This window comes from Theropithecus gelada, chromosome 10 (assembly GCF_003255815.1).
Source record: "Theropithecus gelada isolate Dixy chromosome 10, Tgel_1.0, whole genome shotgun sequence".
Classification (NCBI taxonomy): Eukaryota; Metazoa; Chordata; class Mammalia; order Primates; family Cercopithecidae; genus Theropithecus; species Theropithecus gelada.
In genome coordinates, this window is record NC_037678.1 from 32,638,019 (window position 1) to 32,707,116 (window position 69,098).

At 52.9% G+C, this 69,098-nt stretch overlaps 3 protein-coding genes, 1 non-coding gene and 1 pseudogene across 12 annotated transcripts in view; 1 reads left to right on the top strand and 4 right to left on the bottom strand.

Annotated features, from left to right (window-relative positions):
• Positions 1–5,193: 5,193 nt before the first annotated feature.
• Positions 5,194–12,630, bottom strand: LOC112632416 (annotated as a pseudogene).
• Positions 12,631–14,649: 2,019 nt separating this feature from the next.
• On the top strand, positions 14,650–30,047 carry ZNF74 (zinc finger protein 74). 7 transcript variants are annotated; one of them, XM_025399737.1, is made up of 6 exons: positions 14,650–15,197; positions 15,869–15,954; positions 20,764–20,859; positions 21,804–21,930; positions 22,448–22,543; positions 26,955–30,047. In XM_025399737.1, the coding sequence occupies exons 4-6, from the start codon at positions 21,897–21,899 to the stop codon at positions 28,544–28,546; spliced, it is 1,722 nt and encodes a 573-aa protein (XP_025255522.1). In that variant the 5' UTR covers positions 14,650–15,197; positions 15,869–15,954; positions 20,764–20,859; positions 21,804–21,896; the 3' UTR covers positions 28,547–30,047. The 7 variants fall into 7 exon arrangements, with proteins under 7 accessions (XP_025255522.1, XP_025255520.1, XP_025255524.1 ...); XM_025399736.1 differs by lacking the exon at positions 20,764–20,859 and having other exon boundaries at positions 14,689–14,869; positions 15,111–15,197; XM_025399735.1 differs by lacking the exon at positions 20,764–20,859.
• A 13,763-nt stretch (positions 30,048–43,810) lies between these two features.
• On the bottom strand, positions 43,811–43,912 carry LOC112633850. The gene has a single exon (XR_003121617.1). It is a non-coding gene; the product is annotated as a U6 spliceosomal RNA (small nuclear RNA).
• Positions 43,913–51,458: 7,546 nt separating this feature from the next.
• SCARF2 (scavenger receptor class F member 2) lies at positions 51,459–65,412 on the bottom strand. 2 transcript variants are annotated; one of them, XM_025399733.1, is made up of 11 exons: positions 65,048–65,412; positions 59,053–59,111; positions 58,863–58,964; positions 58,137–58,656; positions 57,809–58,027; positions 57,549–57,677; positions 56,836–56,939; positions 56,642–56,759; positions 56,333–56,448; positions 54,606–54,758; positions 51,459–53,153 (listed from the first exon to the last, which is right to left on the bottom strand). In XM_025399733.1, the coding sequence occupies exons 1-11, from the start codon at positions 65,218–65,220 to the stop codon at positions 52,246–52,248; spliced, it is 2,601 nt and encodes an 866-aa protein (XP_025255518.1). In that variant the 5' UTR covers positions 65,221–65,412; the 3' UTR covers positions 51,459–52,245. The 2 variants fall into 2 exon arrangements, with proteins under 2 accessions (XP_025255518.1, XP_025255517.1); XM_025399732.1 differs by having other exon boundaries at positions 56,333–56,463.
• A 3,586-nt stretch (positions 65,413–68,998) lies between these two features.
• The window catches only part of KLHL22 (kelch like family member 22), a 53,438-nt gene continuing 53,338 nt past the window's right edge, over positions 68,999–69,098 (bottom strand). For both annotated transcript variants that reach the window (XM_025400734.1, XM_025400735.1), the window contains exon 7: positions 68,999–69,098. This exon is cut by the window's right edge and continues 824 nt beyond it. The gene's annotated coding sequence lies outside the window, so the exon portion shown is untranslated.

Sequence of the window (69,098 nt, forward strand, 5' to 3'; positions counted from 1 at the left end):
TGAAGGGGGGCACAACTGATATGTTTAGGACAGAGATTCCATTCTGTTTTTTTCTTTTTCAACTTTTATGTTAGATTCAGGGTGTGCACGTGCAGCTTTTTTCCCTGGGTATATTGTGTGCTGCTGAGGATTGGGGTATTAATGATTCCAACCCCCAGGTACTGAACACAGAACTCAGCAGTTTTTCAGCCTTTTCCTTCCTCCCTCCCACTCCTAGCAGTCCCTAGTGTCTATTGTTACCGCCTTCATGTCCATGGGTACTGAGAGTTTAGCTCCTACTTATAAGAATATGAGACATTTGTTTTCTGTTACTATGTTAGTTCACTTAGTGGCTTCCAGCTCTAGCCATTTTCCCTCAAAGAACATAATTTCATTCTATTGTGGCTGCATAGTATTCCATGGTCTATATGTACCACATTTGTATCCAGTCCACTGTTGATGGGCACCTAGGTTGATCCCATGTCTTTGCTATTGTGAATAGTGTTGCAATAAACATACGAGTGCATATGTCTTTGGTGGAATGACTTGTTTTCTTTTGGATACATGTTCAGTAATGGGATTGCTGGGTTGAATGTTAGTTCTGTTTTATGTTCTTTGAGAAATCTCCAAACTGCTTTCCACAGCGGCTGAACTAACTTACATTCCCACCAACAGTGTATAAGCATTCCCTTTTTGCCTTAAAGTTGCCAGTGTCTGCTATTTTTTTGACTTTCTTTTTTTCTTTTTTCTTTTTTGAGACAGAGTCTCGCCCTGTTGCCCAGGCTGGAGTGCTGTGGCATGATCTCAGCTCACTGCAAGCTCTGCCTCCCGGGTTCACGCCATTCTCCTACCTCACCCTCCCAAGTAGCTGGGACTACAGGCACCCACCACCACGCCCGGCTAATTTTTTGTATTTTTAGTAGAGATGGAGTTTCACCGTGTTAGCCAGGATGGTCTTGATCTCCTGACCTCATGACCCGCTCACCTCGGCCTCCCAAAGTGCTGGGATTACAGGCATGAGCCACCGCACCCAGCCTGACTTTTTAAAAATAGTCATTCTGACTGGTGTGAGATAATATCTCATTGTCATTTTGATTTGCATATCTCTCATGATTAGTGATGATGAGTATTTTTCATATGTTTGTTGACTGCATCTATGTCTTCTTTTTTTTTTTTTTTTTCCTGAGACGGAGTCTCGCTCTGTCACCCAGGCTGGAGTGCAGTGGCTGGATCTCAGCTCACTGCAAGCTCCGCCTCCCGGGTTCACACCATTCTTCTGCCTCAGCCTCCCGAGCAGCTGGGACTACAGGCGCCTGCCACCTCGCCCGGCTAGGTTTTTTTATTTTTTTTTATTTTTTAGTAGAGACGGGGTTTCACCATGTTAGCCAGGATAGTCTCGATCTCCTGACCTCGTGATCCACCCATCTCGGCCTCCCAAAGTGCTGGGATTACAGGCTTGAGCCACCGCACCCGGCCCTATGTCTTCTTTTGAGAAGTGTCTATTTATGGCTTTTGCCCATTTTTAAATGGGGTTATTCATTTTTTGCTTGTGGAATTAAGTTCCTTATAGATTCTGGATATTAGCCCTTTGTTGTATGACGCTTTGTGAGTAATTCCCCCCATTCTGTAGGTTGTCTGTTTACTCTGTTGGTTTCTTTTGCTGTGTGGCAGCTCTTTAGTTTAATTAGGTCTCACTTGTCAACTTTTGCTTTGTTGCAATTTCTTTTGAAGATTTAGCCATGAATTATTTCCCGTAGCCCATATTGAGAATGGTACTTTTCAAGTTTTTCTTCTAGGATTATTGTAGTTTGAGATCTTAAATTTAAATCTTTAATCCAACCTGAGTTAATTTTTGTATACAGTGAAAAATATGTGTCCAGTTTGTTGTTGTTGTTGTTGTTGTTGTTGTTTTGAGAGGGAGTCTTGCCCTGTCACCAGGCTGGAGTGTGGTGCACCATCTCGGCTCATGGCAACCCTCTGCCTCCCAGGTTCAAGCAATTCTCCTGCCTCAGCTTCCTGAGTAGCTGGGATTACAGGCACCTGCCACCATGCCCAGCTAATTTTTAGTAGAGACAGAATTTCATCATGTTGGCCAGGCTGGTCTCCATCTCCTGACCTCATGATCTGCCCATTTTGGCCTCCCAAAGTGCTGGAATTATAGGAGTGAGCCACCGTGCCCGGCCAACAAGGTGCATTATTAACATCTATAAAGCTCAGGGAAGAGAGCTTTCATCATATTTTTATTTAATTTACAGTTTTTCCCAGAGTCTTTGGAATAGATTCCTCCTTCCATGAGCCAGAGAACTTGCAATGTTCACGGCAGTGTCTTTAAATGCAGCAGTAGCAGCTGTGGGTTGAGAACACAAGTCTTCCACTCTTCCTTTTAGAGCCAGCAATTCACGGTGCTCTGTGTTCCTATTCGGCATTGGGTAGGGGCATTTTGGTGCTGGGCATGGCACCAGTGCCCCATGGAGGAGGAAGCCAGGAAGCCCCTTTCTTCCTTCCCTAAAACCTTTTCTTTACGTAGATCCAAGTGTCTAGCCTATATCATTTTCTTCTCTCTGGATAACTTCTTTTAACATTTTGACAGATCTACTGACAGCAAATTTGTGTTTGTATGAGACAGTTTTTATTTCTCTTCACTTTGGAAAGATAATTTTGCTGGATACAGAATTTTAGGTTGGTTAGTTTTCTTGCTTGCTTGCATGGGTTCTGAAGAAAAGTTTGATGTGATTTTTATTCTTTTACTAACATGTGTTAGGCCCTACTAAAGCCCAAGGTGGTTAGACTCTGGTGAAACAGTTTCCCTGGGGCAGGCTTTTGCTAAGGAGAACAGAACGCCCTGGGCGTATTTCAAAGCAGTTACTTTCCCCTTTCCTGTGGGGAGCAGGAGGGAATTTTTCTCTGATGTTCACAAGAGCCTCTGGCAGAGCTCTTGGAAGTTCATGAAAGCATAGGGCCCCCTAAGGCTGGGCTCCCTTAAATCTTAATTCTCAAGTTTCTGTACACGGAGCCTCCAGCAATTTGTCACTTACATTTCAGTCTTCCCACTGTGGTTCTGGCCCCGCGGCCAGTCTCCGATCCTGTTAGGCTGGGACTTGTTGCCTCTCCAATGGGGGGATAACGGTTTGCCCTATTAGCCTCAAGTCTCTGGTGGATCTAAGAAAAGTTGTTAATTTTCAGCTTGTTCAAGGTGTTTTTTGTTGTTGTTGTGAGGACAGGAGTGACAGCATCCAAGCTGGAAAACAGAAGCCACATCTGGGTTTTGTTTCAAGATATTTTTCCAATTAGAAAGAATGATGCCACACACATTTCCATACATGTCTTTTGATGCAGCTGTGCATGTGTTTCTGTTATCCTAAGAGTGAAATACCTAAGTCCTAAATGTGCTACTTTCTAGAACTAGTATTCAATGCCAAACACAGTGTCCCCTCCAGCAGATGAGAGTTCTTGTTGCTCCAGATTCTCTCCAACACTTGGTGTTCTGTCTTTTAAATTTCAGGCGTTTTGGAGGATGTGTTATCTTGTTGTGATGTTAATTTGCATTTACATGAATATTAAGAAAGTTGAACACATTCAAGTATTTGCTTTTATAAATTACATGCTTATATCTTTTACCCATTTTTCTTTCTCTTAGTGATTTTTAAGAGCTCTTTACATATTCTGAATGTGAGCCCTCTTTGTCATTATATGTGTTCATAGATCTGTTCCCACTCTGCAACTTGCCTTGTCACTTTCTTAGTGGTGTCTCTTAATAAACAGAAATTCTTAATTTGAATATAGTCTAATTTATCAATTTCTTCCCTTAAAACTATGGCTGTTTGTGAATTGCTTAAGAAATCTGTCCCCACTCACAGTCATAAAAATTGGCTGGGCACAGTGGCCCAGGAGAGCAGCTCAGAGGGGGGGCCCTGTGTATCCCTAAAATAAACGAATAACCCCCCTAAGTCATGCCTTGTCAGGACCCCATCCCACCCCTGCCTCACTGTAAGGGGTTCATGACACCAGCAGGGGTCCCCAGCACCTGAGCTGGACTTGAGGGCTTGGGCCCCAAAGACCTCCCCTCCAGCAGCCGTGAGCCCCCCTCTAAGCCGCTCTCCTCTTCCCCACTCTGATGGGCAGGTCCAGGTGCTGCTGTACTTCCTGCAGCTGGAGGCCATCCCTGCCCCGGACAGCAAGAGACAGAGCATCCTGTTCTCCACCGAAGTCTAAAGGCCCCAGTCCATCTCCAGGAGGCCGACAGAGGGCCTGGAGACCTCTGACTAATCGGGCCATCCGTAGAGTAGGAACTAAACCCTCCTGAGATGTCCTTGGGCCACCCCCAAGTGTCGGGTCATCTGCCAAGAGACAGCGACCCAAAGCGGAAGGACAGGTGGCCTGGGCAGATCCCAGCCAGGGCTGGGAGCCCCAGGCTGGCCTCAGACTGTGGTTTTTCCATGCAGCCACCCAAGGGCTCCCCAAGCCAGTGCATCTTAGAGTCCAGGTCAGGCCCTGGGAGACAGGGTGAAGGGAATGGTTTTTTTAAACTTATCGGAGTTTAAAACATTTCTACTGGATCACTTGTCAACATGTGCCCTCTTCGGGAAGAAGGGAATGTGACTGGATTCCCTCGCTGTTGTACCTTGAATAAACACTGCTGCTTCATCCTGTGAGGCAATGGCCCTGTCCCTGTGTGGGTGGGGCCTCTTCCATTTCCCTGACTTAGAAACCACACTCTATTTAGAACAGGGTTTGAGACGCTAAGTCGACACGGGGTAGCGTTTTTACTCCATTCATGGCTTTCTTCTTTTTCTTTCCAAAAGGATTTTTATGCAGAAACAGGTCTTTTGTTGCTGTGTTTGTCCTCTTTGGAAGGCAGCTCCAGTAGGGGCAACAGAGCCCCGGGGAGGGAGTCCCAGGCTACGCACTTTAGGGTTTGTCCTCCCGGGAGAGCAGCCTCGTCTTCTGATCCTGACCACCCTCCTGGTGCACAATCTCCTGTTTGACTTCCACAGGCCTGGACTTCTCTGGCTTCTCTCTGCCCATACTCTCCCTGCCCCAAGTGTCCCCAGCACAGGTGGCTTCACTTGTGTTCTCTCAGCTCAGCAGACTCACTCAACTTTTTTTTTGCTCTGTCCTCCAGGCTGGAGTACAGTGGCTCCATCATGGATCACTGCAGCCTCTAACTCCTGGGCTCAAGTGATCCTCCAGTGTCAGTCTCCCAGGTAGCTAGGACTACAGGTGTGTGCCACAATGCCTGGCTAATTTTTATTTTTATTTTTTCTAGAGATGGGGCTTGCTACATTGCCCAGGCTGGTCTCAAACACCTGGGTTTGGTTATCCTGCCTCAGCCTCCCAAAGTGCTGGGATTACAGGCATGAGCCACCACACTCAAACACTTGGGGTGGTTTTAAGCCCTCAGTGAGGTACACCAACAGGACCCACAAGTGGCATGGGCCCTCCCTAACCCTCCCATCCATGCAGGCCTAGGCAAGTCCCTCTCTCTGAATCTCAGCTACCACCATATACCATGCAAGTAGGAAGATGGGAGGACTGGGGGTGGGGCAGGCAGAGGCCACCTCTGTCAGGTCAGGGCTGCATGGGCTGAAGCCTGTCTTCCCATACCTGGGACATGACCTCCAAGGACCAGCTTGGTCAGTCAGTCATGGTGATGGGCTGGCTGGGGTTGGCAGGGAGCTTGCTCTCCTTCTCTGAGGGCCGGAGCAGTGTGGGGCCAAAGATCATGGCAAGGTTGTGCAGGGACTTCTTATTGACTGCTTCCTTCTCTGCCACCCTGTAGAGGACCAAAGCAGAGGTGCTGTTTCAATGCCACCACCAGGAGAGAAGTAGAGGGGCTGGGCCATGTTGGAGTCCTCAGGGAGGAAGAGACCTTGACCTTGATCTTGACCCTGCAAACTGACTCCAGCCCTGGTACTTCTGGGTCTCAGTGGCCCAGGACAAGGGGCCAGCTCTGGGCTGATGGGGAGGTCTCCTCTATGATCTGGGTGGGAGGAAAGAGAGGGGTACAAGTACACTACTGGCCATGGCCAAAGCTCTGAACTCTTTGTTAAGGCCACAGTGTGGAGAAAAGAGGGTAGCAAAGAGGAGAGGCTGGGGCAGGGGTGGCAGTGGCGCTAGTCTCTAGAAGCAGTGAGGGACTGCAGACAGGGGTCGAGGGGAAAGGTCCTCAGTGCTGGGGGTCTGCTGGGAGCAGAAGGGCACCCCACGGCCTGGGGATGTGGAGCCCTGGGCAGCCACAGGAGAGGTGGGCTACCTTTTCAGGTGGTCCAGAAGGAAAAGGAAGGTGAGCAGGTTGGCCTCCGGCAGGGACAGCAGCAGGTTGAGCAGGCAGCTCTCCCTTGCAATGGGGTCTGAAAGAGCTGCAGAAGGCGGTGGGTTACTCCTCAGGGTCACAAGCCAGAGACCTCTCCCAGGGTGGTCTATGGAGCACCCAGGGCTCATGTCACTAGAAAGGCCAGGCCCGTCATCATCCTCACTCCCACAGTGCTGGCCCCCAGTGAAGACCCTGTGAGGGGCACCTGTGTGGGGTGTGAGCCACCCGAACACCTTTTCTCTACCTCACAGGGGTCAGTAGCACCCAGCAAACAGCAGCAGGAGGTACCACGAAAGCAGCTGCTCCTGGTCAGAGCTTCCCTCACTGCCGCCTCCTCCCCAGGGGAGCCCACGGCAGGGGAGGCTTGGTGTGGAATGAAACAGGGGACTGAGGGACACAAGGAGGGGAAAGGGCCCCAGCCCCACCAAATACGCAGAGACCCCCTTCGACGCCCTGGACACCACAGGGGCACCTTCTGGCTGGGAGAGCAGGTCCTCTGTGCATGGGACTGGGAGGCAGACCTGCCCTAAGGGTGATGTGGAGGCTACACGTGCCACACACACCAGTGCCCACTTTAGACATCAGCCTCCAGGTTGACTAAGGGTCAGGGCAGGTTTGAACCCATGCTTGACTGGGCCAGGACCCATGGCTAGAGCACCTGGGTGCCCTTGTTTAGCCCTGGTCTGACGGAAGGAGGACAGCAGACTTCAGGACCCCACAGCACAGCAGTGCTGACCATTTCACCCTCTTGGTCTCCTCGAGGAATAGGGATGGGGAGCTCTCTGGGGATGGGCAAGGCCTTCCAGGACAGGTTCAGTTCTGGTCCCCTGCTTTCCAAGCAGTGTTTGGGTTAAAACCCTGATCATGGCAGAGAGGGCATAGCTCGGGTTCCCACACCTCACTTTTCACAGCCTCCAAGGGCAGCAGTGCATGTGGAGGAGACGTTTCCCACAAGGACAAGGCCTTCAGTGCTCACCGATACCCTCAGCGAAGTTGGGGTAGAACTCATCAGTGAAGAGGGGCTCGGGCAGCTCATGGAAGTACAGCTTCAGCGTGTCTGCGATGGCGTTCACGTCCATCTCGCTCATCATCACCGACACGTCCTTGTTATTTGGAAAGAGCACGGAAATGCAGCGGCCTCCTTCAGGACCCTGAGTGGGTCTCCCACCACCCCTGCCTTGGCTAAAGCACCATCCCTGCCACACTGACCACTATGCAGGTCCCTCCCAGGCTTTGAGCAGCTCATCTGACTCCTCCCAAGAGCTGTGTGTGGTTCTGTGTCTGCAGAGTTGACGGGGGTGCATGGGCATTCCCATTCCTCTCCCCTGCTTGTTCCGATGTGATGTCCAGGAGGCGGCCAGCATGGCAGGACACAGTGCCTGGGTGGGAATCAGGTGGCTCTGCCCTGTACATAGCAACGACCCCTGCACCAGTGTCTTCTGATAGCAGGAAGGCCGTGGAAGAATCTGATTGGTTTCAGTGTTTGAACTGGTGTCTTCCTTTGGACCAAATTGGCCACTGGGACTTACCTCCCCACCACAGGCCAGGTCCATTTTGGACTCCCAGAGGGAGCTAAAACTACCACAGGGCCCACCTAGGGGTGCTGGGCATTCTAGGGATCCTGGTCAGGGTGGGTGGTGTGTGCCCCCAAAAAGGGTCTGCAGGCACAAAGTCCTGTTGCTTTGAAGATGCTGGGCAAGGACCCTCTGGGGTCTCGGTGCCCTCCCCTGGCATTTGGGCAGCTCCAGGTCCTTCATAGCCTCTGAGGGTTGGTGAGATGGAGGTGGAGATGTTGAAGCCCTGGTCTGAGCTGGGTCCCATCAGTGCCTTCTGCCCTCCACATCCTCAAGCAGGGCAGTAGATAGACTGCACTGAGTCCTGGGCTTCCAGACCTCCTGTCCACCCCCAAGGCAGGAAGGCCAAGACCCTGAGGAAGCCCCTGGTGCACCCCAGCAAGCAGCATCTGTAGCTAGGCTGGTTTAAAAACTGGTTTCTACAGAAGTTCCTTCTACAACTCTTGTCTTCTCTTTCTTAAAAATAATAAAACAGTAAATGAAGAAAAGACACAGAGAAGGATGTGACATGCCCAGGCCATGGAGTGCTCTAAGATCTCATCACGGACACCGGCACCCACACCTCTATCCATCCTGCACAAGCTGACACTCACTGATGTCGAAGGCTGCCTTCAGTGCCTGGATGTCCGTGGCCACTCCGGACACACAGTAGATGCCCACCTCCTCCATGCCTCGGCGCTTGATCTCCTCCACGCACTGGCACACGATGTAGAGCACCTTGGACCTCTCTCTCCTGCAGGAGGAGGAAATGTTCTCAGTGTCCTGACAGCCCTGCTATTGGTCCACAGCACAGGAGACCTGCCCCCTCTCTGCACACCCAGAGGTGGGGTGAGGACGGTGATGAAGGCACCCAGGTCTGGGGCTGCACACGAGCCTTCTGCATGCCTGACCTCCCTCTGCAAGCTCGGTCCTCATTGCATGTACTTTCTCAAGACCTTTCTAAGAGGCTGAAGCAGACAGACCCTCTGCAAGTCACACATGATCTTTGTGGGAAAGTCAGAGCCCTGCTTAGTAAAGTCAGCACAGGAAGGGCATCTGAAAGATTCCAGATCTGGGGTTAGCAGCCTGTGCCCCCAGCTGGGAGATCAGGCCTGGTGTTGGTCCTGCCATCCATGTGCTGTGCGGGAGGACAATCCCCTGACCCCTGCCCCAGGCCCAGGCCTAAATAAACATCCGACAAATGAATGAAGTGGTGCCTCAGCACCAATGCTCCAAGTCCCACGATGCTAAGTGCTTTTCTCCTCTGAGTCTTAACAATGAACAATTTCAATACTGCCACACAGGACACTAGAGTAAGAATCCTTCAAAGTTACAACACAGTGCTCTGCTGAGGCCTTAACTTTAGTTCTGTTTTGCAACTGGATTTGGGAGCACATCAAAGCTGCTTCTCAAGCCACCCTCATTAGCAGTGGTTATTTGGGGGAGCTGCTGCTGGGAGTCCTCACTGCTCATGCCCAGAGCCCTCCCAGAGTGCTACGCAAGTGGTTCCCGTGTAGTTGGGGATGGGGAGTGGTGTTTAGACACAGATAGGAGTCCAGGGTACAACTGATGGAGGCCCCGGCCCACATGACCAGCAAGTTCAGGGGCCCAGCCAGATTCCATCCTGGGGAAGCAAATGAATTCTCTAAGGAAGTGATCTGTGTCTGCAAGAACTGCTCTCAAACCCAACAGGCTTCTCTTGGCAACTGACTCGTGACAAAAGGACAGGGGTTAGTTACAACCATTCAACAGGAACCTGGGACCATGACAAATTCCAAGCGAGGACAGAAAACCCTGCACTTGGGCAGTTCCTGGAGCCAGCCCTACTGCTTCCAAGCAAGGCGGCAAGGACACTCCTGAGCTGGTTTGCAGGAAACACAGGAGGTAGCTGAACACACCAAGTGTTCTCTGGGGCCTGATCTCACTGTGCAGCAACCACGCACAGAGAGGAGAGACCCACACATGCTTTTTTCTGCAGAAACAGCTGAAAGGACAGGCGCCCTCAGTGCATGAGCCCAAGCCCCTCCACACTCACTTGGTGACCACAGCAATCTTAACTCCGAAGACCCGTCTGTTTTTGGGACAGCATCTTCTTCAAGCTGAACTCCCTGCTGGTGAACTTGACTGAGAACTTTACTTCAATCTATAGTGGGGAGAAGGGGCACAGTCCTCTAATGCTCCTGGTCCTCATAACCCAAGGTCCTAAGGGCCCCTGGGAGCCTCATCAAATATTTCTATGCAAAAGGCATGCAGAGGTCTCAGCGTGAGGTGAGACCACCCCTCAGAGAAGCCTCTAGTCTACTTCAGAAAGAGCAAGGATTTTGAAGGCCCACCTCAGCCTACCAAAGTGCTGGGATTACAGGTGTGAGCCCCAGTGCCCAGCCTTTCTTGGAGTCTTATACAATTAGGAGACATCCAAGGATTTGAAATAAATTTGTATGCAAAATCTGAGGCTTACCCCGATTTGACTGTCTCTGTTCCTGGATTTTGCCTCTCAACTTAGAAAAACTCTGGAGGCCCCAAACTCTAACCTCTGTATCATCAGCCTATTAAGACTACTGTTTTCTTCCTGAGATCTATTTCTCTGTGCAAGTTTTGAATTGTTATTGGCAAGAGAGTTTGTCTGATACAAACTAATTGGTGATTACTGGAACAGGTTTTTGTTTGTTTATTTGTTTGTTTGTTTGTTTGAGACAGGGTCTTGCTCTGTTCCCCAGGCTGGAATGCAGTGGCACAATCATGGTTCACCGCAGCCTCAACTCCCAGGTTCAAGCCATCCTCCCACCTCAGTCTCCTCAGTAGCTGAGATTACAGGCACACAACACCACGCCTGGCTAATTTTGTATTTTTAGTAGAGACGGGGTTTCTCCATGTTGCCCAGGCTGGTCTCAAGCTTCTGTGCTCAGGCAACCCATCTGCCTCAGTCTCCCAAAGTGTTGGGATTACAGGCGTAAACCACCATGCCAGGGCTGGAACAGTTATTTAAAATATTTTTTTCAGGCAGGATGCTGTGGCTCATGCCTGTAATCCCAGTACTTTGGGAAGCCAAGGCGGACAGATCCCTTGAACTCATCAGGAGTTTGACGCCAGCCTGGCTAACATGGGGAAATCCCGTCTCTACAAAAAATAACAAAAGTAGCTGGGCATGGTGGCACGCCCCTGTGGTCCCAGCTACTCTGAAGGCTGGGGTGGGAAGATCGCTTGAGCCAAGGAGGCCAAGGTTGCAGTGAGCCAAGATCACACCACTGTACTCCAGCCTGGGCCACAGAGCCAAACACTATCTCTAAGTAAGTAAGTAAGTAAGTAAGTAAATAAATAAATAAATAAATAAATAAATAAAATATTTTTTCAGTTGTGACACCAAGTATTTAATGTAGTAAGACATTGCTGTGTTTTGGTCTTTAACATCTTCCACTTTAGGATGGGCACAGTGGCTTGCGCCTGTAATCCCAGCACTTTGGGAGGCCAAGGCAGGCAGATCACATGAGCTTAGGAGTTTGAGACCAGCCTGGCCAACATGGTGAAACCCCATCTCTACTAAAAATACAAAAGCAAACAAACAAACAAAACTATCTGGGCATGGTGGCATATACCTGTAGTCCCAGCTACTCGGGAGGCCGAGGCAGGAGAATCGTTTGAACCCAGGAGGCAGAGGTTGCAGTGAGCCAAGATCGCACCACTGCACTCCAGCCTGGGTGACAGAGTGAGACTCCATCTCAAAAAGAAAACCCCACACGCTGGGCGCGGTGGCTCACACCTGTAATTCCAGTACTTTAGGAGGCCAAGGCGGGCGGGTGACGAGGTCAGGAGTTCAAGACCAGCCTGGCCAACATGGGGAAACCCCATCTTTACTAAAAATACAAAAATTAGCTGGGTGTGGTGGCGTGTGCCTGTAATCCCAGCTACTCAGGAGGTTGAGGCAGGAGAACTGCTTGAACTGGGACCTGGGAGGCAGATGTTGCGGTGAGCCGAGATCATGCCATTGCACTCCAGCCTGGGCAACAAGAGTGAAAATTTGTCTCAAAAACAAACAAACAAACAAACCCCACACAAAGATAAAATCTTCCACTTTAAAAATGCTTTTTGCTTTTAAAATGGCATATATAGGCTGGGCATGGTGGCTCATGCCTGTAATCCCAGCACTTTGGGAGGCCAAGGTGGGCAGATCACCTGAGGTCAGGAGTTCGAGACCAGCCTGGCCAACATAGCGAAACCCCATCTCTACCAAAAACACAAAAATTAGCCAGATGTGGTGACAGGTGCCTGCAGTCCCAGCTACTAGGGAGGATGAGGCAGGAGAATCGCTTGGACCTAGGAGATGGAGGTTGCAGTGAGCCGAGATGGCACCACTGCACTCCAGCCTGGGCAACAGAGTGAGACTCCATCTCAGGAAAAAAAAAGAAAAAAAAAAGGCATATATATCCATATTTCACTGGGCCTTCACAAAGCCCTGCTGGTCAACCCTCGAGAATTGAGGAATCAGAAAACTTAGGAATCGACCTGGAACTGCTTATGTAAGTGAGAATCTTAAGCTAAACGGCCTAGCGGTAAATGCCTTCCCCAGCCTCAGAAGTCTATAGTCAGCAGAAAGCAATAACAGCATCCTCCCTTCCACTCTTCCCTTCAGGCTGGACACATCCCTGTCCCTATAGCCTTTGTACTTGGGCACAGACGCAGGAGACAGAGCACTCAATTTAGAATCCCTGGGCTCACACTGGCTTTCCTACAGACACAGGGGGTCCATGAGGCCCACAGTGACATACACATGTACACAAGGATGCACATGCTGACGCTGATGAGCCCTGGAAGTCAACACAGAAGAACACATGCAGGCACACACACAGCCACAACTCGACCTGCGAGGTCTACAACCCCACAAATGAAGAGAGGTGCATACCATCTCACACAAACTATAACTCTGAGAGAAACACACACACACAGGTCTACAGATTCACCTGAACAAGACGCCATCCACAGTCACCGGCACAAGGCTTCTATGTACTATCACACAGAACACAGGCAAGCAGACATAGATGATACTCCCAACCATCCAGTCTATAGCGATGAACTGCAGAGCTACATGCACAGATACACCAGTCATACATTCAGTTCTGTGTAGACACAGTGAGGCACACATGTACACATGCGCACTTACACAGAAAGATGCAGACCCAGTTGGGCGTGGTGGCTCAGGCCTGTAATCCCAGCACTTTGGGAGGCCAAGGCAGGTGGATCACGAGGTCAGGAGATCGAGACCATCCTGGCTAACACGGTGAAACCCCGTCTCTACTAAAAATACAAAAATTAGCAGGCCGTGGTGGCAGGCACCTGTAGTCCCAGCTACTCGGGAGGCTGAGGCAGGAGAATGGTGTGGCGGAGCTTGCAGTGAGCCGAGATCACGCCAATGCACTCCAGCCTGGGCGACACAGCAAGACACTGTCTCAAAAAAAAAAAAGAAAGAAAGAAAGAAACGTGAGGCAAGAGCAAACACCTACATCTGTAAGATACACAGAGAAACAAACACATACACAAACTTACACACGTAGAAAAAGACTCATACACTGTATAATCAACAGTTCAACACCCCCACCAAGGCTCTTGTCCTGGGTTGCTATTAAAATTGGGTGCTGAATACAAAAATTAACTGGGCGTGGTGGTACATGTCTGTAGTCCCAGCTACTCGGGAGGCTGAGGTGGGAGAATAGCTTGAGCTGGAGAGGTTGAGGCTACGGTGAGCTGTGATTGTGCAACTGCACTCCAGCCTGGGCCACAGAGTGAGACCCAGTCTCAAAACAAAATCAAACACGGGCGCTGCACTGGGCAAGGGAGGTCTGGGCACAGCTGTGCTGATGTGGGCAGTGGACACAGATGTCAAGCGAGAGCCTGTGGCCAAGCCTAAGCTGCGGTTAAGGTGGGAGGCTAAAGGGTTTGGAATGTGCACCACCCCGCCTCACGCCAGACCACCTCTCAGTAGGAACGTGGCACTGCACTTCGGTGCTGGACTCCTACTTCTGGCTGTGTGACTTGGGACACGTTACCCCACGCACCTGTACCACAACTTCCTCATCTTCCAAATGGAATAATAATGGTTAGCAAACCTCCTTGGGTTGCTGTGAGCATTCTGCCAGAAAAATGTACTCCAAGCTCTTGAAGTAGGCCTGGCATGTGGTTGGTGCTCAGTACATATTCAGTGTTCCTGACGCCGACATCATCACTGTGTTCATGGCACAGCCCTGTGCCGCCACGACTGGGCCGCCACCCAGACCTTCCTTTCCCACCCCAAGGGTGAACTGTGGACAGAGCCCCCTGGGAGGGGCTAGGCCAGAGCTCTCCCAACTCTGGGGACCTCCGCCCGTGGGCTTCAGATATGTGGCTTGAGAAAGGGGAGTGGGGGCAGGGCCCCTGGAAAACCCCTCGAGGCCAGGCCCACCACTCCCAATATCCCTAAGACCAGGGGCTTGAGTCTTTCCTGCAGACGGATGTGGGCAGGAACCCACTCGACTCCACTTGGGGACGTGGCCGAACTAACAGGACAAATCCCAGTTCCTGGGCACCGCCCTCCCAATATCCTCGCAATTAGACACCCATTCAGCGGCACTGCACTGATCTGCACATCTAGATTCACGGCTACATTCGCCCGCAAGAGCGTGGCGGTTGCCCGAGCTCCCGGCTGTTGGCCCAGGAACTACATTTCCTAGAAGGGTATGCTACATACTCGTTGGCATCCGGACTCAAAGCACCGGCCCGGACTCTCTCTAGGAAATGGAGTCTGACGCCTGCGCGGCGCAAAGGCTCCCGGGAGGTGTAGTTTGCGCCCGTTCTGCGCAGGCGCACTTTCCAGCGGCGGCCGCCTGCTGGTCTTTGTGGCAGTCACCGTCCTTTTGTGGGAGTTCGGTTTGTCCACTTGCCGGTCCCTCAGACCGTCAGCGGTCTCTGTCCGCCTCGGGACCTATCTGCTGGTCGCTCGGCGTCCGATGGCTCCGGGCCGCGGAACCTTAGGCCTGGCCCTGGTTTCCGAGCGCGGGTTCGCCCGGAGGAGCGTGTGGCGGGGGTGTGCCGGGGCGTGCGTGCGCCGGGCATGGGGCTGAGCCCGGTGTGGGGAGTGGGTATCTGCGGAGCCGGCCTGAGCCCCGCCTCAGCCGGGCGCGAGGAGGGGGCTCCGTGCGTGTGATCGTGCAGCTGTGAGCGCGTGGCCGCCCCGCGAGGCTCCGCTGCAGGCCCCTGAGCCCCAGGAGCAGGAATCGCTCCTCTGGGCCTGCCCTGAGTCCTGGAAGGTACAGAGCTGCCCACTCCTCCCGGGGAGGCTGCCGTGGAGGCCATGGAGATCCCTGCCCCGGAGCCCGAGAAGACAGGTACAGCTTCGCTCTTGTAGTCAGCGTGTCTGTGGATTTGCACTTGAGGATATTGACACTCAGAGAGATCAGGCCAGTTTCCCAGAAGCATCCAGCATCTTTTTTTTTTTTTTTTTTAATGGAGTCTCACCCTCTCACCTAGGCGGGAGTGCAATGGCTTGATCTACGCTCACTGCAACCTCTGCCTCCCGAGTTCAAGCGATTCTCCCGCCTCAGCCTCCCAAGTAGCTGGGATTGCAGGCGCGCGCCACCACGCCCGGCTAATTTTTGTATTTTTAGTAGAGACGGGGTTTCGCCATGTTGCCCAGGGTGGTCTTGAGCTCAAGCGATCCGCCCGACTCGGTCTCCCAAAGTGCTGGGATTACAGGAGTGAGCCACCGCACCTGGCCTCCTGCTTCTTTCTTCCCGGTGCCCAACCCTTTGTTCCCACTCAGACGTGCTTGATTGGGGGATAGCAGCTCTTTTCTTCAAGAATTGGAGTGTCTGAGACACAGGCAGAATTATCCCTCGATGCTATATCAGTTGGTGCTAGCTGTTGGGGCTTGTTCCCCACCTGGCCTTGCTGGCAGGTTTGACCTCCTCTCTGATTCTCACTTGTGCCACGACAGGTGGGCTTTAAGCTCAGCTGTGAGCCTGGTAGCCGTGGCCTTGACTCATTTCTCCTTCCCCAGCTCTTTCCTCTCAGGATCCTGCTGTTTCCCTGAAAGAGAATCCCGAGGATATATCGGGTTGGGTTCTTCCCGAAGCCAGGTCCAAGGTGAGTGGCTGAGTGTTCTTCCTTCTTTATGAAGAGGGTTGGCACATTTCCTCCCCAGCCCTGGATCATCAGCCTTCCACAGACCTTCACCTGGGTACCTGCTGGCCAGTCCTGAGGAAGCTCTGGGCAGTGGAAACAGCTCCAGTTGAAGAGTCCACATGTTGCCCGAGGTGTGCCTGGAGATGTACTCTATGGAGTGTCTCCTCCAACCCGATTCAGTGGGTCAGTTCCTGGGGATCTCTCTGCCCAGCGCTGTCCTGGGAGCTCGAGGAGTGGTTTTAGTGGAACCTGAGAAAGTAGGTGATGGTTCACATGGGGTCGCTTTGTCTCTCCACATGCTGGCCAGGGATTGGTGCAGGATGTTTGCACGGTTGATTTACTGGGATGGAATCGGACAGGGGCACGTGCAGCAGCTGAGGAAGACCCGGATTGCAGCACTGGGTTAACAGTGGTGGTAGGGGAGGCATCCCTGTGTGCTTTCCTCTGTGCCTGGCCCCTGACGTGGGGCCTTCATGGAGAGTCCTGGAGATTTATAGAATCTGATGGATCAGCAAGGAATTGGCCCTGGGCACTTCTGCAGCCACGTGGGACCCAGATCCCTCCTTTTACAGACTGTGGACTCTGTTCCTCATTTTGTTTCTCTACGGCAACCGCCCTACCCCATGGTAGTATTTAGAAGGGTGCAGTTGACAAAGAGCACAGTAGAGTGAAAGATCTGGAGGGATGAGGGGTCTATGGGTTTTTTGTTTGGTTGGTTTTTAGCATTTTGTGATTTTGTCAGTCTGCCACTCAAAAGAGGTGACAGCTGATTATTGACAGCTAGAAACAGCTGTAAAACGTGTATTGTGAGATGTGCCTCACTTCTGTAGTGTGTCACGATGCTTTATAGTTCTCAAGAAACTTGACAGTCAAATGCAATGCATGTTCCTTGATTAGGGTATAGATCCAAAAAAATTGAAAAAGGGCAGTTTGGGACAATTGAGGAAATTTGAAAATGGGCTGTATCTTGGGTCATATTATATCAATAGTAAATTTATTGCGTGTGATAATAGTACTGTGACTATGTAAGAGAATATCCACAGGAGATACAAGTTGAAGACTGTAGAGTGAGACGTCATGATGTCTGCAACTTACGTTCAAATGGTTCAGCAAAAAAAAAAAAAAGTGTGTGTGCATGTATGTATGTCTGTATGTGTCTGTGCAGCTCCCTCTAGGTGGTAGGGCCCTTGTGCATGTGTTATTCCTATTTGTAAAATATTTGCTTGTTAGATCCTTGAATAACCAGTTGACTGTCCTGAGTACACATCGCCTTTGGCATTTTCTCTTGACAGTCTCATTCACACTCACAGTTCAAGTTGTTCTGTCTCCTGGGACATCTTGTGTGGTCTGTTCTGACTTCTCTGCTAGTGTCATTACCACATCGGCATCTGATTCCAACACATACTCTCTGGGCTTTTTATTCCCTTTCCTGAATGAAGACAGATTAGACACGGGCTTCTCCCAGTGGACCAGAAATACCCACCAAAAAGGCCTGTGCGGGCCTCAGACCCTACCCTACTCTTGCTGGTTGATGCTCCCCACACTGAAGCCATGTGGCCTCTGACAGCCTCACTGGCCAGCACCATATTCTGATACCTTTGGGGCTATTTTTTGTTTTTCTTTCTTTCTTTTTTTTTTTCTTTGAGACAGAGTCTCGCTCTGTCGCCCAGGCTGGGGTGCAGTGGCATGATCATAGCTCACTGCAGCCTTCAACTCCTGGGCTCAAGCAAATCACCCACCTCAGCCTCCTGAGTAGTTGGGACCAAGGTGTGCACCCCCACACCCAGCTTGGAGCTTTGTTTCAGCCCATTTTCTCCTTCCCTCGACTATCATTGTCCTTCATGCCTGCATGCCTCAGTTAGGGGTGTGTTCTCAGCATTTGTCCTCATCTCTACCTCCTCATCTGAAATCCGGTGTTTTGCGGGGTAAGGTTTTATTTAGGTGTAATTTATATACAGCACAACTGTGCAATTTTAAGTATACAATTTGATGAGGTTGAGCAAACATATACAGTTGTGTAACCAGCACCACAATCATGATATGGGACATTTCCATGACCCAAAAATGTCCTCATGCCCCTGTGCATTCAGTCCTCTCCCCTCTCCCCTTGGTAACCACTATAGTTTTGCTATAGATTTTCCTCTTTAAGGATTTCATATGGAATTTATACTATGTGGTCTTTTGTCTCTGCTTTACTTCGCTTAGCATATGCTTTTGAGTTTATCCATGTTGTTGTGTGAATCGGTAGTTTGTTCCTTTTCATTGGTGAGTAATATTCCATATGTATTAGTCTGCTAGGGCTGCCATACAAAGTATGGCAGGAGGGCTTAAACAACAGAAATTAATTTTATTACAATTCAGGAGGCAAGAAGTCTGAGATCAAGGACAGGCATGATGGCTCACGCCCGTAATCCCAGCACTTTGGGAGGCTGAGGCAGGCAGACTACGAGGTCCGGAGATCAAGACCATCCTACCTAACATGGTGAAACCCCGTCTCTACTAAAAATACAAAAAAATTAGCCGGGCATGGTGGCGGGCGCCTGTAGTTCCAGCTACATGGGCTGCTGAGGCAGGAGAATGGCATGAACCCAGGAGGTAGAACTTGCAGTGAGCCTAGATCGTGCCACTGCACTCCAGCCTGGGTGATAGAGTGAGACTCTGTCTCAAAGAAGGAAAAAAAAAAGAAGTCTGAGATCAAGGTGTCAGCAGGGTTGGTTTCTTCTGAGGCCTCTTTTCTTGGCTTGTAGATGGCCACCTTTTCCCTACATCTTCACATGGTCTTACCTCCTCTATGTCTGTGTCCAAATTTCCTCTTCTTATGAGGACACCAGTTATATTGGATTAGGGCCCACTGTATTGAATTCATTTCAACTTAATTACTTCTTCAAAGAACCTCTCTCCAGGCCAGATGCAGTGGCTCATGACTGTAATCCCAGCATTTTGGGAGGCTAAGTTGGGTGGATCACTTGAGGTCAGGAATTCAAGACCAGCCTGGTCAACATGGTGAAACCCTGTCTCTACTAGAAATACAAAAATTTAGCTGGGTGTAGTGGTGTGTGCCTATAGTCCTAGCTACTCAGGAGGCTGAGGCAGGAGAATCTCTTGAACCCAGGAGGCAGAGGTTGCAGTGAGCTGATACTGCACCACTGCACTCCAGCCTGGGTGACAGAGTGAGACTATGTCTCAAAAAAAAAAAAAAACCTCTCTCGGAGTTACTGAGGGTTGAGACATAGGAATTTGAGGTGAAGGATATACAATTCAGCCCATTACTCCATTGGATGGATATTCCATAGTCTGCTTATCCATTCACCAGCTGATGGATATTTAGTCACTCATAGGCTTTTGCTATTACAAATAAACCCGCTATATGCCGGGCGCGGTGGCTCAAGCCTGTAATCCCAGCACTTTGGGAGGCCGAGACGGGCGGATCACGAGGTCAGGAGATTGAGACCATCCTGGCTAACACGGTGAAACCCCGTCTCTATTAAGAAATACAAAAAACTAGCCGGGCGAGGTGGCGGGCGCCTGTAGTCCCAGCTACCCGGGAGGCTGAGGCCGGAGAATGGCGTGAACCCGGGAGGCGGAGCTTGCAGTGAGCTGAGATCCGGCCACTGCAGTCCAGCCTGGGCGACAGAGCGAGACTCCGTCTCAAAAAAAAAAAACAAAAAAAAAAAACAAATAAACCCGCTATAAATATTTGAGTACACGTATGGCTGTGCATTTTAATTTCTCTTGCATAAATACCTAGGTGTGAAATTGCTGAGCCATGTAGTTTATCAATTTTATTGATCTTTTCAAAAACCCATTTTTTTGTTTTATTGATTTTCTCTATTTTCTGTTTTCCATTTCATAGATTTCTGATCCTTATTATCTCCTTGGTGTCTTAAGATTGAAACTTATTTTACTTACTTTAGTGTCTTAAGATTGAAACATAGATATTGATTTGACACTTTTTTTCCCTTGTATAGCATTCAGCACTGTAAATTTCTAAGCACTGCCTCATCTATATCCTACAACTTTTGTTATGTTACATTTTTATTCAGCTGAAAATAGTTTCTAATTTCCCTAGTGATTTCTTCTTCAACCGTATGTTATTTCAGAATGTGTTGTTTCATTTCCTAATATTTAGGGCATTTTCCAGATAACTTTCTATTATGGATTTCTGATTTAATTCTATTGTCGTCAGAGAATGAACTTTGTATGATTTAAAGCCTTTCAAATCTGCCAAGATTTATTTTATTTCCCAGAGTGTGGTTTATCTTGGTAAATGTTCCACATGCCCTTGAAAAATATGTATTCTGCCTTTGTTGGCTAGAGTGTCATGTAAATATCTGTTAAGTCAAGTTGAATGATGGTGTTTTCAATTGTTCTGTCAGTTTTTGCATTATGTATTTTGAAGCTCTTTTAGTAGATACATTTATATTTAGGATTGCCATGAGTTCTTAACGAATTAAGCCTTTTATCATTATGTAATATTCTCTTTATCTCTGATAGTCGTCTCTCTGAAATCTACTTTGCTATTACTATAGGCAGTTCAGCTTTTTTTTTTTAATTAGTATTTGCAGGGTTTATCTTTTTCTATCCTTTCAGTTTTAACCTATCTTTGTATGTAAAGTAGATTTCTGTAGCTTGCTTTTTTAATTCAGTTTGACAATCTCCACCTTTTAATTGGAGTGTTTAAACTATTCGCATTTAGTGTAATTATTAATATAGTTGGATTTACATGTCTCTTTTTTCCCCCTTTTTTTTTTTTTTTTTTTTTTTTGACAGAGTTTCGCTCTTGTCACCCAGGCTGGAGTGCAGTGGCGCAATCTTGGCTCACTGCAACCTCCACCTCCTGGGTTCAAGAAATTCTCCTGACCTCAGGTGATCTGCCACCTTGGCCTCCCAACGTGCTGGGATTACACGCATAAGCCACCCCACCCAGCCTTGCTATTAGTTTTCTATGTCTTATGTCTTTTTTGTTTCTCTTTTCCTCCCTTAATGACTTCTTTTGAGGTAAACACATACTGTTCTAATGTACTCTTAATTCCTCTGATTTCGTTAATGTTTTTCACCTTTTAGTTATTTGATTGGATGCTGGACATTGTGAATTTTACTTTGTTGAGTAGGTTTTTGGAATTTCTTAAGTGTTTCTGGGATTTGTTCTGGGATGCACTGAAATTCCTTGGCATCTATTTGATCCTTTCAAGGATCAAAGCAAGTCTGGAGTTGGGTGGTGGCCAGGATGCCCAGGCCCAGGGGGAGCAGGCGGGAAGGATTGGAAGGCAGTCAGGTGAGGACTGCAGGTAGCCTCTCTTGATCCCTTGGGGCACAGAACTTGCTGATACATATACAAGGTTTCCTTCTTTAGAGTGTAATAACGGTATCTAGTCTGGGTTCGGATCCTTTTGCATTAGTGAGCTTTGAATAGAGTTGCTGGGGTTTTTGTATTATTAATATTCTCTCAAATTTTTAAGTTTGAAATTCTTGACCCCATGAAGCATAGCATCTCACCCAGGACTTAGAGCGTGATACAACAGCCATGTGGGTCCCACCTCAAGTTGCCAAGACCCCGCAGTGTCTATTCAGACCTGCTTTCCCAGTCTAGAAGGTGGTGTGGGAATGCATGCCAATTCCCAGCCCCTCTCCCTGCCCCTGGTCCCCAAATTCAGTCATGGTCAGTGTCTACAGCACAACCTTCTGTGCATGGGAGAAGGTCACCTGAGGTTAACCCTTTACTTGTAGGGTCGTTAATCAATCTCTGGCTCCTTTGGAACCATGGACACAGAATCAGTCCTGGGTGAGTGAGAACCTATATGTCATTTCAGGAATCGGTGAGTTTCAAGGATGTGGCTGTGGACTTCACCCAGGAGGAGTGGGGTCAGCTAGACTCCCCTCAGAGGGCCTTGTACCGGGATGTGATGTTGGAGAACTACCAGAACCTTCTTGCCCTAGGTAAGATCCCCCCCAGCCCCAGGCTGGGCGTCTGCTGTCAGCCTTCTTCTGCATGGTAGATATTAAGGAGGATCCCTTCAGTGCCAGCCCTGGTGCCAGATATGTCATGGGGTGGGAAGCAAGACCTGTGCCTTGGGGCACTCATGGCCAGGGGCCTTGGCCACGCCAGAAGTCCTCAGGGGACAGCGTAGGAGCTGGTAGCATCCTTGCTTGGCATTTCCCCTGGTCCTGGGGTGGGGGCAGGGAGAGAAGAGAGGAAGGTGGGACCCTGGAGCCCAGCTGGCTCTGGAACGGTCCTCGAGTAATAAAGTAAGGACGTCAGCACACGTGGGGTCTTCAGAGTGTGCACTGGTATTTGGGTTCCAGTCTGACACCCTCACTGCTTTTGGCCCAGAGGACCTTCTGTTCCCAGAGAGTGTCCACTTCACAGGCATTGTCCTTGTTAGGGGCGGCCCCTGAGGTCAGCTGGGCCTGGAGAGCCGCAGCATGCCCAGCCCCACTTTCTCCCCACAAGCAGGACCTCCACTGCACAAGCCAGACGTGATCTCCCATCTGGAACGAGGCGAGGAGCCATGGAGCATGCAGAGGGAAGTCCCTGGAGGGCCCCGTCCAGGTGAGCAGAGGCACAGGTGGAAGGGTGCCGACCCCAGCACCTCCGGCGGCACCTCCTCCTATGGCCCCTATTTTCCTCCCTCCATTTGCTCTGGTTCCATGTCACCTTCTCAGGTCCTCCACCAGACCCTCCCGCCTGTCTCCCTTCAGCACATATTGAGCACTGCCTGTGTGCTGAAACCTGTTCTGGGATACAACAGGGAGCAAACCGGGCCATTGGGACCAAATGGCCACCTGCTGATGGGGGTGGGGAGGCAGGAATAGAAATATTGAGCCAGTGGTGTTGGCTGGGCAGCCGGGGGTGTGGGATTGGGGTCAGGGGGCCACCAGGGGAGGGGCAACTGGCATTGGTCAGTGTCAGCGTCAGGGTCAGCATCAGCATCAGCATCAGCATCAGAGCCAGCATCAGCATCAGGTTCAGGGCCAGTGTCAGGGCCAGGGCCAGCATCAGTGTCAGAGCCAGCATGAGCATCAGTGTCAGGGTCAGGGCCAGCATCAGTGTCAGAGTCAGCATCAGCATCAGGGTCAGCATCAGCATCAGAGTCAGCATCAGCATCAGTGTCAGGATCAGGGCCAGCATCAGCGTCAGAGTCAGCATCAGCATCAGGGTCAGCATCAGCATCAAGGTCAGGGCCAGCATTAGGGTCAGGGTCAACATCAGCGAGGGCTTCTAGGTTGTGGCCAAGATAGCAGCCCTCCATGAGGGAAAGGGGACCGGGGTGGGTCTTGAGCAGAAGGTGGTCTGTTTTTCTTCTCCGACATTCTTTTCATAGACTTCTCTACTGAGTTGGTTGATGAATAAGTAAATTAAATCATTTCAGCTTAATTTATTGGACAGTGACTGCTGAGCATGTTAGGTGTCTAGAAAGCTTAAGAAACACCTTTCTGTGGGAAAGGCAGCCAATAAGCTGGGGAGCACAGAGCACAGGGGTCGGGGAAGGCAGTCCCTTCTCCATACCCGCTCTGCTGCCACACACCACCCAGCCCCAACCTGCAGCAGCAGCTGCAGCCCCCGCTTTCTGGTCTTTATTTCTCACCCCAGCCTCTGATGCTTGCTTTGTCCTCTTTGACAAAATTACAGGTTTTAAAAAATTCATATTTTTGTTTGATTCGTATATGAATACACTGAAAATGAGGCTGAAAGGTTATTAAAATCCTGCATAATCTTTCCACCCAGAGATAACTGTTCTCTAATAACTAACCACGTCACTGATTCCTCTAGGCCGTTCCTCTGTGTGCGGATAGACTTTTCTAAAGCGACACGTGGCCGGGTGCAATGGCTCACGCCTGTAATCTCAACACTCTGGGAGGCCAAGGCAGGCAAATCACCTGAGGTCAGGAGTTCGAGACGAGCCTGACCAACATAGAGAAACCCCATCTCTACTAAAATTACAATTAGCCGGGCATGGTAGCGCATGCCTGTCATCCCAGCTACTCGGGAGGCTGAGGCAGGAGAATTGCTTGAACCCGGGAGGTAACTCCAGATAACAAGAGTGAAACTCCATCTCAAAAAAAAAAAAATTAACCAGGCGTGGTGGTAGGTGCCTGTAATCCCAGCTACTCTGGAGGCTTAGGCAGGAGAATCGTTTGAACCTGGGAGGCAGAGGTTGCAGTGAGCCATGACCGCACCATTGCACTCCAGCCTGGGAGACAGAGCTAAACCCCATCTCAAAAAAAAAAATAAATAAAGCCTTACGCACCCTTGGAAGCACAGCACGCACACCGGAGTCTGGCTACCACACTGGCCATGGTGTAGTGAGCATCCTCACGTGATGTTTACTGATTGCACATTATCCCTTAGATGTATGTGCCCTGCTGTGTTGTTGGCCCTATTGCTGCCAAAATGACTTTTTTCTGGCCTGGGCCTCTTCTCTCTGCTCTGTGCACCTTGCCTAGACTCACCTCTCACTTGGTGTGGGCGTCGTCTACACTATAGCAACACCAGCTGAGCTGCAGCCCTGTGTCACTGATCATCTCGTGGGCCTCTGCCTGCATGTCTAAAACCAGACTTGGAACTGAACCTTCCTCCTCCCGTCCCTGTTTTTGCAAAAGCTTCCACCGTCCATCCTTGGCTTGGGTGTTTGCTGAGGTCTCATCCTCTCCCCCATTTCCTCTCTTGCCACCTTCAGTCAACAGCTAGAGCCATCAGTTTTAGCTCCTCAATGGCTCTCAGATCTGCTGCTTCCTGTTCATTTTCACAGCCTTGGTACCAGTCTGAAGTTGCCATTTTTCACCTGAATTATTCAGATGGCCTCCCTAACTGGCCTCCCTAACTGCTCGCTCCCACCTCCTTACACACCACCAAAGCCACCTTCAAGACAAACCATTATACCAGGCACAGGGGCTCACACATCTAATCCCAGCGCTTTGGGAGGCCAAGGCGGGAGGATCACTTGAGCCCAGGAGCTGGAGGCTGCATTGAGCCGTGATTGTACCCCTGCACTGCAGCCTGGACAACAGAGCGAGACTCTGTCCCTGCCCCCTGCTTCCCCTGTTCCCCGCCCCCCACCAAGATACCACATGATCAAGGGTCACCCTCTGTGCAAAAGGCCTTTCTTCCCCAACTGCCCTCTGAGTCAGGCATCTGGTCACCTCAAACCCATCCACCTTGCCAGGGTCACCTCTCAGCCTTCCTGCCTCTGCGTATCTTGTCTTCATCTTACTGTCTCACCTCTGAGCCTCTGCACATGCTGTTCGCTCTCCACCTGGCTACCTGCCATGTGTGCCATGGCCAATTCCACTTGCCCTGCCCTTCTGGATGGGTTGAGGCCACGGGCAGCACCACCGTGCAGCTCTGCCCACTGCACTAGATGCCCCTTTTTAAGCCTGGGGAGGACAGAATTAGAAATAAAATCTCCTGCCAGCTCAGAAAACCTTGCTATAGAGATAGAAAAGAAAGCAAGCCTTCTTTTTTTTTTTTTTTGAGAGGGAGTCTCGCTCTGTCGCCCAGGCTGGGATGCAGTGGCCGGATCTCAGCTCACTGCAAGCTCCGCCTCCCGGGTTTACGCCATTCTCCTGCCTCAGCCTCCTGAGTAGCTGGGACTACAGGCGCCCGCCACCTCGCCCGGCTAGTTATTTTTTGTATTTTTTAGTAGAGATGGGGTTTCACCTTGTTAGCCAGGATGGTCTCGATCTCTTGACCTCGTGATCCGCCCATCTCGGCCTCCCAAAGTGCTGGGATTACAGGCTTGAGCCACCGCGCCCGGCCAAAAGCAAGCCTTCTTATCGAATAAGTGGTTAACCAGATGTGGTGTGCAGGATAGAAAGAAACATCCCCCTTTGACAGAGGAGACAGATCCAACCCAGCACACAGGGCAACTGTCTTCACCTAAAGGAAGAGTACAGCTTTTTGGGTTTTTATTATTTATTTATTTATTTATTTATTTATTTATTTTGAGATAGGGTCTCTATTGCCCAGGCTGGGGTGCAGTTGCGTGATCATAGCTCGCATCCTCAATCTCCCCAGGCTCAGGTGATCCTCCCACCCCAGCCTCCTGAGTAGCTGGGACTACAGACATGTGCCATCATTCCTGGTTAATTTTGTATTTTTTGTAGTGGGGTCTGTGTTGCCCAGGCTGGTCTTGATCTGGGCTCAAGTGACCCGCCCACTTTGACCTCCCAAAGTGCTGGGATTACAGGCAAGAACCACCGCACTCAGCCTCTTGTACCTTTTTGACAAGCAGGAAGTTACATCTTGGACTGGACTCTTGGACTAGGGTCATTTCGCTTCTGAAGAGGTTTGCATGCGTCTCGAACAGAGAAAGCGTTTGCAGTTCCCAGTGTTCTAAAGGGAAGCGCTGGGGTGTGGGAGGCCCTTTTTTCCTTTTGGCACCACAGACAATTTTTAATTCATTTATTAGTCCCAGCTACTCGGGAGGCTGAGGCCGGAGAATGGCGTGAACCAGGGAGGCGGAGCTTGCAGTGAGCCGAGATCACGCCACTGCACTCCAGCCTGGGCGACAGCGAGACTCCATCTCAAAAAAGACAAACACACAAAAAACTTGTATTTGCCCTGTGTATTACGATCACCTGCCATGGTATTGACACAGCAGTCGGTCAGCCGATGTGTCTGTGAATGAGTGTAATCCTGATCACCAGCTCCCCAGCTTGCCCCTTTCTCAGCCCCCTTGGTGCTTGTAGCTGCTCCTCCGGGGATTCCCTTGGCCTCTCCACCTTTCCCAGTCTTTGCTCTCTGGTAGCTCCTTGCGTTTTCTTCCTCTCCCTTCTTCCCGCTCTTGCTTGCACATCTCATCCTGGGCTCTCCCTTCTCTCTGCCTGCGCCTTCCAGCCTTGGCCCTGGTGTCCTCTCCTCTCTTTTCTGGGCTTATCTGCATCTCCAGGTCAGTTCTCAAATCTGAATTCTAGGCCAGGTTTCCGCTTGCTCACAGAAAATCACTTTCAATATCTTACAGAATGGCAGCTGAAGGCGGTGCCCTCTCAACAGCAGGGTATTTGCAAAGAAGAACCCGCCCAGGAGCCCATCACGGAGCGGCCCCTGGGCGGGGCGCAGGCGTGGGGGCGCCAGGCCGGTGCTCTGCGGAGGAGTCAGGCTGCGCCCTGGGCGCCTGCACATGCTATCGTCTGGGACGTCCCTGTAGAGAAATTCCCCCTTAGGTGTCCCCTCTTCGCCCAGCAACGCGTTCCCGAGGGGGGACGCTTGCTGGACACACGCAAGAACGTCCAGGCTACTGAGGGCAGAACCAAGGCTCCTGCTAGACTGTGTGCGGGAGAAAACGCCCCTACGCCGAGTGAGCCGCACAAGTTCCCCCAGGCGCGCCGGCAGCGCGGGGCGGGCGCCGGGGAGGGCGAGTTCGTGTGCGGCGAATGCGGGAAGGCGTTCCGCCAGAGCTCCTCCCTCACGCTGCACCGGCGCTGGCACAGCCGGGAGAAGGCTTACAAGTGCGATGAGTGCGGCAAGGCCTTCACCTGGAGCACCAACCTCCTGGAGCACCGGCGCATCCACACGGGCGAGAAGCCCTTCTTCTGCGGCGAGTGCGGGAAGGCCTTCAGCTGCCACTCGTCCCTCAACGTGCATCAGCGCATCCACACGGGCGAGCGGCCCTACAAGTGCAGCGCCTGCGAGAAGGCCTTCAGCTGCAGCTCGCTGCTCAGCATGCACCTGCGGGTGCACACCGGCGAGAAGCCCTACCGGTGCGGCGAGTGCGGCAAGGCCTTCAACCAGCGTACGCACCTCACACGCCACCACCGCATACACACGGGCGAGAAGCCCTACCAGTGCGGCTCCTGCGGCAAGGCCTTCACCTGCCACTCGTCCCTCACCGTGCACGAGAAGATCCACAGTGGGGACAAGCCTTTCAAGTGCAGCGACTGCGAGAAGGCCTTCAACAGCCGCTCTCGCCTCACCCTCCACCAGAGGACGCACACGGGCGAGAAGCCCTTCAAGTGCGCCGACTGCGGAAAGGGCTTCAGCTGCCACGCGTACCTGCTCGTGCACAGGCGCATCCACAGCGGCGAGAAGCCCTTCAAGTGCAACGAGTGCGGCAAAGCCTTCAGCTCCCACGCCTACCTCATCGTGCACCGGCGCATCCACACAGGCGAGAAGCCCTTCGACTGCAGCCAGTGTTGGAAGGCCTTCAGCTGCCACTCGTCCCTCATCGTGCACCAGCGCATCCACACTGGTGAGAAGCCCTACAAGTGCGGTGAGTGTGGCAGAGCCTTCAGTCAGAACCACTGTCTCATTAAACATCAGAAAATCCACTCCGGGGAGAAGTCGTTTAAGTGTGAGCAATGTGGGGAGATGTTCAACTGGAGCTCGCACCTCACTGAGCACCAGAGGCTGCACAGCCAGGGGAAGCCGTTGGCCATCCAGTTCAACAAACACTTGCTCAGCACATACTACGTGCCTGGCAGCCTGCTGGGTGCAGGGGATGCTGGGCTGAGGGACGTGGACCCCATCGACGCGCTGGATGTGGCAAAGCTCTTGTGCGTCGTTCCGCCCCGAGCTGGCAGAAATTTCTCCCTGGGAAGCAAACCTCGAAACTAACATGATGTGCTTTGGTGTCAGTAGCCGCCTTCTGAGCTACTCAACGAAGAAAGCACCTGATCCTTCCTGGCTCCTAGATCCAGACCACCTTTCTTCAGGTGTGGGAGCCTTGCCTTATCACCCCAATCAGGTCTGCATGCCAGGGTGCCTCTTTTAGTTAAAGTCAGTCACCTCCCCAGAAGGGCCACACTCCAGGAGGAAAGTTGAGAGCCATTTGAGGTAGTCCCATCACCTGTTTTCCTTGATGGACCTGGAAGTTGTTGACAAGGGGAAAGATCTTTTCTTGCCAATAAAAAGAAGGGATATTGTTGGGTGCCGTGGCTCACACCTGTAATCTCAACACTTTGGGAGGCCAAGGCAAGGGGATCGCTTGAGCCCAGGAGTCTAGGACCAGCCTGGACAACATGGTGAGACCTCATCTCTACAAAAAAAATGCAAAAATTAGCCAGATGTGGTGGCGTGTCCCTGTGGTCCCAGCTACTCAGGAGGCTGAGGTGGGAGGATTATTTGAGCCTGGGAGGTCAAGGCTGCAGTGAGTCATGATTCACAGCACTGCACTGCAGCCTGGGTGGCAAAGCAAGACCCTGTGTGAAATAAAAAGGAGATATATCAACTGTTGTATCCTCGGACGGACTCCTGACATGGCTTGCATCAGGAGTTTCCTCCATAAACTATTATTTTCAGAATAATAATAAAACAAGAATTATGAATAGCATTACTTTCCAGTGAACATTATTATATTGCTAGAGAGGAGAATAATCTTGGGCCGTGGGCATTTGGAAAAAGTGAATTTCCTGGACTTACCTCATGTAAATAGCTCTACTGCAAAGCTGTGTGTTAGTGACAGTGCAGTCAGGGGTGTTCCCACAGCTGTCACAGCATGGCCCAGCAGCGTTGTAGCCAGATCCTAACATGCCAACATCACCTCTTGCCATTTAGCCCCTGGTGAGAAATTGGGAACTCCCAGGCAGTGCCCAGTGCATCCAGGGAAGATGGGCACAACATCAAGATAGATGTGCCTGGAGGCTCCCCTTCACTGATTGGGGCTGGGCAAGGCCACCCTGGGCTGGTGAGGCTGCCCTGCAGGGCTTCTCACTATGTAGCACCAGTCACCAGCCCAGGTCACAGAAGAAGCCCCTCCCAGCATCCACTGGAGGCAGGGAGCTGAAGCCCAGGGAGACGGGCTCCATGGTGGTCCCACATGGAGGTGTTGTACAAACCCTGGAAAAGGTGGCTCTCCCTGTCCCGACACTCTTCAGAGATAGGAAGACAGAGTTAATCTTGAATGAATGTTATTTCTAGTCAGTCCTAAGCAAGAATAAGCTGCCCTCTTGGTGATAATACTTTACGTTTGTATGGAGTGCTATCATTTATGAAATTCTTTCAGTATGCTTTTTAAATTATGCTGGCAAAATAACCACAGTTCAGAAAATGTGGACTTATGAAAAATAAAATCCCCATAATTCTTAATAAAACTGCATTTTGCACTTTGATACATTACCCTCTGCTTTGCTCATATAGAACTTTGCATTATTTTAAACATAGCATATCTATAGTTTTTATCTTGTTTCCCCATTTAGCTTTGTAGCAAATTTTTTTTTTCCAAGCATCTAAACTCTCCTTGTTATACTTCTAAACAGAGGCACAGTGTTCTCTCTGGTCTCTTAGATACTCTTTTGTTGGATGTTGAAGTTATTTCCATGGTGCAGTGGTGTGATCACAGCTCACTGAAACCCCAACCTCCCTGGCTCAGGTGATCCTCCCACCTCAGCCTCCTGAATGGTTGGGACTTTGAGCCTACAGGTGTGCACCACCACGCCCAGCTAAACTTTTTGGGGAACAGAGGGATCTCACTGTGTTGCTCAGGCTGGTATTAAACTCCTGGTCTCAAGCCATCCTCCTACCTCAGCCTCTCAAAGTGTTGGGGTTACAGGCATGAGCCACTGCACCCAGCCTATTGATCTTTCTTTTTGAAAAATATTTGAGGCCGGGCGCGGTGGCTCAAGCCTGTAATCCCAGCACTTTGGGAGGCCGAGACGGGCGGATCACAAGGTCAGGAGATCGAGACCATCCTGGCTAACACGGTGAAACCCCGTCTCTACTAAAAAATACAAAAAACTAGCCGGGCGCAGTGGCGGGCGCCTGTAGTCCCAGCTACTCGGGAGGCTGAGGCAGGAGAATGGCGTGAACCCGGGAGGCGGAGCTTGCAGTGAGCTGAGATCCGGCCACTGCACTCCAGCCTGGGCGGCAGAGCGAGACTCCGTCTCAGAAAAAAAAAAAAAAAAAGAAAAATATTTGAATATGCCCTTTGTCCCTCTTTATATTGGAGTCTTGATGTTTTTCTTTTATGTATGTAAAAACTTTTCCCTGATTATGAATTTTATATGTATATTGGAAAAAATTTTTTAAAATCACGAAATCATAATAAAAATGACCCTCAGGTTCCAGCTCAGTGGCCCATGCCTGTACTTTGAGAGGCCAGTGCAAGATCGCTTGAACCCAGGAGTTCAAGACCAGCCTGGGCAACATAGGGAGATCCCATCTCTACAAAAAATACAAAAAAAATTAGCTGGGCATGGTGGTGCGTGCCTATAGTCGCAGCTACTCTGGAGGCTATGGTGGGAGGATCGCTTGAAGCCAGGAGGTCAAGGCTGTAGTGAGTCATAATGGCACCACTGCACTCCAGCCTGGGTGATAGAGCAAAACCCTGTCTCAAAACAAAGACCTTCAGAATCAGTTCATGGATCATTACCTGGAGATAAGTACTATTAACATTTAGATACATTGTCTTCCAGTTGTTTTCTATGCATGTATACATATCGTTTTTCATTTAAAAGAAAATTAGGCTGGGTGCGGTGGCTCATGCCTGTAATCCCAGCACTTTGGGAAGCTGAGGTGGGCGGATCACCTGAGGTCAGGAGTTCGAGAACAGCCTGGCCAACATGGTGAAACCCTGTCTCTACTAAAAATACAAAATTAGCCGGGCGTGGTGGCAGGCGCCTGTAATCCCAGCTACTCGGGAGCCTCAGGCAGGAGAATCGCTTGAACGCGGGAGGTGGAGGTTGCAGTGAGCCCAGATTGTGCCACTGCACTCCAGCCTGGGCGACAAACAAGAGCAAACCTCCATCTCAGAAAGAAAAAAAAAAAGGAAAATTAGATTCATATTCTACGTATTATTTTTATCCTTTTCCATTTAACATTTTATGATAAGTATTTTCCATGTTATAAAATATTTTCAGGCATAATTGGCCACATCATTTTCTATGTTACAGTTGTATCTTAATTTATCTATTCCCTTACTATTGAACATCAAGATGTTGCCTATAAATAATTATTTAATATAGGCCTCTGTGCCCATCTTTGATCATTTCCTCTGAGTACGTTCTGAGAAATGTGGTTACCTGGTGAAGGTTATGAACACAAGCTCATCGCTGTTCCTGGGTGGAATCTGACCTGGTGGGCCTGCTGTGAGCTGTTCCCAGCGGCTCTGACATGCCACTGTCACCACTCCCTGGCCAGCATGGGGTCGTTCCTGCCTTGATTTTTATATTTGCCATTTTGAGGCTTTAAGACTATTATTTGTCCCTGCTTGTTGGCTGTTTGTTTTTCTCTTCATATGTGTGGTCTGTTCCTGTCTTTTGTCCACTGTTCTCTGGTTTATTTCACACCCACACACATACACACACACACAGACACACAGACACATAAACACACACATACACACATAAATAGACACATACGCACAGACACACACACACACACATATATATCCCCTTGGCATCTACATTTTCTGTCTTTGTTATAACATTTTTAAGCACAGAGGTTTTCTTTTTCTTTTCTTTTCTTTTTTTTTTTTTTTTCTTTTTATGAGATGGAGTCTTGCTCAGTTGCCCAGGCTGGAGTGCAGTGGTGCGATCTCGGCTCACTTCAGGCTCTGCCTCTTGGATTCATGCCATTCTCCTGCCTCAGCGTCCCAAGTAGCTGGGACTACAGGCACCCGCCACCATGCCTGGCTAATTTTGTTTGTTTTTTTTTTTTTTTTAGTAGAGATGGAGTTTCACCATGTTAGCCAGGATGGTCTCGATCTCCTGACCTCGTAATCTGCCCTCCTCAGCCTCCCAAAGTGCTGGGATTACAGGTGTGAGCCACCGCGCCCAGCCAATGCACAGAGATTTTCTAATTCTGTATAATAAGGTCTATTAGATTTTGTTTCTTTATACTTTTCATTGGCACTTAGCCCCTTAACTCCTTTTTTGGTTCTATATATTACATTTAACTTTTAAATTACTCTTGAATTGTATTCCTCACTATTCCTTTAGAATTGTCTATTATATTATTGTAGCTTCTTTTTTTGTTTTTTGAGATGGAATCTCCCTCTGTCACCAGGCTGGAGTGCAGGGTTGCAGTCTCGGCCCACTGCAACCTCTGCCTCCCGGGTAGCTGAGACTACAGGTGCGCACCACCACATCCAGCTAATTTTTGTGTTTTTAGTAGAGAGGGGATTTCACCATGTTGGCCAGGATGGTCTTGATCACAAGATCCGCCCGCCTCGGCCTCCCAGAGTTCTGGGATTACAGGCGTGAGCCACTGCACCCAGCCCTGTAGCTTCTTAATTGACTCTAAGCCCGGGAGTTCAAGGCTGCAGTAAGCTTTTATTACGCTGCTGCACTCTAGCCTAGGTAACAGAGCAAGACCTGTCTTTAAAAACTAATTAATTTTTTTTTTGGCCAGGCGCAGTGGCTCACACCTGCCTGTAATCCCAGCACTTTGGGAGACTGAGGCGGGCAGATAACGAGGTCGGGAGTTCAAGACTAGCCTGCTCAACGTGGTGAAACCCCGTCTCTACTAAAAATACAAAAATTAGCAGGGCGTGATGGTACACGCCTGTAGTCCCAGCTTCTCAGGAGGCTGAGGCAGGAGAATCGCTTGAACGGGAGGTGGAGGTTGCAGTGAGCCAAGATCAAACCACTGCACTCCATCCTGGGCGACAGAGCTAGACTTCATCTCCAAAAAGCAAACAAAAACAAAACAAAACAAAACAAAAACTAATTAATTTTTTGAAAAGAATTACTTTTTTTTTTTTTTTTTTTTTTTTAGATGGAGTCTCTCTCTCTCGCCCAGAGTACAGTGGTGCCATCTCAGCTCACTGCAAGCTCCGCCTCCTGGGTTCAAGCGATTCTCCCGCCTCAGCCTCCCAAGTAGCTGGGACTACAGTCGTGCACCACCACGCCCTGCTAATTTTTGTGTTTTTAGTAGAGACAGGGTTTCACCATGTTAGCCAGGATGGTCTCGATCTCCTGACCTCGTGATCACCCCACCCACCTTGGCCTCCCAAATTGCTGGGATTACAGGTGTGAGCCACTGTGCCTGGCCAAGAATTGCTTTTGGGGTGGTTATGGGACCTACTCAGAGATCCTGTCTGTTTCTTAATAGTATGAGGGCACAGCCTCATGGTGATTCCTACGTTTGTGACTTTGGCAGTCCCACACCACCGCTGGGAGCAGAGGTACCCTTTCACGTGTTGCTCTACAGCAGCGTTTAAGAGGATTCATGAGAACGACTGCTGCAGCTCACGCTTATCCCCATCGGCTGCTGCGGCTCACGCTTATCCCCATCGGCTGCTGCGGCTCACGCTTATCCCCATGGAGTTATGATGTTGTGTCAGGGTCCGCAAGATCACCTTCAAGCTTGACAATTTGCTAGAGGGACTCATAGGGCTCAGAGCAGTTATGGTTTGTTACAACGAAAGGATACAGACTAAAATCAGCAGAGTCTTTTCCAGAGGAAACCAGGCACAAGCTTCCAAGTGTCCCCTCCCCATGGAGCTGCGTGGGGACACAGTTAATTCTTTCAGCAACAATGTGTGACAACACAAGCAAAGTGCTGCTAACTAGAGAAGCTCACCCAAGCTGTAGTGTCCAGGGTTTCGATGGAGGGTGGGTTGCACAGGCATGCAGAGTGGGAGCTCAGGAACGTAAACCAAAAGACTCTTGGGGGCTATCACCCTAGACTTAGTATTTTGCCGGGGAAGCAAAACGTAATGTTTCCAGCAAGCATTTTGGTCAGGACATAACAGGAGACCATTCTGAACAGCTGGGATTAGTGTTTTAAAAGGAAAGCCATGTGACATGCCTAGATCTATACTCCTAAAAGCAGATGGCTCACCCCATGAGGCTTAAATGCTTCTATAGCTGCTGCCTCCCATGCCTCTGTCAGAACAAACATCCTGCTCCTCAGGGTTGGAGAAAAACACCCCTGGTGTTCAGTGGCGTGGCACATGTGAAAAGTGGCCCTGGGCTGGCATTGAAGGAGCTTGAAAGTCATTACTCCATCCTAACAACAGGTGAAAATCTGAACAAATTGAAAATCAACAACTCCTCTTAGATCTCTCAGAGAACTGAGGCCACAGAGAACAGTGTCACACCTGAAGTTAAAGATACAGAGAAGAGGATACAGAGAGAACCACAAATTCGTGGAGAACAGACCCATGAGCAGGAACCTGCAGAGAAATCAGTGCTGGGGCAAGAAACCTACCCTGTCATTATATTTGCGGGAGGCTCAGCGTGGCCAGGTTTGAGATTAAAAACCTCAAGGAGCTGGGTGCAGTGGCGCATGCCTGTAATCCCAGAACTTTGGGAGGTGAAGGCAGGAGGATCACCTGAGGTCGGGAGTTCGAGACCAGCTAGACCAACATGGAGAAACTCCATCTCTACTAAAAATACAAAATTAGCTGCGCATGATGGTAATCCCAGCTTCTCAGGAGGCTGAGGCAGGAGAATCGCTTGAACCCAGGAGGCGGAAGTTGCGGTGAGCCTAGATGGTGCCATTGCACTCCAGCCTGGGCAACAAGAGCAAAACTCCATCTCAATAAATAAATAAATAGGGGCCGGGCACGGTGGCTCAAGCCTGTAATCCTAGCACTTTGGGAGGCCGAGACGGGTGGATCACGAGGTCAGGAGATCGAGACCATCCTGGCTAACACGGTGAAATCCCATCTCTACTAAAAATACAAAAAACTAGCCGGGCGAGGTGGCGGGCGCCTGTAGTCCCAGCTACTCGGGAGGCTGAGGCCGGAGAATGGCGTGAACCCGGGAGGCGGAGCTTGCAGTGAGCTGAGATCCGGCCACTGCACTCCAGCCTGGGCGACAGAGCAAGACTCCATCTCAAAAAATAAATAAATAAATAGGAAAATAACCCCAAGGAGGCCGGGTATGGTGGCTCATGCCTGTAATCCCAGCACTTTGGGAGGCCGAGGCTGGGGGATCACTTGAGGTCAGGAGTTCGAGACCAGCCTGGCCAACATGGTGAAACCCCGTCTCTGCTAAAAATGTAAAAATTAGCTGGGTGTGGTAGTGCACGCCTGTTAGGCAAGCTCACACTTTTGTGATCTTACCTCCATGAGCTCTACCAGGTTTTCACAATGAAGACTGGAGAAAAATCCCTTCATGCTTCTAGCAAAAGGAGAAGAGAAGCCATTTTGAAATATACCCATGCCATCTAAGGGTATGGCAAACGACAAAAAGAAAAAAAAAAAAGAAACGAAGCATACCCAGAGCATTCTGCTCTTGACATGGCCGCCCCTCAGTATAAACTCTTTTGTCAAACCTTGACCTACTGCAATTTTATCAGAGCCTAGCAACCCGGGGAAAGGAAAATGCCCAACTCCAGCCCTCTCTAACTGTCCTGTCACACTTAAGGTGGAAAAAAAACTGGGAAATCCTTGTGAAGGTCACAGCCCAGGGTGCCTAAAAGACAGAGACCTCGTCATAGGACTGTAGTATCCTTGTCCTCCCACACACCTTATCACCACACCACAAGACACCACATATTCGGCATTCAATTAAAAATTACAAGCTGTACTTAAAGGCAAAGTATAAAATGCCATTTGAAGCAACAATGAATGAGAATTTTCCAAAATTAATTTCAGGTATGAAAGGCATGAAACCACAGATCCAGGAAGCTCAGAGAACGCCAAGAAGGATAAATGCCAAAAAGCCTATACCTAGGCATATTTTCAAACTAAAAAAAAAAAAAAAAATCAAGATGAAGAAAAAAATCTTGAAAGAAGCCAAGGAGGAAAAGGCAAAGATAAGACTTGCATTAGACTTCTTCACAGAAACCATCAAAACAAAAAGAGTGGAGTGAAATATTTACAGTTTTGAGAGAAAAAACCCACCGACCTAGAATTCTGAACCCTATGAGATTATCCTTCAAAAAGGAAGTAGCAATAAATATGTTCTCAAATAAAAATTGAAGAAATTTGTTATAAGTAGACCAGCCCTGCAAGAAATGTTAAAAGAAGTTCTTCAGAGAAATAATATAATATTTAATAAAATACATGTGTTATATATATTTATATACGTATATATGTGCTTAATAAAATACATATAATATGTTATATATATTTATATATGTATATATACGTGTTTAATAAAATACATATAATATGTTATATATATTTATATATGTATACATACGTGTTTAATAAAATACATATAATATGTTATATATATGTATATATACATGTTTAATAAAATACATATAATATGTTATATATATTTATATGTTATATATATTTAATATAAGATATACTATAAAAAGAAAATATAGATCAGAAATTCAAATCTACATGAAGAATGGAAGCACAGGAGAGAAAAAATAAGTGTAGCTAAAATTTAAAATTTATATTTTTCTTATTCTTAATTGATCTATGCAATAAGGCTTAATATACAACCTTATTTTGAACCATATTGTTCAAAATACATAGCAACAATGTTTTCAATCATTACAGCTATGTATAAGTGAAATGCAGCAATGATTCAAGGGATAGGAGGGAGAAATTAGAACTGTTTTATTGTAAGATACTTGTACTTCTCATGAAGTGGAAAAAAGACATATCTGACAGTCTGATACAGGACTGTTATCTTAAAAATAACTTTTTTTTTTTTTTTTTGAGACGGAGTCTCGCTCTGTCGCCCAGGCTGGAGTGCAGTGGCGCGATCTCGGCTCACTGCAACCTCTACCTCCCGGGTTCACGCCATTCTCCTGCCTCAGCCTCCCAAGTAGCTGGGACTACAGGCGCCTGCCACCACGCCCGAATAATTTTTTTGTGTTTTTAGTAGAGACAGGGTTTCACCGTGTTAGCCAGGGTGGCCTTGATCTCTTGACCTCATGATCCGCCTGCCTCGGCCTCCCAAAGTGCTGGGATTACAGGTGTGAGCCACCGTGCCTGGCCAAAAAGGACTCTTAAAACTCAACAATAAGAACATGAATGACTGGGCACGGTGGTTCATGCCTGTAATCCCAACATTTTGGGAAGCCAAGGCGGACGGATCACCTGAGATTAGAAGTTCAAGACCATCCTGGCCAACATGGTGAAACCCCGTCTCTACTAAAAATACAAAAATTAATCAGGTGTGGTGGCACGCGCCTGTGTTCCCAGCTACTTGGGAGGCTTAGGCAGGAGAATTGCCTATACCTGGGAGGCAGAGGTTCCATCGAGCCAAGATCGTGCCATTGCACTCCAACCTGGGTGACAAGAATGAAACTTTATCTCAAAAAAAACCAAAAAGGCCTGGTGCAGTGGCTCACACCTATAATCCCAGTACTTTGGGAGGCTGAGGCAGGTGGATCACGAGGTCAGGAGATCAAGACCATCCTGGCTAACACGGTGAAACCCCGTCTCTACTAAAAATACAAAAAGTTAGCCAGGCATGGTGGCACATGCCTGTAATCCCAGCTACTCAGAAGGCTGAGGCAGGAGAATCACTTGAACCCAGGAGACAGAGGTTGCAGTGAGCCAAGATCGAGCCACTGCACTCCAGCCTGGGTGACAGAGTGAGACTCTGTCTCAAAAAAGAAAAGAAAAGAAAAGAAAAGAAAAGAAAAAAGAAAAGAGAAGGAGGGAGGAAGGGAGGAAATGAACAACCTGACTTAAAAGTGGGCAAAATATCTGAACAGATACCTCACCAAAAAAGATAAACAGATATAAACATATGGAAAAAATACTTCACATTTTATGTCATTTAGGGAATTACAAATTAAAACAATGAGATTCCACAACACGCATATTAGGACGGCCAAAATTCAAAACGTTGACAACAGCACTCATTGCCAACGGGATTATAAAGTGGTGCAGCCACTTTGGAAGACAGTTTGGCAGTTTCTTATAAAACTAAGTATACTCTTACCATGTGACCCAGCAATCACACTCCCTGGTATTTAGTCAAATGAGTTGGAAACTTATGTCCACACAAAAACCTGCACATGGATGCTTATAGCACCTTTATTCATAACTGCCAAAGCTTGGAAGGAACCAAGAAACTTGGAAGTTCACAAACCAAGTTGTTGAACTGAACTCTGGTATATCCAGACAATGGAGTATTATTCAATGCCGAAAACAAATGAGCTATCAACCCATGAAAAGACACGGAGAAACCTTTGGTGCGTATTATAATACTAAGTGGAAGACTCAAATACGAAAAGCCTACATACTGGCCGGGCGTGGTGGCTCACGCCTATAATCCCAGCACTTTGGGAGGGCAGGCGGATCACAAGGTCAAGAGATAGAGACCATCTGGCCCACATGGTGAAACCCTGTCTCTACTAAAAAAAAAAAAAAAAAATACAAAAATTGTCTGGGCATGGTAGTCCTCTGCCCACCCCCACAGCATACTTGGGCATGACCTCCAGCCTTTTGTTGCCACCCAGGTTCGTGTGCATTCTGCTGGCGCAGTAAATCAACCACTATGACACGGTTTTGCAAAAGAGAAAAGATTTATTCGCAAGGGCACTGAGCGGGGAGGTGGGACAACATCTCTCGAATCCACGTCCCCTGAAGATAAGTAACAGCTTCGTTCTGTGCGAGCATGGCTGGAGTTCATGGCATTTCACAGGACACGTGTACAGAAAAGGGTAGCATTAGCATGAGCTGAAGGCAGAGTTTTTGGCCCTCCAATGTCAAAAGGCCACGTTTTGGGCACTTGCGAAGGCCCAGTTGAAGGGTTGGTGGTCTCAACCAGTTTGAACTTGACAGGAGCTGGCCCAAGTTCCTGAAAAACAACCGAAGAAGCTGTGACCATGGTGGCTTACGCATGTTATCTATACAGCAGCCAGGGAAGGTTACGTTTCAGCATTCAGCGGCAAGGCTTTCAGCTACGGTGGCCCTTAAGCTTCACATAAAAAGGAGAAGAAAAAAAATTAAAAACCAAGCGACCCAAAAGCAAAAACCCAAAAGCCCCCTCCTGCCGCAGACAGACCCTTTACTACTGATGCCAATCATTAAAGCGATCTGTCGAGGTTTAGTGCACCACTGCACTCCAGCCTGGGCAACAGGGTGAGACCCTGTCAAAAAGGAAAGGAAAGGATAGGAAAGGGGAAGGGAAGGGGAAAGGGAGGAGGGAGGAAAAGAAAGGAAGAAAATAAAAGAAAGAAGAAAGAAAAGAAAAGAAAATGCACAGTGAGCTAGATTTGGCCTGGAGGCTGTAGCTTGCCAACTCCTACTCTGGATTCATGGATTAGAGTTTAAGGAAGAGTTGGAGAAGTATGGCAGAAGAACTGGAGTGAGGCCCAACCCCGTGGTGTTCTAGGAGAAAGGCTTTTGACACAGGCATCTGGCAGTTATTTTTCAGGGGAGAACCTACAAATTAGAAGGCTGTACAGCTCCCCTTACTAGTCAAGTGACTACACTTTTGTTTTATTTTTTTTTAGAGACAGGATCTCCCTCTCTCACCCAGGCTGGAGTGTGGTGCCGCAGTCACAGCTCACTACAGCCTCGAACTTGTGGGCTCAAGTGATCCTGCCTCGGTTTCCTGAGTAGTGGGACTACAGACACACTCCACCATGCCTGGGTAATTGCTTTTAGTTTTTGTAGAGATGGGGTCTCCTTGTGTTGCCCAGACTGGTCTTGAACTCCTCGCCTTAAGTAATCCTGCCACCTTGGCCTCCCAAAGTGCTGGGATTACAGGTGTGAACCACCATGCCCGGCCCCGTGTGACTACTCCTACAGAGGCCCTCGATGGCCTGGAATGATTGATTCCAGGACTCTGTCTTCTCATCCCAAAGCACCAAACCCTACTGATAAGGAAAGGGCCCCCGTTTCAGAACTTCCACGGCCACCCCCCACACAGCCCTGGGATTGGTAACTTTGCAACCTGGGCTTCCCCGATAATCAGATTTACGGTAAGACCCCAAAGAGGTCCAGGCGCTTCTAAAACAAGTTACACAGAGAATCCAAACCCAAATCCTCAAGATGTGAGCCCACATCACATCCCCCAAAATGGAGCATCCGTGACCACTCCAGCCTTGCTAGGGACACAGCACACTCCTTGACCCTCGCCACTACAGAGGACAATTGCATTCACAAATGTCCACTGGTTCCCATGCACTAAGCAAACATTTATGGCCTTAATTGACACTATTTCCACAAAGACCCCACTAAATGTAAGGGATGAACTCCCTCTGTTCCCTGGGGCATAAGATTGAAGTCAAACAAGTCCGCCTCACTCTGATCACTGGTGTAATAGCTTTGCAGAATATTCCAGTGGTCTCAGGTCTTTCTGCTCTTGAATTTCCATCACTGGGATGGATGCTCCAATTGGAATAAAACCCACACTTTGTCCCTTACTGTTGGTCTTGGCAGACGAGACCCTGAAGACCTGCCCAAGCCATTAAAATCGTTAATATGACCCAAAATACATTAAAACAGGGACTTCAAGGATTGAGAGAAGGGGTGACTATCCCTTCTGTTTCTCCGTTTAACAGCCCGATTTGACATGTTCTTCCAATGGAAAAGAACAAATGGCATCTCACGGTGGATGCTGAAACCTTAACCCAGGGGACCGTGGAGGCCCCAGCCCCAGCAGGCTGAAAGGATGGAGCCCATTCAGTCTTTTGCTGTCCAATATTTGCTATTTTTGCTTCCTTGAAGTGTTCCACAGTACCTAATTCAACAGCCTCTCAGCCTCTACTTCCATTCTATTTATTGTGGTAAAATATATAACAAAATTTACCAAGTTAACCCTTTTCTTTTTTCTTTTTTTTTGGGGGGGACATGATCTCACTCTGTCACCCAGGCTGGAGTACAGTGGTGCCCTCGCAGATCACCGCAGCCTCAACCTCCTGGGCTCAAGGGATCCTCCCACCTCGGCCTCCTGAGTAATTAGGATTACAGGCTTAGGCCACCGTGCCCAGCCTATTTTAATAATTTTTTAAATTTTAATTTTATTTATTTTTTAAAATTTTACTTTAAGTTCTGAGATTCATGTGCAGCACGTGCAGGTTTCTTACACAGGTATACACATGCCATAATGGTTTGCTGCACCTGTCAACCTGTCATCTAGGTTTTAGGCCCTGCATGCCTTAGGCATTTCTCCTAATGCTGTCCCTCCCCTTGCCCCCCACCCCTAGCCAGGCCCCAGTGTGTGATCTTCCCCTCCCTGTGTCCATGTGTTCTCTTGTTCACCTCCCACTTATGAGTGAGAACATGCAGTGTTTGGTTTTCTGTTCCTGTGTTAGTTTGCTGAAAATGATGGCTTCCAGCTTCATCCACGTCTCTGCAAAAGACATGAGCTCATTCTTTTTTATGGCTGCTTAGTATTCCATGGTGTATATGTGCCACATTTTCTTTATCCAGTCTATCATTGATGGACATTTGGGTTGGTTGGTTCCAAGTCTTTGCTATTGTAAATAGTGCTGCAATCAACATACGTGTGCATGTGTCTTTATAGTAGAAGGATTTATAATGCTTTGGGTATATACCCAGTAATGAGACTGCTGGGTCAAATGGTATTTCTGGTTCTAGATCCTTGAGGAATCGCCACAATGTCTTCCACAATGGCTGAACTAATTTATACTCCCACCAACAGTGTCAAAATGTTCCTATTTCTCCACAGCCTCACCAGCATGTTGTTTTCTGACTTTTTAATAATCGCCATTCTGTTTTTGTTTTGTTTTGTTTTTTGTTTTTGAGACAGAGTCTTGCTCTGTCACCCAGGCTGGAGTGCAGTGGCACGATCTCAGCTCACTGAAAGCTCTGCCTCCCAGGTTCACGCCATTCTCCTGCCTCAGCCTCCCGAGTAGCTGGGACTACAGGCTCCTGCCACATGCCCAGCTAATTTTTTGTATTTTTAGTAGAGATGGGGTTTCACCATGTTAACCAGGATGGTCTCGGTCTTCTGACCTCATGATCCACCCGCCTCGGCCTCCCAAAGTGCTGGGATTACAGGCATGAGCCACCGCACCCGGCCCCTAAGAATCGCCATTCTAACTGGCATGAGATGGTATCTCATTGTGGTTTTGATTTGCATTTCTCTAATGACCAGTGATGATGAGCTTTTTTTCATATGTTTGTTGGCCACATAAATGTCTTCTTTTGAGAAGTGTCTGTTCATATCCTTTACCCACTTTTTGATGGGGTTGTTTTTTTCCTGTAAATTTATTTAAGTTCCTTCTAGATTCTGGATATGAGCCCTTTGTCAGATGGGTAGCGTGCAAAAGTTTTCTCCCATTCTGTAGGTTGCCTGTTCACTCTGAGGATAGTTTTGTTTGCTGTGCAGAAGCTCTTTAGTTTGATTACATTCTATGTGTCAATTCTGGCTTTTGTTGCCATTGCTTTTGGTGTTTTGTCATGAAGTCTTTGCCCATGCCGATATCCTGAATGGTATTACCTAAGTTTTCTTCTAGGGTTTTTATGGTTTTTGGGTTTTACATTTAAGTCTTTAATCTATTTTGAGTTAATTTTTGTATAAGGTATAAGAAAGGGGTCCAGTTTCTGTTTTCTGCATGTGGCTAGCCAGTTTTCCCAGCAGCATTATTAAATAAGGAATCCTTTTTCCATTTCTTGTTTTTGTCAGGTTTGTCAAAGATCAGATGGTTGTAGATGTGTGATGTTATTTCTGAGGCTCCTGTTCTGTTCCATTGGTCTATATATCTGTTTAAAAATATGGAATGCTTTGGTCGGGCGTGGTGGCTCACACCTGTAATCTCATCACTTTGGGAGGTCGAGGTGGGCGGATCACAAGGTCAGGAGATCAAGACCACCGTGAAACCCCATCTCTACTAAAAATACAAAAAATTAGCCGGGTTTGGTGGCGGGCGCCTGTAGTCCCAGCTACTCGGGAGGCTGAGGCAGGAGAATGGTGTGAACCCAGGAGACAGAGCTTGCAGTGAGCCGAGATGGCGCCACTGCACTCCAACCTGGGCGACAGAGCGAGACTCCGTCTCAAAAAATAAAATAAAATAAAATAAAATAAAATAAAATAAAATAAAAACATGGAACGCTTCACAAATTCACGTGTCGTCCTTGGGCGGGGCAATGCGAATCTTCTATCATTCTGATTTTAGTATATGTGTTGCCAAAGCGAGCACTAATTTAATCATTTTTCAGTGTACAGTTTAGTGACATTAAGTACATTCACAGCCATCTATTTCTAGAATCTTTTCATCATCTGAAACTGAAACTCTGCACCCATTAAACACTAATTCCCACCCCTCCCAACCCCTGGTAACCACGGTTCCACCTTCTGTTTCTACGAATTTTTTTGTCTTTTTTCTTTTTTTGAGATGGAGTCCAGCTCTGTCGCCCAAGCTGGAGTGCAGTGGTGCGATCTCAGCTCACTGCAACCTCTGCCTCCCAGGTTCAAGTGATTCTCCTGCCTCAGCCTCCCGAGAAGCTGGGGCTACAGGCGCATACCACCATGCCCTGCTAATTTTTTTTTGTTGTTGTTGTTGTTCATTTGTTTTCTTTGAGATAAAGTTTTGCTAGCCACCCAGGCTAGAGTGCAGTGCCAAGGCAGTGGCGCAGTCTCGGTTCACTGCAACCTCTGTCTCCTGGGTCCAAGTGATTCTCCTTCCTCAGCCTCACAAGTAGCTGGGATTACAGGCATGCATGACCACGTCCGGCTAATTTTTGTATCTTTAGTAAATTTTGTATTTTTTGTATTTTTGTATTTTTAGTAGCATGTTGGCCAAGCTGGTCTCGAACTCCTGACCTCAGAAGTGATCCACTCACCTTAGCCTCCCCAAATCCTGGGATAACAGAGGTTAGTCACCAGGCCCTGCCTCTCTCTACAAATCTGACTCCTCTAGATACTCCACATATGTGGAACTGCACAGTATTTGTCGCTGACTTCTGGCTTTCCTCACCTGGCTATGCCTACTTTGGGGGATAATCTGGGCCTGGGACACCAAATCCCTGTAACAGGCCCCACTGGGCTGCACAATCAGAACTGCGCAGAAGTTCCCCCAGACTGTTACCCACACTTGTTTAAGCTCTTCAAAGACGCTACCGGCCGGGGGTGGTGGCTCGTGCCTGTAATCCCAGCACTTTGGTGGGCGGAGGTGGTCAGATCACTTGAAGTCAGGAGTTCGAAACCAGCCTGGCCAACATGGTGAAACTCCATCTCTACTAAAAATACAAAAATTAATCGGGCGTGGTGGTGTGCGCCAGTAATCCCAGCTACTCAGGAGGCTAAGGCAGGAGACTCGCTTGATTCCGGGAGGCAGAGGTTGCGGTAAGCCTAGATTGTGCCACTAAACTCCAGCCTGGGCGATAGGGTGATACTCCGTCTCAAAAGAAAAAAAAAAAAGTGGTACCGGCCCGGTGCGGTGGCTCACACCTGTAATCTCAGCACTTTGGGAGGCTGAGATAGGAGGATGTATTGGGCCGGGGCGGGGGGGGGAGTGGGGGATGGAGGCTGCAGTGAGCGGTTGTTGAGTGACTGCGTCCAGCCTGGGCCACAGAGTGAGGCTGTGCCTCAAAAAGAAAAAAAAAAAGCAGCAGCTACCCATCCAGCCACCAGATGGCAGCACGATCCCATGTCCCCCTCGCCGCTGGCTGCCTGGTGCCGGATGCAGTCCTAACGGCGGTTCTGAGCTCCAGGGGCCGGCGCCGCGCGTGCCTGAGGTCCCAGCTGCTCAGGAGGATGAGGCAGGAGAATCGCGTGACGGGGAGTTCTGTGCTGTAGTGCGCTGTGCCGATCCAGGTCCGCACTGAGGCCGGCATCGGTATGGTGGCCTCTGCCACCAGGCCGCCTAGGGAAGAGGGAGGCAGCCCCGGTGGAAAACGGAGCGTGTCGGTAGTGGCATCGCGCCTAGGAATAGCCTCTGCGCTCCAGCCAGGTTGACCTGCCCAGACTTCGCCTCTAAAACCAGCAAATACCAGGAGGCTGAGGGACGAGGATCGCTGGAGCCCGGGAGGCGGAGGTTGCAGTGAGTAGCTGGGATTACAGGCAGGCGCCATCACGCCCAGGTAATTTTTGTATTGTTAGTAGAGACGGGGTTTCACCATGTTGGCCAGGCTGGTCTTGAACTCGCAGCCTCAAGTGATCCACCCTCCTCGGCCTCCCAAAGTGCTGGGATTACAGGCGCGAGCCACTGCGCCCGGCCAAATAAGTAATTTAAACAATTTGTTTTTTATTTCAGAAAAAAATAAACTCATAAGGGAGGCCCCCCGACACACACACGGGAAGCAGCAATGTAAATGGAATGCCCACTGCTGAGGCTCTCCAATGAGTGTCACGTGTGCACATTTTGCCCCTCACAATGCATGTCAGACTATTAATAGGAAGCCCTGCTGGAATACTTCCTGTGGGGTGTATGCAGCAGGCAGCTTTGGAATCACTGTATCCCCAGTGTGACGCCAGGACAATGGCTTCTTCACTAGCTCTGTCCAACCACAGTCCTGTGGTTCTAGGACTCCCTCACAGATGTCTCGAGGTCCATTATTGGGCGAAGGTCACTGCAAACTCAGGGAGGCCCAGGAGCTCACCCCAACCAGCTTCTTTCCCAGGTGAGTGACCTCAGCCCTGCAGCTGGACTCACCCAGACCATGACCTCACCCGAAGATAGATGACACCTGACCACCGTCCACACAACTGAGCTGGCCCCAGGTCGACTCCTCCACACCCTGCTTCCTACTGTAACCCTGTCAAAGGCCTTTCTCCCACCTTCCCACTCCTTTTCCTCCCTAGCAGCCCAACCACCATAGATTCACTAGGTGGTTTTCAACTCTTGTAGGCTGCCCTCCTAACCCTAGCCCTGACCTCTGCCCTCCTAACCCCAGCCCTGACCCCACTGCTTCTCAGGAGGCTTTGCCAATCATCTGCATGTTAGCTCCACCCAAGGAACAGGCCTATTTTCTTTTTTTTTAATTTATTTTTTTTTTGAGGCGGAGTCTCGCCACCCAGGCTGGAATGCAGTGGCTCAATCTCGGCTCACTGCAAGCTCCGCCTCCTGGGTTCATGCCATTCTCCTGCCTCAGCCTCCTGAGTAACTGGGACTACAGGCGCCCACCACCTCACCCGGCTATTTTTTTTTATTTTTATTTTTATTTTTAGTAGAGATGGAGTTTCACCGTGTTAGCCAGGATGGTCTCGATCTCCTGACCTTGTGATCCACCCGTCTCGGCCTCCCAAAGTGCTGGGATTACAGGCGGGAGCCACCGCGCCCAGCTACAGGCCTATTTTCAAGCATACTAACTGTTGGGTGTGTCACTTACCTGTGCGTATGACAGCCAATCCACCTAAATGAAGCATTCATGACAACACAACTCCATCCATGTATGTGGCTGACCACATCTCCAAACCATCTTCCCACTGGGGACAAATTCTTGGACTTTTTAGAGACAGGTTCTCACTCTGTTGCCCAGGCTGGAGTACAGTGGTGCGCCTCAAACTCCTGGGATCGAGGGATCCTCCCACCTCAACCTCCGGAGTAGCTGGGATTGCAGGTGCACACCACCACCATGCGTGGCTAAATTATTTATTTACTTATTTATTAGAGATGGGGGTCGCTGGTTTTGAACTCCTATCCTCAAGTGATCCTCCCACTTCCGCCTCCCAAAGCACTGGGATTATAGGTGTGAGCCACCAATCTCACCCAAAATTTTTAACTAAACTAAACAAATGAACAAACAGAAAAGACTCTCAAACCACACACTGTCCTCTCTCACCCAACAGAGACAAGATGTCTATAAACCACCAATCTGTTTAAAAAGATCACCAAATGGTCAGACCATGAAACTGAAAGAATCAAAATAAAATTGTCACTATGCTACCAACGGACAAAAGCCGGGAGCACACGACCAGGGGTCACACTCACTGAAGGTCCCCCACCCTGATTGCCAGTCAGGGGCGGCTTGTGGGTCTCACAGACGGCTCACCACCTGGTTGCAGTCACTGGGGACGGAAAGGTAAGTCCAACCCTTGCCACATCAAGGCACAACGACTGTTGGGGGAATGCACCAGACACGTAAGGAGATGACTTTATTCAGGCTACTGGTATGGGAAGAAAATTCACTGATGAGGAAGGAGCGGCCCGACAAATAAGAGACTCATGCTGAAGGCTGGAGGCGGGGTCTTGGAATGGACAAGAGCAAAGTGCTTCTTCTGGGCTCACTATTTCTCAGAACACAAAGGAAGGGGCAATTTCTCAGCAAGCACCATTTCCCCGGAGCCCAGGGCTGAGACGAATTCAGGACTGCCAGCAGCCTCCATGTTCTGGTGTGTGGAGGAGTTTGCGTGTTCCCAGTGTGTGTTCCCATTGTGTCTTGGTGTTTCTGTGTGCCTGGCGGCATGTTTGTATGTGTATTTGCAGGGTGAAAGACCACAGATACCAGCCGAACTCCTGTACTCAAGTGCACCTCCTGCCTTGGCTTTCCAGAGTGTGGGGATGACAGGCGTGAGCCACCACGCCAGGCCTTATGATCTGTTTCTAGCGCAGTGAGTGCATTTTAGGGTGGGTGCCCGCCTTCATGCCTAGTAGGGCGTGGATGCTGTGTATGCCGTCTGTCCGTAGGATGGGTACACTTCTGTGTGTCGGCTGATGTGTGCGCCTTAGTATTTAGTCAGCTCTGGCAGCACATGTGCGTGTCGCAAGTTGCGTAAGTTGCTGTTTCTACGTGTCTGGTGAAAGGTGTCTATGGTTGCAGAGTGAGGGTCTCTTGGAGTTTCTGTGTGTCAGAGGGTGTGTGTGTGCGTGTGTGTGTGTTTTGCAGGATGAGGTGTGTTCTGTGAGTGTGGTGTGGTGGGTGCAGGGTGCATGTCTGTGTCTACATTTTCGTTTTTTTTTTTTTTTTTGAGACGGAGTCTCGGTCTGTCGCCCAGGCTAGAGCGCAGTGATGTGATCTCCACTCACTGAAAATTCTGCCTCCTGGATTCAAGCAATTCTCCCACCTCAGCCTCCCAAGAAGCTGAGATTACAGGTGCGTGCCACCACGCCTGGCTAATTTTTTGTATTTTTAGTAGAGACAGGGTCTCACCATGTTGGCCAGGCTGGTCTCAAACTCCTGACCTCGAGTGATCTGCCTGCCTCGGCCTCCCAAAGTATTGGGATGACAGGCGTGAGCCACTGCCCCCGGCCTATCTGCATTTCTGTCTGGTGGTGAGCTGTGTGCTGCAGGTGGTGTGTTTGGCGAGTGTGTTTGATGTATTTCTGTCATGTTTCTGTGTATCTGGTGGAAGATGTATGTGTGCAGGACGAGTGTGTATTTTGTATGAGATATATACGCTTCTGACTTTGGTGAAGTGTGTATGTTGCAGGGTTGTCTCTCTCGTGGTTTCTTTGTGGCCTATGGTGTGTGTGCTGCAACGAGCCTCTGTCTCGGTGTTTCTGTGTCAGGTGATACATGTTGTATGTTGCAGAGTCAGTCTTTTTTTCCATTGTTATGTGCGTGTTGTGGGGTAAGTGTCCTCCATAGTAGTGTAGGCTGGCTGTGTGTGTGTTGCAGCGCGTCTATCTCTGTGAGCGGTGGATTGTATGTGTGTGTTGGAGGGTGAGTGTTTCGGTCTAGTAGAGTGTCGTGTGCGTGTGTTGGCAGGTGAGTGGCTGTGTTCCTCTGGGCCCAGTGCTGTGTGGGTGTGTGTTGCAGTGTGTGTGCTGTCTTTGTGTTTCTGGGGTTCTGCTGGCTTTGTGTGTGCATGTCTGCATTTCGGGCTGTGTGTCTGTGTTGGCGTTTCTGAGTCTAGAGGAGCGTGCGTGTGGCGCAGGGTTAGTGTCTGCAGGCCTCTGTGTGCCGTGGGCTGCGTCTGCTTGAAACCAGGCTGGGCCTGGTCCCCACATTCCTCCCACTCCTTTGTGCTCTGTGCTACAAAAAATATTTGCGTTTTCCACGACTCATAATTTTTCCTCCTCAATCGCTACCAGATGTGGGTCCTGTGGTCCCCATCCCCATGGCAACGGAGGTTCCAGCAGCCGCGGTTCCCTTTTGTGGCGCCTGCCCTGGGAGCTGGCACTGCTGTGAGCCCCGAGGGGGTGGGGAGAAGCCGGTGGTGGGAGGCAGGAGGCTGGAGGGGTCCCAGCATCTCCCTTCCCAGCAGCCACTGGGACCCTCCTGGGGGCAGGGGATGGCTGGTGGTGGGTGGAGAGGGGTCCCCTGTTTTGTGAGGCACCCACAGGTAGAGTCTTCAACACCTAGGGGGGTTCCCAGGGAAGGGCAAGGAGAGGTCCCCAGAAAGGCCTGGTCACTGGGACATCCCTGTTCTCTCCAAATCATGCTGGTCCAGGCTGGGGGAGGAGGAATAGCAAGAGCTGAGGGCTTGGGGGGTTTCAGGAAACAGCGGTGTGGCATCTTGATGGTTCTGGGGGGTGGGCACCGCCTAGGCAAGAATGTGGTCTGAGCCCCTGCACTGCCCACCCCTCATCCACACGCAGGCACTGCCCTGCCCTCGCTGAGCCCGGCTGGGCATCTGCCTTCTTGGCCTCAATCCCAGCAGCCCGCATGGCGCTGTGCCGGAACAGAGCAGAGGCTTTCCAGCCACAGGGCCATGGCTGGGAGAGTGCCCAGCTGGCTTCAGGGAGGCAGTGTGGCCCAGAGGCAGGGATCCCACATTCCACGTGCTGCCTGTGTCCTGCCAGCTGCTCTGGACGGTCGACCCAGGGCAGGACACAGCCTCCGCTCAGATGGCTGAGCCCTCTGAGATGGGTGACCAAAGTTGACCTCAGTGGGGCATCTGGCCAGAGGATGAGAGTGTGGCCAGGACGAGAGCCCCAAGTTGCCAGCGTGAGACCGATGAGCACTGTGCGGCGGCTGCAGGGTGATCGGAAGATCCTGGCAGCAGGGCAAGACTTTGAGCTGGGCATCAAATGATGAGATGCAGGAGAACAGGAAGAGGCCCGGGGGGGAGAGGCAGGAGGCCAGAAGAGACCGGACAGGCAGGAGCTGGGGGAACTTAGTGTGGGGACAGCAGGGGCCATGGAAGGTGAGGGTCTGTGGCTTAAGAGGGTCACTTAGGAGGCCTGCCCGGGAGGATGAACCCGCTCAGGGTAGGCGGGTCAAGAGCAGGGAGGCCTTGGGGCACAGATGGTCACACATCGAGGGCAAGGCAGCAGGGTCTGGCTTGGGGGCGGGGGATCTGCGCGGGTCGCTCCCTCCGTCTCCCTCAACCTCCCGCAGGAGCAGGCGGGGCTGGCAGTCAGGAGAGTTTCCGGCTGAGGACAAGGAACCCGTTGAGGCAGACAGCAGGGCTCTGTGCAGCAGGAGACCGGCTTGTTTGTGCTGGAGGAGGCCCGGCTGGAGTCAGCGCCCGCGGCCCCCTGGCCTCAGCCTCTGCACCCCCCGCAAGCTGCTACCAACAGCTCTGAAGCCCAAGTTTAATAGCAGCGGCCAGGGGAAATGCCCAGATCGCCTGTCCCTTTCAGTCAGGGACTCCGCCTGATCTGCCCCTACCCAGCTTTCCTCCCCGTGACCAGTCCAGGATGGGGCAGGCCGGATGGGGCCGCATAAACTTGATAAACAAATGAGGCATGTGGGTTGACGCAGCCCACTTCCACCATGGTCCCGGGAGACCCACGCCAGGGCTCCAGGGCTCCCCGCTGAGATAAGGGGTGGGGGAGAGTGCAGGACAGGTCGTCACATAAAGTTACTTCTGGGGGGCATCTTTGGCCGAAGCCTGCAAACAGGAAGTGATCAGAGCACGAGGGGAAAGGCACTTTATTAAGAAAGCTTTGGCCAAGCCCCCGCCGGGAGGAGCCCATCCTGGGGCACCGGCCAGGGTGGGAGCAGCCCTGCTGGGGGCCTATAAATACATCTCCTCAGGCCACTAGAGTCGCCCCTGGAGGTCCCGCGGTGTGTGGGGCAGTGGGAGGCCATCAAAACCAGCTGACAGCTGAGGGGCCGGGGCTCCGGTTGCCAGGGAAGGGAAGGGGTGGGACGGACTAAGCCCCTGAGGAGCGGAGACCAGCCCTCCTCCCCAGGCTGGGGTCAACCAGATGCCCGGGAGCCCAGCCAGTGGAGGTAGCCCCGGGTTCTGTTGGTAAGGCCAAAGGAGGGACCCTCCAGCCAGAAGCACCAGGCCCTAGCCGGGGAGAGGCAGCCTGGGCAGAAGTGCTTCTGGCCTCAACCAATGAGAAGGTAGCCGCAACCAAGTCCACTCGTGGCCAGTAAGAGGCGGTCTTTAGGCGGAACCCTCCCATCTTTGGCCAATGAGACGCAGCCTGGTCGGAGCGCTCCATAACTTGGCCAATGGGGAGGGAGTCGCCCGCTAAGCCCCTGTCAGGCCTCGACCAACAGGATGGGCCCTTCCCGACAGAGCACACTGCTCCAATCCAGGAGCCGCTGCAGGACCTGAGCCAATGAGACGCCTCCGCTAGCCACGCGGCGCTCGGCCAATAGGAGGCCGCCCGTGCCCAGGCGCGTGGGAGGCGTAGGGTGGCAGGCGGCGCTGCGAAGCTGAGGGAGCTGCGCGCGGAGGAGCCACAGCCTGCTACAGGGTGGGCGCGCCCGCCCTGCCCCCCTCGCCCGCCGCCTCCCTGCTCTTCTTGCGCGGAGGCTTCTGGATAGGGGTCTTCTTCCGGGGCGTCTCAGGCGCGGGCACGTCGGTCGCCGCCTTCTCAGGCCCCGGGGTTTCGGTTGCTGGGGGCGCGCGGGCGGGCGAGGCTGGCAGCACCGAGCGCTTGGCTTTCTGTGGGGGCGCCGGCTTCTCCCTGGGGCCCTGCGCGCCCAAGGCCCCCTCGGCGCGGCCCAGGCTGCGAGTCTTGCCGCGCAGCTCCGCGGCCAACATGGAGGCAGCCTCGGGCGCGCTTCGCGGGGGACCGCCGGCGTCCGTGGGCTCCAAGAGGCTCGGGCCGCGGCCCCGCGCTCGGGCCCTGGGCGGCGAGGGCGCAGCGAGGGCCGTCGCCTCCTCGGGCAGCCCGGGGGGCCGCGGCGTTGGGTCGCGGGTCCCGGGGCTGCCGTGCTCGACCGGCTGCGCCGATTTGTCGCTGGGCGTCCGTTTTCTCTTGCTGGGGCTGGGCGCGGCCTCGGGTCCTGGCGGCGGTGGTGACGGCGCACGGCCAGCTGCAACGGCGCTGTGCCTGCCGTGGATCCAGGACACCTTAGGCTTGGTGGCGGGGTCAGGCGGCGGCGGTTTCCTGCGCTCGGGCGATGGCGACAGCGACAGGCCCCCAATCTCGCCCCGGGCCCGGGCCGGCCGGGCCTCGCGTCGGGCCACGCGCGCGTACAGAGCCCCGCCGGGCCCCTCCACGCTGGACGCTGACCGCTCGCTGTCGGAGGACGCGGGGAGGGGCATCGCCTCCTCGGCGGACGCTGGTGTGGTCAAGGGCACGGGGGACGGCGCCGGCGCCTCGACAGGAACAGTGGGGACTTCGGGGTCCCGGCTCTCCTCTGGTGCTTCTGGCAAGGGAAGAGCAGGGTGCTCACAGCCTTCAGGAATAGCTTTAGGGGTTCCAACCTCCAGGCACAAACCTTCACCTTCCCTCCTCTACCCATGCCCTTGGCGCTGTGTCACCCTGGCATCCAGACGTGCCTGGCACAGAGCACCAACCACACACGTAGTTCAGAGCCTCAGTCTGTGCGGCTGACTCTGAACTCAGGCTGTGCCGGGAGTGATGGGTGCATTCATGCGACTGAAGCCCAACCTTGGCCTGGCCTGGCAGCCCTGCCCCGACACCTTTCCAGCCTTGGGAGCCTGCATCATCGAATTTGATGCTGGAACATCCCCACGGGGGTTCCATTATCCTTCTTTTAGAGATAAGGCTTCTAGTCGGGCGCAGTGGCTCACGCCTGTAATCCCAGCACTCTGGGAGGCTGAGGCGGGTGGATCACCTGAGGTCAGGAGTTCGAGACCAGACTGGCCAACATGGTGAAACCCCGTCTCTACTAAAAATACGAAAATTAGCTGGGCGTGGTGGTGGGCTCCTGTAATCCCAGCTGCTCGGGAGGCTGAGGCAAGAGAATTGCTTGAACCCAGCAGGCGGAGGTTGCAGTGAGTGGAGATCTCGCCTCTACACTCCAGTCTGGGTGACAGAGCCAGACTCCGTCTCAAAAAAAAAAAAAAAAAAGAAAAAAAAAGGCCGGGCGCAGTGGCTCAAGCCTGTACTCCCAACACTTTGGGGGGCCAAGACGGGCAGATCACGAGGTCAGGAGATCCAGACCATCCTGGCTAACACGGTGAAACCCCGTCTCTACTAAAATACAAAAAAAAAAAATTAGCCGGGCGTGGTGGCGGGCACCTGTAGTCCCAGCTACTTGGGAGGCTGAAGCAGGAGAATGGCGTGAACCAGGGAGGCAGAGCTTGCAGTGAGCCAAGATTGTGCCACTGCACTCCAGCCTGGGCGACAGAGCGAGACTCTGTCTCAAAAAAAAAAAAAAAAAAAAAAAAAAAGTGATAAGGGTTCTGAGGTTCTGAGTTGGTCACCTGCCCAGGGCATCTGGGGGCACGGGCAAGGGAGGAGACAGGGCAGAATCCCAGCCTGGCAGGCTCCTTTCTGCTATCTGTGGACCCAAGGCTGCAGGTGAAGGTCGAAGGTGCACCCACATACTCTGGATCCCTTCCTCCCGTCTCCTCTGCCACCCCCTACCTAAGCCCGGAAACTTCTCTCTGCCTACTTTCCCCCAGAAGCAACCTGGGCTGTGGTCTACCCATCTCCCCACACCTGTCTCCAGCACTGAACAGCAGAGTCGAGCTCTATGGCCTCAGCTCTGTGGCCAACCCTCAGGTACCAGCATGGCAAAGCCCTTCCTCTCCATGCTGCCTGCCCCTCTCCTGTGGCCCGCCCAGAACACAGCTTTTCCATGGGACCATTTTGCTGGGCTGGAGTGATGCCCAAGCAGCGCCTTACTCACCCTCATGGGGTACACAGTACACAGGGCCTTCGTCAGTGGTGTCAAACGAGGAGAAGGAGGCCCGAGAGGACCAGGATGGTGAGGGCTGCTCCAGCCCTGAGGGTGGCTCCAGGAAGCTGCAGTTGAGTGTGTTATCCAGGTCGTGGTGGGCCACTGGGGAAGGATGAGGCAGAGCTGCCAAGGGTCCACTCTGCCCCAGCCAGTGCCCTCATTAGCCCCTGCTGTCACAAATGTTGATGGAGTGACCAAGACCAGCCCTACTCTCAGACTGCAGGGGGCACAGGCAACTCAACAGGTAGGGTGACACTGGACCAGGACTGGAGAATGGGTAGAGGTGAACCCAGAAAAGAAACATGAGCAAAACATGTGTTAAGGTGCAAGGCAAGTGTGTGCAGCCAGGGAGCTGGAAAAGGTTGGGCTGACATGTTGGGAAAAGGCCAGAAAGGTGGGAGACGGGGCTGAGACAGGCCACCAAGGTCTCCAAGCTCTGTTTTAGGCCCTGCCTTGTGGGACTCAGGGGAGCCTTGGAGCACTTCTGAGCCCAAATGCGCAGTGACAGGGCTGCATTTTTGGTTCAGCCCATCTCAGCAAGCTGCACCCTCGGCCTGGCCTTCAGAGATGCAGACCCCACAACAGGGAGCCCCAGAAGCTGGCTAGCCTGGCCTCCATTCCACAGAGGGATGTGGGGTCCACTCCCACACCTATGTCCCCAGATGCCATGCTGCTAGGTGGGCCAAGGGCTTTTCTTTTTTTTCTCCCTTCGTTTTCTTTTTCTTTCTTTCTTTCTTTCTTTTTTTTTTTTTTTTTTTTTTTAACAGAGTTTTGCTCTTGTTGCCCAGGCTGGAGTGCAATGGCACGATCTCAGCTCACTGCAACCTCTGCCTCTCAGGTTCAAGCAATTCTCTTGCCTCAGCGTCCGGAGCAGCTGGGATTACAGGCATGCACCACCACACCCGCCTAATTTTGTATTTTTAGTAGATTCTCCATGTATTTTTAGTAGTTTCTCCATGTTGGTCAGGCTGGTCTTGAACTCCCGACCTCAGGTGATCCACCCTCCTCGGCCTCCCAAAGTGCTGGGATTACAGGCGTGAACCACTGCGCCCGGCTTGGCCAAGGGGTTTTCTCAGCTGTTTCCTTCATGTCCCAAGGGTCTGAGCCCCCTTCCCCTCCATCTTTAGAAATAAGTGGGAAAGAGAGGAAGAGAGGGTCCACCCAGGTGGGAGTCAGCACGGAGAGAAGCGGCACACCCCACCCCACCCCCATCCTGTTGGTGGGTGGGGACCAGCCTGCCCACTTTCCAGGAGGATCTCGGTACTGCTGGGGATGTAGGCAGGAGGGGCGGGTCCTCTCCTTGGGGCAGGGCACTCCCGTGCCCACGCATTCCCCCAGCAGCTCTGGCCGGGATATACAGCATTCTCCCACAGACTGGGGGAGCCTGCAGCACCCCGCTGCCCACACACCCCTGATGCGATCACTCTCGGGGCCAACGCTTCTGACGCACGCCCACATCAGCCCGCGCACCTAGGACTCCTGCCTTCCTACCCGGCCTCGCCCTCAGCTGCCACACCTCTTACCTTCCCTCTGGTCGCACCTCCTCGCGCCCACGCACATCAACACTCAAGGTCCCCCATTTCCTCACTGAGATCTGGGGCCCCTCACACCCATTTCCCAGCAGCTTCCTGCGTCCAGAGGTGTTTCTCCCAGAGATCCCGCGCTGTCATCCTTACCTACGACTTTGGGTAGTTTCTGCCTGCGGAGAGGGATCCGGGGCAGCTTCATGCTGATGCGACTGAAGCGTCCGCATAGTCGGTGCGGAGCCTTCTTCCTCCCAAGCGACAGCTCCCTGCGGGGGCGGGGTCTGAGCGGAGGGGCGGGGCCGGGGCGGTACCCAGGGGCGATTAGATCTCGGCTAGTGCCGAGCACAGAAGGGGCGGGGCCACGTCCGGGGCGGGGGCGGGGAAGAGCTGGATCTGGGTCCGGTGGCACCGAGGGTGCGGCCTGAACCCAGGCGAAAGCGGGGCAGTATCTGGGCTTACCGGCGCGCAGGGTCCTTGCCCCGGCAAGCGCAGCAGCAGCCGAGCAGCGAGAGCAGCAGGCAGACAAGAAGGACGAGCAGCGCGCCCGCGCCCATCACACCCTTGCGCTGGTTGGTCTCTGTAGGGGATTATGGGGTCAGCGCGGTTTCTGCCCCCACCTGCATTCCTTAACGGGACGCCCCTCATCCACTTACCTAGGTAGCAGGCACCAGTGACCGGGTCGCACGAATCCTCGTGGCAGCTGCAGGCCTGAGCACAGTCCGCGCCGTGGAGTCCGGGCGGGCACGTCACGTTACAGCTGCCGGGACATAGGGTCAAGGCAGGCCACAGCCGCCCCCCTAGGATGCCCCCTACCCTCACCCCTCACCCGCGGCCAGGGCCCAGGGTCCAGGGTCCCAGAACCGGGCTCTCTCGCGCTCCATTCATCGTCTAGGGTTTGAAGCCCAGCCCTGCCCGTGGCACATATTGGGGTGGTGGATGTTTTGGAAACGAATGTTGCACAACCAGTTGGGGGTACCTGGGGGATAGGACCCGTGGTGGCCGCGCAGCAGCGCCCACTGCTGGGGCTGACTTGGGTGGGTGGGAAGTGGGGCTGCTGAACCAGACCCTTGGCTGTAAGTGGAGGTCCCTGCTCCTTCTATACCAACTCGGGGTCACCTCAAGAGCCCACTGACGCAGGCTGGACTGGTCACCAGATCCGGCGCTGAACGTGGGCTTCCCGACATAAGGGCAGGAAACTGCCCTCAAAGAGCCTACTGTCACCCCCTATCTGGGGTAAGGGACCAAGGCTGAGGTGATAACCCAGCCCAGGGTGGAAAGGCCACCTCGTCGGCCCCTGGGGTCTGGCTGGACCCTCCCTTGTGGCAGATACAAGCCCTCCACCCCCTCCCGGTCCCGGGGCACTCACTGGGGCCCGTGGACGCCAGGACTGCACAGGCAGCGCCCCGACTGAAAGTCGCAGTGGCCGCTGCCGCAATCGGCGCATACGAAGGCGCAGTCCTCGCCGTAGGTGCCATTGCTACACTTGGTCTCGCACCTTGGAAAGATGGGAGGAGGCGTCAGCAGAAATGGAAGCAAACGGACCACAGTGCCCTCGACAGAGGGCCTTCATGGGGGAGGCAGGGCAGGGGGCTGCGTGTCTGGGCCGACGGAAGCAGGGCTGCTCACCGGTCGCCGATCCAGCCCGCGTTGCAGCGCGTACACTTGCCGGTGACATGGTTACAGGCATGGCCGTCGCGGCACGGCGGACAGCGGTGGCTGCAGCCCTCGCCATAGAAACCGGTGGCGCAAGGCTGGTCGCACTTGGTTCCGTTCCAGCCGGGCTCGCACGTCAAGCAGCGGCCCTCGGCTACCGTGCACGGCTGCTGGCCCTTACACTGGCCACACCTGGGGGAGGGGTCGGAGGCTAGGGAAGGCTGGGACCCGCCTCACCCCTGCCCCCATCGGCGGCCCGCCCTTCCACCTCCTCCCTCCCTGGCCGAGAGACCGCGCTTACCGGCGGCGACAGCCCAAGCCGTAGAAGCCGGCGGGGCACGGCTCGCGACAGTACTTGCCGCGGTAGCCCGGCTCGCAGGCACACGTGCCGTCCACAGGGTGGCAGCGGCCGCGGAAGCACTGGCAGTAGCGATCGCAGCGCGCGCCGAACGTACGCTCGCGGCACTGACAGCGGCCGCTCTGCTGCTCGCAGGGAGACGAGTTGCAGGCGCACTGGTTGTTGCAGCTGCGGCCCCACCAGCCTGCGTGGCACAGGCAGGCGCCGGTCTGTGGGTCGCAGCGCGACGTGGCGCTGCAGTAGCACGCGCTGGCGCACTGCGCGCCCCACCAGCCGGGCTCACAGCGGCACGCGCCGCTCCGCGGGTGGCACGTGCCGTGCTGGCACTGGCACGCATGCTCGCAGCGCGCGCCCCAGCGCCGCGCGTGACAAGTACACTGGCCTGTCACGTCCTCGCACTGCCCGTGTGGGTGGCAGCTACACAGCTCCTTGCAGTCGGGGCCCCAGAACTGGCGCGGGCACTCTGCGGGGGAGGAGCGGAGGGGGTGGAAGGCCCCGGTGCTTGAGTAGGTGCCCCCAGCCAGCCAGAACCTGCCCGCGTCCCGCACTCCAGCCGCCACCTTTGGGGACCCGCCCCGAAGACGATCCGACCCCGACCCACCCTGGACCCCGCCCCATCTCTCCAGGATTCCGCCCCACCGACCAATACCGGCCCGACCCCACGCTCACTGGTGTCGCAGTTGGCACCGAAGTAGCCGTGGCGGCAGCGGCACTCGCCAGGCCTCACGCACACCTCATTCTCCGAGCACGTCGAGTTGCCTTCGCACACCGCTGTGGACCAGACAGGCCAGAGCTGCTGCGCGTCCTAGCCCCGCCCCCGACCCCGCCCCCGCCCCAGGTACCCGGGATGACCACTCACCAATCCCACACTCGTCCCCTTGCTGCCTCCAGCCAGCGCAGCACGTGGGCACCTGGGAGCTGCGAGCAGAGGGAGGACATCTGAGCCCAATGCCCCTCCCCCAGCCCCCATCTGCTCAGGGCTCCTCTGCAGCCTCCTCACAGACTCCCTGCCTCTGCATTTGTGCTCCTGTCCTAGGGGGGTGGTTACTGAGGTCCTGCCAGGCAATGTGTCTGGCGGTGGAGGATTGCCACAAACAGACCTGACCGCCAAGAACTTTCCAGCCCAGAACCGCCACCCCATCTCACCTAACTCCTTTGTGTCTTCCTCCCACAGCCACTAGGCCTGAGAAAAGTGGCCTTGGAGTCCCAGGAAGGACCACAGTGAGGTAGCAGCCAGGAAGAGGACCATGGGCCTCAGGACCTGCTCAAACGTGAGGGTCTAGGGCATCCCTCCAAGTGGAGGGCCCGGCCTAATGGGTGTCATGGATCCAGATGTGATATGATATGACATGACAAGGACAGAACTAGGACTGGCTGGGCCACAGGGACACACCTAGATGCCCCAACCCTGGGGCTGAGCTCCACTGGGGAGGGGCAGCCTCTGGGTGGGGGGTGGCATGTAGACACAGTGAGGTGACCACTTGGCAGAGGGGCTTCTGGAGGGAGGTGGGGTGAGGCCCACCCAGCCACTAGGGAAAGAGCAGGCACATGGGGAGTCCTCCATGTGCAGGAGGAAGGTCAAACTGTGGCAAAAGGGCTCAGGGACCAGGGTGGAGGAAGGAGCTACTAGAGCATCTGTTTATGCCTTTGTTGTTGTTTTTGAAACAGAGTCTCGCTCTGTTGCCCAGGCTGGAGTGCAGTGGCACAATCTCAGCTAACTGCAACTTCTGCCTCCCAGGTTCAAGCAATTCTCCTGCCTCAATCTCCCTAGTAGCTGGGATTACAGGCGCGTGCCACCACACATGGCTAATTTTTGTATTTTTTACTAGAGACGGGGTTTCGCCATGTTGGCCAGGCTGGTCTTGAACTTCTGACCTCAAGTGATCCATCTGCCTCGGCCTCCCAAAGTGCTGGTATTGCAGGCATGAGCCAGCATGCCAGGCTTGTTTATGCTGATGGTCTTCCTCTTGTTCCATTTGATTTGGCTTTATAGAGTACACAATGCTTTATAGAGTACACAATGCTACCTCAGTAGGTCCTTTCTAACCGCAGCACTTCAGGAGAGCACAACCTCTAAAACCCCGGGTGGATGGGGTATGTGAGCACAAAGGTTTGGAGGCCCTGCCTGAGTGAAGCCATGATGGCTAGAGAGGATTCATAGGAGATGAGCTGGGGTTAGCCCACATTCAGGGGCAGAGGAGGCTGAGAAGGAACAACCACCAAGGCTGCAGGATCCTAGGGTCCCAGCCAACTCAGAACTTCGCCTCAATCCTAAAGGCACGTAACAACCATTCGCACTTTAGAGAAAAGAAGCGTGCTTCTTCACAAGCAGGCTCGGATTCAGTATCTGAATTCAGAACCAGGATGTGGTGGTGGGGGGAGTTTGGAAGGAAGCCTGAAGACCCCAGTGGGATGGGACAGACTGGCTCCTCCACACCATGCATTTAAGGATAGTACGTGCCTGGCACGCTCCTGCCCAGGCTGCAGAAGATGCCCCAACCATTCCCCAGCTAGACAGAATTCCACCCCCTGCACAGAGCACCTGGGCCTCGAGGCCCCTCCTCCTGAACAAGGCTTGGCTCTCCTTCAGGTCAAAGATGGGACCTGGCGAACAGGACCATAAAATCCCAAACTTTGGGGAATCGGTTCAGTGTATTTTCCACGACTAAAACTGAAAACCAGAGACAGGAATACGAAGGCCTGGCTTTTCCTGGCCCCTGCCCCCACGTCTCCACCCACCCAGCCCTGACCCAGGGAGCACCAAGGTGCCCAAATGCAGGGAGACCCAGGTCTGCTGGCCATCACCCACCCACTTGTGTCTGCTTCTGAACCGTGGCCACTGGATGGAGAGCCTCTGCAGGTGTCCCTCCTGTGAGGAGCTTTGCCAGGTGGCCTGCTGGAATTGCCCCGGAAGCACTAACCCCCTTCTGCCCTGGACATGCGGTTCTGTGGCTAGGAGCCTAGTTTTAGGGCCACACTCAGCTGGGTTTGATGTCTGGGTTTGCCACTTGCGGTGTGACCTCAGGCATGGAGCTTAAGCTCTTTAAGCTTCAGGCTCCTTAGCTATATAGTAGGGCTCATGGGTTTGGTCCTACTGTAGGAAGATTAAGAGAGCCAAGATGTTTTTAGCCAGGCATGGTGGCATGTACCTGTAGTCCCAGCTACTCAGGAAGCTGAGGCAAGAGGATCACTTGAGCCCAAAGAGTTTGAGGCTGCAGTGAGCTATGACGGCACCACTGCTCTCCAGCCTGGGCAAGAGTGAAACCCTGTCTCAAAAAGAGAGATAGAGATAGGGGAGAGAAAGAGAGAGAGAGAGAGAGAACCCAGACCTATGAAGTGGTTTGGCACATACTAAGCACAAAGGATCCTGAGGGCAGGCTGCAGTGCCTCTGAGTGCACTCGGTCATCCCTGGCTTAGTGGGCACCCAGGCCTAACCCCAGCAGAGCTAATACCCACCAGCAGGACAGAGTCCATTTGGGTTCACTGAGGACAAGATGCTTTCCTTCTTGGAAGGGCTGGCAGAAAAGGCCAGGTGGTGGTGGCAAGCTGACTCTCTAAGATCTTACAAAGATGGGTGGGGAAAGATGGCCTGCTGCAGGGCCACTCCCATGCTTGCTCTGTAAGTCGGTAAGACCCTGAGGAGCCAAGCCATAGGCTGGGCCCAGGCCCCTCAGCAAGTAAAACATGCTGTGTAGGGAGGCCCAGTGCCGTGGCTCAAGCCTGTAATCCCAGCACTTTGGGAGGCCGAGATGGGCGGATCACGAGGTCAGGAGATCAAGACCATCCTGGCTAACATGGTGAAACCCCGTCTCTACTAAAAAATACAAAAAAGCTAGCCGGGTGAGGTGGCGGGCGCCTGTAGTCCCAGCTACTCAGGAGGCTGAGGCAGGAGAATGGTGTAAACCCGGGAGGCGGAGCTTGCAGTAAGCTGAGACCCGGCCATTGCACTCCAGCCTGGGCGAGAGAGTGAGACTCGTTCTCAAAAAAAAGACATGCTGTAGGTTTCTCCCTCATAGAGCATTATTTCTTCTGTGATTCAAACCCACTGTGAGTTCTCACATCTTCAAGTTGGCTCATGGTATCCATACCTATCCATGTTCTCCCCCAAATCCAGGCAGAAAGGCTTCTCTGCCTGCCACACCCTTGAGACCCCACACCTGCCTGGCCCTCCTCCTGCCCTGCCTGGACACTTCTCCTCTGGTTTCTGTCCCCATCCTCAGATCTCTCTTCTGCTCACACTAGCTCCCTCGGGAAGCTCACTGAACCCTGACAACACCTTGGACCCTCCAGCAGGGCTCGCCCGTCAATGCTAGACTTGCAAATCCAACTGCCCAATAGATGACATCACCAGAGGGAGGCCTCATGGGCCTCATGCTCAACCAACCCAAACCTGAACTCTTGACCTCCTTGCACCCTGAGTCTTCCCTGTCTCAGATAACCCCTGCCTGTCCTTTCAGGCTGGGAGGCTGAGACCTGGAGAAGCATCTCTGGCTTCTCTTTCTTGTCTACACAAGATCCATTGAGAAAAAAGATGCTGAGCTCTAGCTTCTAAAGGACATCTAAAATGGGATCACTTCCCCTTCCCTATCCCAGCCTTGTGAGAGCCACCCTCCATCTCCCTGGCTTTTTATAACTGGCCCCAGCTTCCACCCCCTGCCCCTCAGGGTGTGAAGTGTTTGCCACCTGGCAGCCAATCCTGGTCAGATCCCACCCTTTCTCTGTGCAAAGCCCCAGGGGGTCCCATGGCCCTCAGAGGAAAAGTCCAAGTCTTCTGAGCAGTGGCAGCCCACAGTGGCCTGCCCACCCTCACTCTCTGGCAGCTCCTCCGCCAGTCCCTCCTGGACTCTGCCTAGCCCCCTGGATCTTTCTTGTACTTCCACAGGCCCTCTGCCTTGGGAACCTTGCCCCAGACACCCACAGGGCCTCTGTGCTCTCCTGCAGGCCTGTGCTCACTCACCACCTTCTCAGCGGGTCTCCCCAGACCACCCTAAAGGAAACAGCACTCCCCAACTCAACACCTCCCAGCTCTTGCTAGATGTCTAGACACACTTGCTTTTCTGGACTGTAGGTCTCCTCTGCCACAGGGTCAGGATCTCCACCACAGCTTCCTTACACCAATACAGGCTTGGCACACTGTAGGTGCTTAGGATTTTACTGGCTCTGTACTCTCCTCTCCCCATTCTCCTGCCTCCCAGGAAAGGGAAGGGCTGATGGAAGCCTTGCAAGACGTGGGAGGACAACAAACGCATGTCCCAGACCCCAGGTGGGCAGGGCCCAGAGTGACTGCCCTTCCCATCGACGCTTGCCACTCATTGACCATAGCAATCCCCACTTAGCCCCATGAGGGGGTTGTGATCCCTAATCCCATTTTACAGAGGTGGAGACAGGCCCAGAGAGGTCAAACGACTTGCCCAGGTCCACACAGCTGGGTAGGGGTGGCACCAGGATCGGAACCCAAACCCGGGCTCTCGGTTCCTGGAGCAGGAGCTTCCTGGGAGGTCTGCAGACAAGGGGAGCGGGAGCAAAGGGCTCTCAGGCTCCGGACAGTTAGAGCCTGGCACCGGACCCCCATCCCTGGTCCCGGGCCTGCGGGGGAAAGAGGACTGGAGTGAGTAGACAGAGCCCACGGCGATCGCGCCCTCCCCCTCTCCAGGCACAGCCCCGCCTGCCGCCGCCGCTGCATTCCTGGGGCCGGGGAGGCCCGGGAGTCGGCGGCGGCGGCATCGATGCGAAGCAGATGGCGGGCCAGGCCGGCCCCCGCCCCGGAGGCGGGGCTCGCAGCGGGGAGGGGTCTGCGCGCCTCGGGACCAGAGTTCGGAAACCCCGCGCGGCCCCCTCACAGCCCCTTGTCTGCGGCGCCGAGTCCCTGGACTCGGCTTGCCCGGGCTCCGCGGCCCAGGCGCCCCGACGCGACCCAGCTCGGAGCCCGGCGGCCGCCTCTGCGGCTGCCAGCCTGTGCGGCGTCCACAGTCCGCGCCAAGGCGCCCCCACACGCCCGCTCCTCACCCCTGGGTGGAGATGCCCTTGACCTTGCTGTGGCCTTTGGCCAGCCCACCGGCTCCCCCGACCCCAGCTCCCAACTCCTGGCGTCCGGGGCTCGGCTGTCTGTCCTCCGTGGAAGCTCCCTGGCTCACCCCCCACTCGCCACCGGCCGGGCCTGTCCCCTGCCTGTCCCACATTGGCTTCCCCAGCCGGTGCCCCACCTTTGCGTGGCCACTTCTTGCACCCTGGTTGTCGCCAGGGTTTCCACATCCTCCCGTCCCCTGTGCCTGTCACAGCCCTTCCACCTCCCGCTTCTGGTACACTTCGAGCGCCGGTTCCTCGACGCTCGCCTGGGTCACCACCCTCCCACCCGCGCCCGTTCTAAGACACGAGTCTGCCTTTCCAAGTCTGGCTTGCCCCAGGACCTCCTGGGCTAGCACCGCTCCTCCTCCCCGACCTTCCTCCTCACTCCCACTCCCGGTTCCAGTCGGACCAGTGCGGGGCTTTAGCACATGCAGTTCCTTTTGCTTGAATGCCCTTCCCCGGCATTTCCCCGTGGACTTCACAACTCGGCCAAGGGTCCCTTTTTTCAGGTCTTTCCTGACATCCCGGATAATGCGTGTCATCCCCTAGGTGCCCACGGCACTCCGTCCTCCCCTCAGGTGACTTCTCGTCCAGGGTACCCTCGGATGCACGGTCGTGGCCCGTGGCCGAGGCTGGGCCTGGAACGGAGTCGCGTTGGCGAGGGAAACGAAGGGGCCCACATTTGGTGTAGAGAAGTTCCGGGAGCCCCCTTCCAATGCCGGGTGCCGCCACCCCACTGCCCCCAGCGTCCCTCTCGGCCCCCTCCCCCAGCCAGGCCGGCTCCTACCCGGGAGCACGGCACACGTTGCGGCCGCGAGGGTTCAGTTCCTGGGGCGCCACGGGGTCCGGCACTATCCAGAGCAGCAGCAGCAGCAGCAGCGACGGCAGCAGCGGTGACGGCGGCCCCCCGGCTCCCCGGCGCCGCGCCGGCCCGGCCCCCCGGGGCCCTGCGCCCTCCATGAGGCGCGGGGCAGGCGCGGGGCGGGCACGGGCGCGGGTGCGGCCGCAGCGAGAGCGGCCGGAAGCGGAGTGCGAGGCCGGGCGGGGGGCGGCAGGAGGGGCGCCGGGCCGGGCAGGAAATTCCACATCGGCTCCCTGATCCCGGGCCAGCCGCGGCCGGCCAGGCGGCAGCGCCCGCCCCGCGCGCCAGACCCCACCCTCCGGCCTAGCCACCGCCCCTCCGCGCAGCCCCCGCCCCCATTCGGCCGCTAGCAAACTTGGGGGCGAACTTGGAGGAGGCCCGCCGAGCGCTGCGGGAAGGAGGGGCCACCCGAGGAATCCCCGGTTCCCGCGCCTTTCCGTCTGCTCCCGAAACATCTCCCGAAGCAGCCGCCCCCGCGCGCCCACTGCGTAGCCAGGCCCGGGACGGGAAGGCGGATGGGGGACACGGCCGCGACTCCGCAAGCCCACCCCCGCCCCCAGCGCCTCGGAACCGGCTAAGGGAGTGAGGCCCTCAGACAGCCCAGGTCGAGGCCGAAAGCCAACTCCACAGCACCCCACTGCGAAGTCCTTGTAGTGCTGAGATGTGCGGTCAGCTCCCCCTGCGCACTCCTGCGCACTCAAAACTCGCAAGGGGCGGACCGAGCAGGATGCTTGAGGCCTGTGGTAGACTGGGTCCGGACCCGAGGCCTGGGGGAAGGGGTCTCCGTAGGGACGGATGGGAGAGATGCAGAGGAGGTAGAATGGCCCGGCTGTGGACTGCGGTAGGAAGAAGTAGACAGAAGGAGACCCCCGGGATGGAAACCCTGCAATCCTAGTTGAGGAGTGAAGGGGGCTCGGGGAGTCTGGGCAGTGGGTTCTGCTGGCTGTCGGATTTCCAGGAGAGGTTGGGGCTGGAGTGGGAACTCCTGCATCAGGCAAGGTGGGTAACAGCACAAAGCAGAGGGAAGGTGTGGGAAGGGAGCAAGACAGAGGGACAGGCCCTAGGGAGCCAGCGGGGAAGCTGGACTTGGACTGGGAAGCAGCAGGGTGCAGGTCCCCGGGCGGGCAACTGGGGCAGACCCACTCTTAGGTCCAAGGAGTTGGGAGCTTGGGCAGGGAGCACAAATGTCCCGTGTGTATCCAGGTCCTAGTGAGGATGTCTTTTGGGGACTTGGGAGCTGGCAGGCGGCCTGAGCAAGGAGAGGGCACCTGTGTTCTTTGGGGAGCAGGCCACATGCGGCCCACAGGCTCACTGAGGGAGGGCAGGCAGACTCTCTCCAGGTGTGGCCAGATAGCCATGAAAGGTGGGGCTGGAGAAGGGGGCTTGGAGGAGGAGCCACTGAAAGGCCCAAGGCCACAGGCATCACCAGGCTGGTACAGGCAGAGAGTGGGATGGGGAAGAGCAGGCTCCTCACTCAGCCATGTTGGTGCACAAGGGAGGTGGGGTGGGCTGAAAGAGAAGTGGAACCAGTGTGGACACAAATGCAACAACTTGGGGACAAATAAACAGGCCAACCACTTCTGGGCAGCTCAGCCTGGGCACAGCCCTGACCTCAGCAGTGCCCTCCCAGTGCTGGGGCCCCTCCCACGGACGATCCAGATTACTGCTCCCAATAAAGGCCAGCAGAGGTCCCAGTGGCTGCAGGGTCTATCCCAGCCCAGCTCCCGGCTTTAGAGGCACTGACCCCCTGGGCTGGAGGGGACACTCACCTCAGCTGGATGGAGGTCATGAACAGGCATATCAAATTCCATCACCTTTCTCCTTCCCCCAGACCTGTTCCCACCCCCATGTGCCACCTCTGTACAGGAAGGGCACCACCTGGATGGTGCCCCCCCAATCCCTCAGGACCTCCTAAATGTCTCAGATCTCTGCCCACCCCTGTTTGTCACCCAGAGTAGTCTTTTTAATCTCGCATGTGGCTATCCACCAATGCTCTCAGGACAAGCATCGTCCCCAGCCTCACCTCATGACCTGGTGCATACATCCCTTGCAGTGGATGGCAACTTTGGGTGTCATGGGCAGAGCCCTCATTTGTCCCAGCCACCACTGCACCCCTGGGGGAAGACTGAGAAGTATGGGAGGAATGAAGGATCATCCACGTGGCACCAGGATGTAGAAGGAACCCACAGACAATTGACCACCACACAGGCAAACTGCTGGAGCCTGGAGCCCTGGCCTGCTGGCTTTGGCCAGGATGGCTGCCAGAAGGAAGTGGACCTTGAAGGCTGAGGAGGGTTTTGCGTGAAAGCGGGGACCACGAGCCTAGCCACACTGGAGAGCACAAGTTGGGTTGCCTCAGCTCAGGGGTATGAGATGTAGCCCTTAGAAACCCAGCTGCGCCCCAAGGCCGACATTGGCAGGGCCAGGCTGCGCCCAATTCCAAGGCACTCTCCACTCCTCCCCAGGCTGTGCAGGACCTCAGTGAGCCCTTCCTGCTCCTGCAGACCAGAGGCCTCCTGCAAACCTGTGGCTGTGGCTGGTGGCTCAGGTGAGATGGTGCCAGCCAGCATGGTGTCAGAACACATTGGAGAGTGGTGGGGCATGTCTGGTGCTCCTTTCCAGAAACCTCTGAGGTCTGCAGGAGCTACTGCCCTGGCCTGCCAGGTGGTAGCAGAGATACAGGAAGTGCTGGGTCTGAGACCCACAGAGTGGGGTTCCTACTCTGAACCCCACCCTCGGGAGAAGGGAGATGACACTGGAGTGTGTAGCCATCCTGCCCCACCGGGGCTCAACACCGCGTCTGCTACCCTAAGGTGATGTCATGTTTCCTCAGGGGTACTCAGGGCCCAGGACAGTGAGGAAGGTCTTCAGGTCTCACACACACCCACATACCACAGCCCTGGAGGCACAGGCCAACTCCGAGGGATTTGCCTCTACTCTCAAGAATCCTTGGGGTATCCATTTAGGAGAGCCCAGAGTGACTGATGATCCCCCCTCCCCATCCCCTCTCCTCCCATCAAGCAGCACACTGCCCCCTTCTCTTCCGGGACAGGATGCCAGCAAAAACACATGGCTGTTCCCATGCTCTGCCCAGTCAACTGGGAGAGGATGGGGCCTTGGCCAGTTACAGCCCTGTCTGCAGGATGGCTCTGGGCACAAGGCCCATAGTAGGAGTCTGCAGGTGCAGACCCTGTGAGGGCATCTAGATGGAAGAAAGCTTCGTGTGGTGCAGCCCTGTGGTCACGCTGGTGTGGACTCACAGCCCATCCATGCAGGGTGCAGGCTAAGCCTGGTGGTCTCAAGAGGGCAAGAAAAGCACCGGGACAGGTGAAAAGGGGAGGGTCCCAGCTGCTGTGCCAGTGTGGTCCTTGAGACTGGGTGTCTAAGGGTTACCTGGAAAACCTGTAGCACATGCAGATCCCCTCCCCAGCACACTCAGCTTTAGGAGGTTGGGAAGAGCCGGGCACAGGCCAGAGGGGCCACCCTCCATGCCCCTGTGATGCTGCCCCGCTCCCAGGTGCTGAGGCTGTGGCTCCCTGACCCTCTCAGGCTGACAGACTCCTAACTGGAGCTGAACTGAAATTCTGTGTGCTGCCCTGGTTGGGAGACAAGTTCCACACCAGAAAAGACACTCAAGTGGGCTACACAACCACCTGTCACCAGACCAGGGCAAGTTCCAGCTTTCCCACTGACTGCCCTGTTAGCTTGTGGAGTTGACTGTGCTTCCCTCTCAGGCAGGGTCTTCCTAGTGCCACTTGGCTTCTGGCCTGGGCTTCCACAGCCTCCCAGACGGCAGCTCTGACCCCAGAAGCCACACTTCCCAGGGATGCAGCTTGGATGCACTGTGGAAAGGAACTGAGGCTGTGGCTACAGAAAAACAGTTAACACCTTCTGTAAGATGCTTTATTTCATTGATCAACAACATGGGGTCTGAAAACCCAGCGGGAGGGGTCTTTTTATCACAGAGCCAGTCCCA

Bases quoted from the DNA above. Each gene is read 5' to 3' on its own strand.
- ZNF74 (XM_025399735.1), top strand. From the start codon at position 15,164: ATGGAGATCCCTGCCCCGGAGCCCGAGAAGACAG. The intron at 15,198-15,868 runs GTACAGCTTCGC...CTCCTTCCCCAG, and splicing joins CCCGGAGCCCGAGAAGACAG to CTCTTTCCTCTCAGGATCCT. The intron at 15,955-21,803 runs GTGAGTGGCTGA...ATGTCATTTCAG, and splicing joins TTCCCGAAGCCAGGTCCAAG to GAATCGGTGAGTTTCAAGGA.
- SCARF2 (XM_025399732.1), bottom strand. From the start codon at position 65,220: ATGGAGGGCGCAGGGCCCCGGGGGGCCGGGCCGGCGCGGCGCCGGGGA. The intron at 58,657-58,862 runs GTGAGCGTGGGG...CCTCCCCCGCAG, and splicing joins CGGTGCCAACTGCGACACCA to AGTGCCCGCGCCAGTTCTGG. The intron at 57,678-57,808 runs GTGAGCAGCCCT...CATCTTTCCAAG, and splicing joins GCGGGCTGGATCGGCGACCG to GTGCGAGACCAAGTGTAGCA.